Source organism: Dendrobium catenatum, unplaced genomic scaffold (assembly GCF_001605985.2).
Source record: "Dendrobium catenatum unplaced genomic scaffold, ASM160598v2 original_scaffold_17320, whole genome shotgun sequence".
Classification (NCBI taxonomy): Eukaryota; Viridiplantae; Streptophyta; class Magnoliopsida; order Asparagales; family Orchidaceae; genus Dendrobium; species Dendrobium catenatum.
This window is the reverse complement of record NW_021335780.1, coordinates 155,380-208,015: the sequence shown is the minus strand read 5'-3', so window position 1 is coordinate 208,015 and position 52,636 is coordinate 155,380. Positions and strand designations below refer to the sequence as shown.

Genomic DNA, 52,636 nt, shown 5'->3' with positions numbered 1-52,636 from the left:
TCCGGACAAAAATCTCCAAAATATATTCAAAATGTGCACACCCGGCACGTCAACAACATACAGAAAGTTACGCGGTAAAAACTAAACCAGTCGGAAAATACGGACGAAAATCGCTAACAAAAACGAAATCCGGACAGAAAATACCGTCAACAGCGACGGTTCTGAAAATTGAGAAAGTCGGATTGTGCCTTACCTTGCGTACAGCAAAATCCTCAACAGTCTCGACGAACGAAAACGGACCCGCGGCTTCCCGAAATCAACTTTTCCTTTTTCCTCTTTTTCCTTTTCTCACGAATGGAATTTCTGAAATTTTATTTTTTTTTCTCTCTCTTCAAAATATCTCATTTCCTCTTTAAAATACTCAGATCGTCCTGGACGATCGCACTTTGTCCCGGTACGACTGGACGATCGCACTTCGTCCCGGTACGATCTGGGCTCTGGAAAATTCTCGTCCAGACGAAATTAATTATCGTCTCAGGACGACTTGGGCTCTAGAAAATTTTCGTCCAGACAATCCCACATTTCGTCCCGGACGAACTGCCCAATTTTGACAATTCTGACCAAACCTGTACCGATCGTCCCGGACGATCCAACTTCGTCCCGGACGAACCTAGAGCAGAACTGATATTACATAGGGGTAGCTCCATCAAGTCTTTCTCCAATAGAATAAATAGTGTTAAAATCACCAACCATCATCCAAGGTAATGTAGCCATGGTATGGAAGGTAGTAAGTTGATCTGAAAGATATCTTCTAGAAAAATGAGACGAAGAAGCATAAATAATGGAAGAAAAACATTTAAACTAAAAAATTTCAAAAGGTAATGAATAACTAGGTTAAAATTGACAATAATATTAATTAAAATAGGATCTTTCTAAAAAAACCCAAGTTTTAATAGAACTGTTGGCAATCCCATGATTAAAACCCAAAAATTTACAAATGGAAACTAGCTTAACAAATGAAATAGAAGGTTTAAATAAGACCAAAACAAAAAAAGAAAATTTATGAATTCTTTAAATATTCTTAACTCTAATCCTAGAAGAGGGGAAACCAATACCCTAACATTCCAAATAAGTGACTTAAACATTAGAAAATTGATTAACAATTTGGGACCTAGTGCTCCTAGGGGATTAAAATATTATATTTTTTATTCTTATACTTATTTTTTAAAAATTTAGAGAACCATCCTTATAATCCTCATTTTTTTCATCAAGATTACCCTATTAGCTGAAGGGGAAATTTGATGGGAGGAAATAATATATGAAGTATTAAAAGAGGAATACAAAGATTCCTTAGAAGCATTGTCAACATTGATATCATGAATAAATTCCCCTTCCTCTCCATTTTACAGCACATTCAAGGTAGAAGTATTATGAATAGAATCAAAACAACCAATATCATAACTTAAAATTTAAAGATCAATAATGTTTTATTAATAATACAAGGCATTTGAGATAAAGCTAGAGCATTAATATGTTCAGAGTTAATACCAACAATTTGATCATCTAAGGAAATAAAAGTAATATTCTTAGGATATCAATTAGGTAAAATAAGGAAAGCATTTGATCCATTATTGGGTTGAGCAAGCAAAACATACACATCTTTTTTTATCAACTCAACATTATTAGCCAATTGTTTAGCAATAACATCATCCAAGATATTGTTATGGGCATTAAGCAAAGTGATAGGTTCCTGAATCGGGACTTTTGTTTCGTTAAGATGAAGGTTCTAAGAAAGATATGTAGCTAACAGTTCAACCATATTATCATAATGGTTATACTCTTTAATAGATTTTCTTTTTTTACAAAGACGAGGATATAAATTGAATCAATTGAAAATGTTATGTCCATGCATTCTACATTTGTTACAAAAGTAGGAAAATTATCAAATTCAACTTTCTGTAAATATCCCATGTTTTCAGGACCAAGTCATATTTCGTTAGTATTTTTTTTTTTTTTTTTTTTTTTTTTTTTTTTTTTTTTTTTTTTTTTGTAGCATCTAATTCCACTAAAAAAAAGGAACAAACAAATGAGAACAAGAAGAAGTAGTTTGATCTATCTGAAGTGGCTTGATAGAAATAGAAGGCAAAGCATATAAAACTTGTGGGTTAAACATATGTAGCTGCAAACTAGAAAAGAGATCCAAATAGGAACTATTAAGGAATCCTCTTTAACATATAAAAATAGAGTCCATTTTAAGAGCCTCATTTGGCAAGTATTAATTTTGTAAGTTCTTCTTACAAAGATATAACTATAATCAAGGTCATCCAACAATTGAATCCTAATATATCTCACATCTGAAAGACCAATAGAAAATTATCCATATAATGTCAAATTTACCAAAAATACTCTAATAGAATCAAGATTGGATCTGCGCATAAAAAATTTACCAAGTAAACTAAAGTCAAAAGAAGTAGCTTATTTTTCAACAAAATTATAAGTATCATTGAATTTTATAACTAATATAAACCTAATTAAAGTATTTTTATGATAGTCTAATCAGCCCCAATTATCCTTTAACTATTCATATAATATATATATACTATATATATATATATATATACTATAATAATATATATATATATAATTATAGTATATATATATCTACTATATATATCATTATATATTATAATAAATATATATATATATAATATATATAGGATTACATCATTGAATGTTTTGGTTTGATTAGAATATATAAATATTGTTTCACATCACATATAGGTACAAACTTCAAAGAGAAATTTTATGTTCTATTGACATGATTAATTTGTTGGAAACACATTACAACCTAAATAGTAGATATAATCAATAAATTATGGCACTTATTAAGAGTTAATAGTAAGCATTTACTCGTCAAGAAATGACTTAGTAATACATTTATTATTGTATTCCTTAAGAGGGTCAAACCATGAAATGTGGTTAACAATAATATTCTAGGCTCCCTTTATGAACCTTCTTTATAAATCATGCTCTTATAGTAAAAACATAAACTTAGATCAAGCATGGTTTCACATCATTCTTTTTAGACAATTGCTTTCAGGCTAGATTATCTATGTAGACAATCAACTTTACACCAATGAGATAATTTCAAACCACCATTAATAGCACTTTTTTAATGTTGGCATAATTTAGTAGGTTATCGATAAGAATCAAACTCATATAGTAGATGGTTTGAAATACACTTCAGATTCATTATTCTCAGATAGCATCCAACACATAGTCACTAGTATCTAAATCAACCTATGAAGAAATGTTTTGACCAACAAGGGTTTAAGATGTATAATCAAGATAAAAACTAGCGATAATATTATAAATTGAGGATTGACAATAAGATTTTAACTATTTATCATGCACAATTTTCCTTGAAGCCTTATGAATGACACATAATTCTCTTAAAATTATCAAAGAATAATTAAGAAATTTAACTTTAAATCTCTTAATGGGTAGGCATGACATATTAGCAAGGAGGAAACATATTAATAAATTGCTTGATTTTAGGACAAATATATTCATCATATTAACAAATCTAAATTTCATTGTATTTAAAAGTTTTTAAATTTTTATTTAATTCTCTCATTACCTTCTCCTTTATATTAATACAAGTCATTAAATCATGTAATAGTATTTTATTGGCTTCTATGACTTTTTAAAGTTGTCTAGACTTCAAAAAAGTCAGATCACAAGGTCAATACTCTTTTATATATTTTTCTGTGGTCATCATTTAAACTTTATATGCTTTGTACATTTGTTAATATTTTAAAATATTACATATTTTGCAAAATTCATAAAATATTAAATTTTTCTTCTTCTTTTTCAGCAATTACAAATAAGTGATCAAGGAAGCGCTAGCAAACCCTTTTTGGTGAAAACCCATCTCCATATCTAATCTTCCTCAATCCCTGCAAGCAAAAGGAAGTGTGTTCCCTAAAGTTGCATGAACATAGTATAATCCACAGCCACATCAATTAGCATTTTCATTTAGGTAATGCTCAAACCCATATGTATTGTGATAGGGGTCTGGGACATTATTAATGAAATTATCAATTCTATGGAATCCAACTATTGGATTCATAACTTCCCTTGCATATATACTACTTGATCATTTTGGAAAAATTGAACTATGGAAATGCAAATAGTACAATAAATTATATGAATGACTAAAGGGTGTTATGGGAAGTTGAAGATGAAATCAGAGCCATCCATTCATTTTAATCTTAGTACATGAGTTAGATTCATTCAAGTTAAGATCTATATAGAAAACATGATGTTCTATGGTTTTAAATCCCAGCAATCCAATCTAAGATCAAGCAACCATGGTTTAATCTAATAGAACAATTTGTCCCTTTGGATTAACACTCATATAGTTAGTGCCCACCATTTATAAAGCATATCATAGTCAGCCGATTGATATGTAATTCTATTCATCTTAAGATTTTATTTGAATTAATTATCCAAAACTTTAAAAAATCATATTAAATGAACCAGTGGACCTTTTTTTAGTATAATGTTATGGGATATTAAATTATTATATAAATTTCAAATTAATATTTTTATAATCAAATATCACATTCAAAATTAAATATTATCTTGAAAGATATAATTGATGTTTCACTATCAATTTGAAAATAGAAGTAGACTTTAGCATTTTTATGATCAACAGTATTGTAGAGAATATCTTACTATCTCAAAAGATGGAAATAATATTATGATATCAATTGGAAAATAAAAATTAGTTTTATAAAACTTGTTTATGGGCCTAAAGACTTTTTCCCTACTTTAGAGAACTAAAGTAGGATTGATTTCATATTAAGGTTCTAAGTTCACCATAAAGGTAAGCCTTTATAAGATTAATTACATCCCAAGAGGAGTTCTTGAAAAAACTCTTGATTAAAGTGGTGACAAAATATTTCTAGATTTATAATGATTATGGCATGATTTTAAAGCTAGGAATTTCTCAACATGGATTAGATTAAAGATTAGAAGTTCTTTCTTGAATCATAAGACGAAGGGTAGAGAGAACCATGATCTTGAGACACTTAGAAGGACTTTAAACTACTCTATGATTGGACTTTAATATTTTAAGACATGATAAGTTTTATATTTAAGTTGATTAAGTTATTTAGAATGATAGGATTCTATTACCAAACGGTAAGGACTGATGATTTTGGGTTATCCTTAGAGCCTGTATATAAGATGAACCACCAGTGGGTAGTGATTCAATCCTAGTTTAAAGAAATGTAGGAAAATTGTTTAGTGGAACTTATAACATTAAATTATAAAAAGATTCAAAAGTAGGCACAATGCTAATGGAATTATATCTACCCAGAGTAGAAAGCAAGCAAAATCACATAAAGTGGGTTTAAAACCATAAGTTCACATCTACATATTATCCAGGATATATAAGCTATTATTTATCAAAGAATAATATGTTTATAATCTAGAAATCTAAAAATCGAAGATTATTGAATATGCCAGGATTTGAATGCACCTAATTTATGCACTTTAAAATACTTTTCTAATATCTAAATTTTTAATATGAACTAAAGCAATCTACATGTCTAATTTTTTATGAAAATTCAACAACATAATAGCCATATTAGAAATATGAAGCTATACTCGTATCAAATTCAATATGAGTATTTTAAATGATGAAGCTACATATCATAAGAGCCTAATGTGTATCTAGGAAAAAGCACAAGAATACCAAGAATATTAAGAAAATCAAGAAGCTTTAAATTGCAAATAAATCAATTAAAGAATCAATAATCATATCAAGAATCATCATCAATCAAAGTGTATGAAAGAAAAGAGTCCATGTGCAAGTGTCACTTATATATAAAACCCAGAGTTTATAGCAATTAATGGTGGCCAAGCTCCACCAAAAAAAAAACATGGATTTCTACACTTAACATGATGCAACTGATATAGCAAATGAGGTTGTCTATTGTCTTCAAATCTTCAAGCTCTTCTGGCTACAATTATCCTCCTAAAAGGCTTCCAAAAGACATCATGTTCAGTATGAAGAATCATTCTTTTGAATTTCTTTTACATGGAAAAAACAACCTTCTTCTTTACTTTCGCAACTGATTTAAATTTACATCAGTAATGGGAGGTGTTAGTAATCATATTAATGATTAGCATCAACCTTATTGATGATGTCAAGCATCATCATTGCTGTTGGGAATTTGCACAATCTTTGTGATGCTAACATGCACCAATGTTGGTGTTGAAGGCATATGTTGGCCTCAATGGCAAAGATTGGTGAAAATTGGGTATCAATGTTGGAAGTTGACTTTAGTGTTGACAATGAGTGTCAACCTTATTGGTTATGGCCTTACTAGTTAAGGTCGAGTGCTTGAAAGCATGTATATAGATTCTCTCCTCCAAAATCCATTGTCTGGCCTCATACCAAAACCGCCAATAAATGTGTAAAATTTAAGCCTGTTCGTAAATTTTGTAATGAGACATTATAAGCATTTCAACAAAAAATCTAAGTGCTCCATCAAATGGTTAATGTTAATCTCCTTGTTCATAAATATAATTTTTTTGTTATATTAATATTTTTATTGATATAAAAATTGGGCAATCTTATGCTCATCGGATTTCCTCATTGTGATTCTCCTTTCAAGTGCAATGACAAATGATTAGAAGACCATTTGATCTCTCAAATGATGTCATATTTACAATTATACTTCAAGTGTTTGATTTAAGATTATTTGGACTTGAATGAAGGCACTTTCGTCATCATTGGAATGGTCCCATCAAAATGTTCATTTTAACTTTTATGATTTCTTAAAATGGAGTTTGATGTTTCAAATTTTGATTATGAAATGATTTTATTCGAATGCATGACATTAGCTTATGACATTCAAGAATTGAATCAAATTTCATGCTTAATTGAATGATAAGTTGTTGATAAACCTTGTCCTCCCTAATGGTTATACTCCCTTACAACAAGATAACTTTTATAATGTTTTAATAATGTTAAATTCTGTGCAGGAATCAAAAAAAAAAAAAAAAATCTGTGCAGGAATCCTTAATATATTAAGCATCCTTCTCCCGATTGGGGCTTTGATGGCTAATAATTAGAAATAGTAATAAAATAAAAAAGCTTATTAACGTCTCCCACTCCTCCCACTCCTCGCCTAAATACTTCTTCATAATATTCATTTTTTGTTCACGTATTAAAATTTGAAAATGGAGAATTGAGGATTTCTGCCGACGAGATACTAGGTAGCATTACAAATTAGACGATCTGAATGATGAGGTGGATTTCAAACTACGTGCCTGTTTTTCTAATAATAGTTTATTATTATTACCATTTTTTTCCAAAAAACCCGCAGAAGGGGCACACAAGTTAAAACAAAATAAGGATACAAGTCCTTAAAGAAATCTAAATCCCTCTAGAAATACATCAATTAAAGGAAAACCTATGAGCCATAGATTCAAACTAAAGACATGATCAAACAAAAGAAGCTAAAAAATAGAAACACAAAGCAAAGGTAAACAAGGCTCAATCACACAACATAGGAAAAGACAACTAGAAACAAGTCAAACCAACACCAAACAAAATCAAATCAGCTCTAACATCCAAAAAGACTGCATCAGCATCAATGCCAGCACCAAAACAGCTCCCAAAAGCACAAACAAACGTCCACGAAAACCAAATCAAGACCAAAAAAAGAGCATCACTTATTTTTAGAATTACGAGCTCGACGTTTGCCACTTTTTTTAAAAAATTCCGTTCTTGAAGCCAAATCATCCTCATAAAAATCTTCACCATCAGCTGAAGAATTGTCGGCATGTAACCAATCACCCGCATCACCTCACTATCCCTCGAAATGTGAGTCTGCAAATCATCCTTGGAAACAAGGGTTAAAGGCACATTCAAAAATGACTCTTCAAAACTTTTAAACAATGGAACATCTCCATCTAAAAGAGCACAAAAAATAACAGTAGTATCCAAAATAGCACCAGTTTCACCGCCATCATCAACCTCAAATCCACCCACACCCCTACCATCAATCTTCTTCACCAAACCCACAACAGTAGGAAAGGTACCCTCACCATCAATGCAAACCGAAGGAGCATTAGCTACCACACACACATCACCTAGCTTGCCAGCAGTCAAAACTCCATCATGTGAAACAAGTAAGCAAGGGGTAGAGCAGAAAGGTGCATTTGACTCAGGCACAACAACCAGAGCAACTAATGCATCCACAGGATCAACATCAATAACCAATTAAGGGATTTTGCAGCATGGGCTCCAATCTCCGAACTCCAACGTGCCTTAAATAATTTAGCTTGTGGGTGGAGTGACGTGCAGTTAATCTTCGCGGTTCCTGTCTCGTGATGTGGACTTCTGCTCCATTTGCAACACGTGTTATATATTATATTCGTACAGTTTATTTATTTGTTTATTTATGGGGGAAATATATTCGCACAGTGAGTGTTAATAGTTTGTGCATTCCACGTGTTTTACATGATATATTTATTAAGACGTGTCAGCATTGAATATTTTCATTTTAGTGATAATGCCATTGACGTGCGCCCTTTCTTAAGAAACCAATAGCATGCTTAGTTGGCGTTAACACCTTCAGAACTTTTTGTTGACTAGTATATATATATAAATTATAAGTATTTATTTCACGATCTAACTTTCTTACAAAATGGTTGATTAACTGTAGTTGGTTGTTGCTGTAATACTATAGGAGAGTTCCCCTCTTACAGTATTGACATGGATGTCAATCTCACTAAATAAAAAATAAATACAATTGAATTAATAGAAGAAATTTTTTGACATAAGATTTGAATTTTTGGAAAAATTAATAATATCCTGAGAAATAATTTAATTATGATTGGAGAATAGAGAAAAATAAAATAGAGAATGCATATCTTTTAAATATAGCTCATCAATTCAAAAAATCAAAACATGTAATACAATTGTTTTCAAAATATTATTATTTAAAATTTCATGCAAAGAATATTATAATTAGGAGCTTCAAATGTGACAAAAAGATGCAAAAAAAAAAATTATAAATTAGCTGTGTAAAATTACATGAGAAAAAAATTGCATTAAACCATCTTTGTTAAATATATAAAAAGAGTGAGAAGTGATGATCAATAACTTAATAACTTTTAGTTAATCATAAAAAGATATCATTAAGATTTAACAAATCTTTGAGGATTAAGAAAATTCAAAATACTGAAAATTTTTAAACAATATGGAAAAAAAATTAACCTTTTATTAAATTTTTTTGAAGCTTCTTTGAATTGTGAATCTTCCCAAGAATTGCTCTTGAAACTACAAATTACTTAAATATTTGTATATTAAGTTCAAAATGACAAAATTCTCATTAATCTTCAAGAAGCGAATCACAAATGCAAACAAACTAAAACGTCAAGATTGCTTACAACATTCAATATGACTAAGTTGAAGGCCAACAATGATGAACAGAGGGCTCTTGAGAACTATTTTATTTCAGAAGAATATCTACAACTGAAGGATTTAGATTTTCTTAAAGGATTTAAGCAAGTTATTTTTTCTTTTTCTATAAGAGAAAGTAATAAGTTAGCCGATGTTTGTGCTATAACTTTGCTCTAGTTTCAGTTTTTTTTGGCAAGATGTAAGTGATATTAGCATTCCTCCTTTTCCTCGTTTGTTGAAGGAGGAATATATTTGTACTTAGTTGTTTTAAAAAATTGCTCATTGCATTTTCTCAAAAAAAATAATAATAAAAAAATAAAATAAATAAAACAGTGATGAGCAGACAAATTTTAGTGGCTGGATAAAAAGTAAATAAATAAATCTATAAGGAAGATATGACATTGAAAACAAAGATGGATTTAAGATATGAAATAATACAAATTAAAGATCTCAAACAAGATTTATTGAATTAAACAATATTTATCACATGCAGAGTTTTAAAAGAATTGTGGATCTTCTCTCAATAATGTAAAAGGAAACCACTTTTGTGATGTAAATTATATATTTATTTTTGATATTTTAATCTGGAAGTTAATCATTTGCATATTAGGATTCATAAAAAAGAAGGTAGCCACCTAGGGTATTTAGCCTAAGAACCTTGTGAAAGGGTTGAAAGATTGTTTCCTTCACAGAATCCCAATTGGCTTTTTAATGAAGAATTTACGAACAGGAACCGTTCCACTATTAATGAAACTACCGAAACTCAGAAGAGGAAAAGGAAGGGTGATGGATTTAATGCATGGTGAAGAAATTAAAGAGTTCAATGCTTAATTTTTTTAAAAGAAAACCGTTGGGTTATTTAACCCAACCAAAACTTTTGAATATTGAAACTGAAATGCAGGAGAATATGGAGAGTTTGAGAAATTCCAGTTATAATAAATTAATAAATGGTATGGAGAAACCTTTTGCAGGAAAGGAATATGAAGAGTTCTAATTGGACGGTATATATTTATTTTGGATTTATAAATGAATGATCATGATTTATTAAGAGAGGAATCCCAAGCCACTTTTATATAGTAGTTGATATATCAGTCAAAAATTACCTTGATAGAGCACGAATCTCGAAGCTAAATCAAGTTGGGAACTTCAAAAATAAATCGGAACCATCTGAATTTTGATTTCAGCAAACTTACAGTCAACTGAGCATCTCAGAAACACGAACCCAACGACACCAAAATCAACCCAATCCAAGCCCGAATGAGTCTAAATCAAAGACTCGAAGCACTTTTAGAAGGATCAAACCATAATTTGGGTTACCGAACAATCTCCAATCATGACATGCTTATAGTCGAATCGAGCGGCTCGACGAGACGAATCCAACGAGCCAAAGATCATCAAATTCTGATATCATTAAAACAGTCAAATATCCATTGAACAATGCATGATCTTAAGAATCAAGATCGGCCGTCCATCTGAACCACTCCAAATTGACCCTTAATCTTCCACTTATTTACAAGTCATGCCACTCAAGAATTCTATAAATAGAACCCCATTTCTACTTGAAAAGGGGGAAGAGCCAAGAGAGAAAAAGGAAGAGAAGAAAGAAAGCTTTAGCCGCATTGCTCCTCCTTGACCACAGCCGAAGTTCTGCCGCACCACCGTCAGAGTTCTGTCGCTCCACCGCCAGGTTCTGTCAAACCACAACCAGGCCATCCAAGGAAGTCAAAGTGCCACCCGAAGCTGGAGTGCCCCTTGATGCTGAAGTGCCACTATCGGAACACCGCCTGACACTGGAGTGCTGCCATACCAACACCTGAGGTCCGAATTTCTGTCGGATCACCACCTAACTCCCAGAGTTATACTGGAGTACCTCCCTACTACTACGGTCCTTCCAACTTCTGTGGCCTACTACGATCTTGTTTGACCTCTGTCCTATCGACTATGGTCCTACCAACCAAATAAATATGTCTATATTTATATAATGTGCTCTATGTGATGTACATTTAAGACATCAAGCCAAGGCCTTCTTCCAAGGAAGGGCCTCATTTGTAATCAACTGCAAATACTAGTGGATTCTTTCAAACTGGGCTAGGCCCCATGGTTTTTCCCCCTTTTTAGGGGTTTCCACGTAAAAACTCTGGTGTCTCTTATACATATTGCACCATCTCTCTTTCTCTTTCATCTGCCTGTGTGTTGGATCTTCGTACAACACTAAGACGTTAAACTATATACTTCTCTACCGCCGCAAATATTCCAGGACGAAACAGTTTGGCGCAGTCTGTGGGAATATGGTTCCTGACTGGGGGGGGCAACTATTGCTCCAGTCTCAAAAGATCACTCTTATTAACTTCCTGACATCAGTCATTGCTATATCAATATCATAAGAATTAAATATGGACTGGGGGCAACTTTGACTACAACTGTGGTCAAAAAGATCCTCTAAAACTTTCATCATCAAGATGATATTTCAAAAAAATTCTAGCAAATACAAGGATACTTCCAATCAATTATATGCTTTATACAGTTCATTGATGGACTTCTACTCCTTGGGCAAGGTCTTAATCTCAACCTCAAAAAGACAGTAACGATCTAAAGATAGACTATTTTTTATCTTTGATTCGGGATACACGCGGTGTTTTCCCTCTCCCAATCAAGGCAAAATCGATCTCATGGGGATTCGATTCGACCTCTTCCACACAGGTTAACGTCAACGAGCAGTTCTCTAACATACAATCTTGGATAGATCTTACATCCTTGGAGGATTCTCTCGACCTCTTCCATACAGGTTAATGTTGTCGAGAAAAGGCTCCGACAGACTACCTCGAATAAGTCTTACATCCTTGGTGGATTCTCTCGACCTCTTTCATACAGGTTAATGTCGTCGAGCAAAGGCTCCAACATACAACCTCGGATAGGTCTCACATCCTTGGTGGATTCTCTCGACCTCTTCCATACAGGTTAACATCATCGAGCAAAGGCTTCGACATACAACCTTTGATAGGTCTTGCATCCTTGGTGGATTCTCTTGACCTCTTCCACACATGTTAACATCATCGAGCAGTGCTCTAACATATAACCTCGGATAAGTCTCACTTCTTTGGTGTATTCTGTCGACCTCTTCCATACAGGTTAATGTTGTTGAGCAAAGGCTCCGACATACAATCTCGGATAGGTCTTACATCCTTGATGGATTCTCTTGACCTCTTCCACACAAGTTAACATCATCGAGTAGTGCTCTAACATACAACCTCGGATAGGTCTCACATTTTTGGTGGATTCTCTCGACCTTATCAACACAGGTTATCATCATCCAGTAATGCTCTAACATATAACCTTGGATAGGTCTTATATTTCTTATTGGATTCTTTCGACCTCTTCCATAGAGGTCAACATCATCAAGTAATGCTCTGATATATATATATATATTTGTTCTGCAAAATCAATCTCTATCAGCCTAGCTCGCTCCACTAACTCAGAAAACTCTTGAATATGTAGAGGCACTAAGGGATGCCTCAGCTGCCAGTTCAACCCTTGTAGAAACCTGTAGCACTTGTTTTCAGTTGTATGGATTAAGCGAGTAGTATACCTGGCAAGAGCAGTAAATTTAGCCTCATACTATATCACTATCTTGCATCCTTGCTCCAACTTAATGAAAGCTTTATGTATCTATCGTTAGGTTGATAGAGGTATAAACCACATCTAAAATACTATAGTGAACCCATCCCAAGTGATACCAATATTTATCTTCCCTTGAAATTTCTCTCTTTGTTTTCCCATCTGCCATCTCTCAACCTCTCCTTCAAACAGGAATACAGCTAATGGTACCATCTATTTCTCCGGACACTGCATGCTGCCAAAGATTTTACTTTCATAATACATTTAATGATTGACATCTAGGGGATTACAAATGAGTTATCACAATCATTATAAAGAAAAGACTAGGATATTGAAAATGCAATGAAATTGATGTAAATATTTAAACATCAATTACAGATGTTAAAGGAAAGTGGATGGAGTGTTTTACTATATAAAATTTCTATTTTTTTATAGTGTTTTCAAAGTTGATATTCCTAATATGATTGTTACATATAAAACTCGTCGTAGGTAGTACAAAGAGGTGAAGAAATGACAAAATTATTATGTTAAGTTATTCTATAATATAATTGACATGCAACTTTAAGAGCTAAATAATCAATTTTTTGAATATACTACTGAGTTACTTCTTTGTATGGTATGTCTAAACACAACTAATACCTTCCAAGCTTATGTTGAGAAAAAAAATTAATACATCTGACAGAGTTATATCTAAGTAATTTTTCTATAATTGACATTTTGGCTCTTTAAAAATTAATTATCAACTTATTTTATTGATATATATACTAGTGATGAGTTCTCCTCTCTAAGCAATATTGTTGATCTTTCAAAACAAATTATTAAGTTCAAGAAGTATGGTGTGTATCCTCTTATTTACAAACTCATTATTTTAGCATTAACTTTATCAGTTGCTACTACTAAAGTAAATAGAGTATTTTTTATAATGAGGATTGTCAAATCATGTAAAATATAAGGTTTATAACACCAAAATAATATATTCATAGAAAATTAATATCATAATTTTTATCTTATCAAGCCCATATATCTAGTGTATATTAAAATATAATTAAGAAAATATCATATTGTATAATACATATCATATAGGCCAACCAAACATAGAAGATTTTATGAGGAGATCACCTAAATTAACAAATCATGCAATCAATTCAAACAAATATGATTATTTCTATTATCAGTCCAATGGACTTATTATACACTACAACATAACTATCATATTGTACTATCTGGGCAAAATTTCGTACACTAGCAGCTTATAGTTTTTAAGCCCGTTCATATAAATAATATTCTACAATAAGCTATAATGTGATTTTTATTTTGCTATAATGTAATAAACAATCACATTTTAGGTTCATAAACCCCTTTAAAATTTCGTTCACTAGCAGCTTATGGTTTTTAAGCCCCTTCGTATAAAATGTGATTGTTATGTTGAGAGACTATTATTATTTAAAGATTGAGGAGAAAGAGTTTATTTCTTGCTACCTTTCTTATTTTGATATTTTTCTACCATATATTCAAAGAGAGGGTTACACGTAAGATTATACACTTTGATTGAGAGTTTGATGTTTTGATCAAAATAACTTCTGCAAACTTATTATAAGGGATGTATTGATTTTGAGGAAGAGCTTCTTGTATTTTGAAAACTAGCTGAAGGGCTAGAATAATCGTGCTTACCATGGAGGAAACAAAATATATGGGTTTTTTCCAATACACATGAAGACGGAAGGCTTCTCTTCCTTATCATGGAGGAAACAAAATCCTTCAATGACGGTTCTTATCTTAGTTTTAGGATCCATATTTGATTGTTTATTGACTGCTACATTATAATTCTTCATGTTCTAGATCATTTCTCAATATTTTATTAATGAAATATTTGAACTTCTCCAAATGATCAAATGAGCCTTATCGATTAAAAGCCTCACTTCATAACGGTAAGTTTTCCCTAAAATTTTCACAAAACCATTTCTTTTTGAAAAAATAAAAGAAAAATAAAGCTAAATAAACCAATATAACTTTACCAAAAGAGAATTCTACATCAGTATTTGACAAAAGTTTGACTGATAAAATAAGAAGGCTTTATTTGAGATGATTTTCTTATTGCTTCTTAAAATAATTTTTTAATAAAAATAAATAAAATTTTTGTACTAAGAACTATTTAAAAAGTAGCCAAAAAGCGTCTCAAAGCCTAAATAAAAAAAGTGCCCATTGAACTCGAGTGATCAGACTTGAAGCCTAAATAAAAAAAGTAGCTTTCTTTTTTCTTTCAAAAGTTTAAGATGACAGACATTGCAACTACGACAGTGTTCCTACTTGAACTTGAAGATATAAACAAAAAAAAGCATGACAGTAATGAAAATAGCAGGTCTACGGCTGCGAAAATCCACAGGCCTAGTCATAGTGGTGTAGCGAATCCTAAAAAAAAAAATAATGAATGAAACAATTAACATTCAATTAGCACATAGCCCCACAAAAGTAAAAATAATTTTGTATGTTAAAAATTTAACCACTATATTGAACAAAATTAAATTATAACGCCAATTTATGGTTCTTCATTCTTAAATTCAAAAATAAATAAAGATTTATAGCCTATAAGAAATAAATTCGATTAGAAAGACGTGAAAATGGCAAACTAAATGAAGATGACCAAATTAAGGTTAAATATAATCTGTGAAATCTACCAGTCCGGCACTTCATACGCCAAAGCAACAGCTTCCTGTTGAATTCTCAGCACGTCAAAGTCACACACATATGAGGTTCTAGCTTTTGATATTCGCAACTAAATCTATAACACGAATAATAATGAACCTAAGATTATGCTTCAACGACAATACATTCATGTGAACAACTACCACATCAAGCCCATACACATTTCAAACCGTTACATTCATGTGAATGGTTTTCAGTCTTTCAAATATGACTGAAAGGGAAAAACCTTTTGCATGTCATGGGTGTACGATTGCCCTAATTAAGCAATGTGCACACATATTATTAAAGAGGAAACTCGTGCAAATCCTGTGAACAAGTAATACACCGCAAGCAAGTCATACAAAGCTTGACCCTTAGAGATAGGATACAAAAAGAGCATATACGTAAAAAGGTTGGAGTAGCTCCAGTGGAAGATAAGATTAGAGAGAGTCGCCTTAGATGGTTTGGTCACATTAAACGGAGGCCTTCCGATGACCCGGTTAGGAAAGTTGCGGTATTAGATTTGACTTATGTTAAGAAAGGTAGAGGTAGACCTAAAAAGACTTGGTTAGAAAATATTAGAAATGATCTTTCTTTATTAGATTTAAATGAAAATTTGATTTTTAACCGGACACAATGACAAAAAAGGATTCATGTAGCCGACCCCATGTAGTGGGACAAAAGCTTGTTGTTGTCAATGACAAAATAAAATTATATAAATACCCTGATGATTGTCATCTACTCCTATAACTTAAAGCAAAATTCAAACAACTTCCGTAAAGTTTTTCGATTGTGACAACTTAGGTTAATGTCAACACACAAATAGCCGATGTGTTATCGAGCGTATCGTTATAACTCTCCCAAATTATCTCTCGCTAGTTGTGACATGGCACATAACATATAAAAGGTGCTTCTACTGTCAAATTGCACACATAGCAAAATGACATCAATAAAATATGATCACGGCCAAAGTCCACATCTTCTATAATAACTAATGAACCCATTAATAATAAATTATAGGGCGCACTTAATAAGGCATAATGTCATTTGTTAATTAAGACCAGCTTAAATGTGTGCCTGTAGACAAGCATCCACCATAATTTTATAAGGTTTCCTTCGAAAAAAATAACTCGTGGCAACTGACAAAAATCATTCAATCATGCTGGGTTAATTATATCATCTAACTAAAAATATCAAGGTTCATAACAGCTAAAGAAGTCAGAACAGTGAGACTTAATCAAGTTTATCACCATTCTCCCACCAATGCTTGAAGCTAACTGTAATAAATTTCTTAATCCTAAATCAAGTTTACTGCTATTATATGCTAAGTACTTAGTCTCAACAACTAACCTTCATTGAAAATTTTCTCTCATTATCAAGAGAGAGAATTAATTAGGCAAGCTTGCACATATGAGAAATAGAATAAAATCAGAATCCTCATGAAATGAGGGTAAAATATTTGGGTAATATCTTATATTCAATTTAATTGACTTTTTGAAAATTTGACCTAGAGCCACCAAAAATCTCTCAATAGAGGCTGAGGCTTGAATTTTTGAAGCCCAAACATTAATGTTGTCTACAAACCGTCATAGATTTCAGAATTATTTAGGAATAAAAAATATCAAAAATAAAAGTTTTCTTTTGAGTAAAGTAGTAGAAGTATCTGAGCTTTGGGGTCATTAATAAACAAGTTCTATTTATTCTATTATTAAATCTCCTTTTCTACTCTTATCTCACATTTAGCAAGTTCCGTTTCCCAAGCAAATATTGATCTTACATGAAGGCCTTTATAGCAAAACAAAAAATTTAGCTTTCTAAAGTTGTATTCAATTAAGCAATCCCCATATGCTTACATATAAGAAATACAACTTTTTTAACATATTACCCAAGGAACACTCCCTCGAAACTTGCTCTCCTCATTTTTCCTCATCCTTCTATCTCTACCACTCTATGCTATAATTAAAGAAGAAATAATGGAGGAAGAAAAAAAAGAATATTGGAAGAATTAGAAGGATGAAGGAGAATGATCTGGGAGGGACTCAAGATATAATACATATCTCGAGAACCTATAAATACAGACTATATGGAAGAAAAGAAAGGAAATTTGAAAACGTATGAACTTTAAGTGCTATTTATGTAAACCTTAGATATCTACGAGACCCTTTCTTTACATTAGACAGGCTAGTTTTATTAATAGATCGATATATTTGGCCATCTTATCTCTTATTTTCAATCTTGATTACAGCCTTGGCTTCTATAAACTATAACTTGATAGGCATAGCATATATTGCAGATATAGAATAATAAATTGCTATTTATTTATTACACTAACTAATTAACTAGAAAAATCTTTTCATACGTTCTTCTTATCAAGATCACTACCTATTACAAGGCAAACGTAATAGCCCAACAATAAATCTAGAGTTCCATAAGTTATCATTCATCTCCTCTTAAATAAAAGTTGATATTTTTTTCGATAAAGTTTGAAAGAGAGAACTAAAAATTTGAAGAAAAGTTTGTGATGTCTTTTTATTACAATATTTATAGGGTTTATACAATCTCAGGAGAATTTCTAATAGAAAATATTTTAAAATAATTTTGGTTTTATGCACTCCCCCCCCTTTTGTTTTTTTCCCCCCCCCCCCCCCCCCAAGCGCAAGAAAAAATGTTTTATTTGAAAGATTCCAATATTTTTTGATTGAATAGAAAATTAAAGGTACGCTCTTTAGTGTTACATTAGCTAATGCTTTTGCAAATAATATTTTTATTGATTTCTTAAAAAATCATAAGAATTTAAGATGTGGCTGATACGTCCAGCCTAGACCAACCTAGATGGCCGACCCAGCCCAAGCCAAGCCAGGGGTAGCATAAGGGGGAAGTTTGGCCCCGCATGTGGGCCTATGCGAGCTTTTATTCATTATGTAAAAAAAGGAGAAATCAATGTAGAGCAGTTTGGGAAGGTTTTCATTTAGAAAATAGGGCTGATTTGAATTAAAAAAGATTTTATTTAGGGAGAAATGACTGATGTGAATTAAGATTTAGGATAGAATTATGAAGGATTATATTAGGGTTAATAAGTTTGTTTTAATTTCATTATGAGATTTGTAATTGTTATAGTTCTCTTTGAAGTAGTTCCTAGCAGCGACTAGAATTTGTGGGAGAGTCAATCTACCTCTCGAATAGTATATCAATCGTATCATTCATTATTATTAAAGTAATCAAAAATCAACTAACACACTCGTGTTCCTATAATTTCTTCTTATTTATTTTGTTTCTTTTGCTTCCAAGTTGGGTAATATTGGTATCAAAGCGAGGTTTTGGAAAGATGACAATAAAGAAGATGAATATGTTGGAAGGCGAAGAAGAGCAAATCAATTTCAGGATGGAGGAGAAATTCTCAATCATCGAAAGAAGTATTTTAGCCATGAAAATCGGATGGAGAGTTGATTTGGAGGGTTGGAGGAGATGATGAGAAAGCTCATATAGAAGCAATCCAAAACTCCACTAGCGGTTAATATTGCTAATCATTTGATAAGGATTCCCTTGGTCGAATTTAAGGAAAAGGAGATCAGATGGGAGGAATTCGAAGAGGAGAGATTCTTTCATTAAGAGCCACATCCTAGGGTTATGATAAGGGGTGAATTAGGGTCTCCAGATAAGGTAGGGGTGTCAATTAGGGTAAACATGTCAGGTTTGGGTTGAACCCGACTTGACCCGGGCATAAATGGGTTGACCCGAACAAGACCAGCACGGGTTGCCGGGTTGACCAGACCCGACTCGCAAACCCGCGGGAGCTCGCACGACTAGGCAAGGCTGCAGGCCCGCAGGAGCTCGCACCTCATGGCAAAACAAGGTTAGGTCGTGCAAGATCCGGGTTAAACGGGTTGACCCGCAAGTTGTCGAGTTAACTCGAATCCGACCCATTTTTCAAACGGGTTGACCCGAACCCATATTTTTCTGGGTCGGGTTTCGGGTCATGTCAATTTTTGACACCCTTAAGATAGCCCAATTATTACGTCCTCCGACCGGACGTAGAGGAACGTCCGGTCGGAGGCAAATTCCCGCCAAATACCGAATTTTACCGAGCAAATACCGAGCAATATCAAATAATAATGAGGAATAACATCATGTTAAGACCCAATACCGAGTTTTTTCGAGCTATCTTGAGCAATACCGAGTTTTACAAAAGTTGTACCGAGTTTTTCCTAGAAAAAACTCGGTAGAACTCGGTATTTCTCGATATAGCTCAGTATAACTCGGTATTGGTCTTCAAAGAGCGGTATTCATCATTATTATCAAATAATACCTAGTTGTACCAAGTAAATACCGAGTTTTTTGGAGAGAATTTAGTGCCGACCGGACGTTCCTCTACGTACATTCACCGGACCAAATAAAAGTTCCTTAAGATAGGGGGCATGAAGGAGGGAATTTATGGTGAAGGTGGTGGGGTGGTCGGCCACTATGAGTGTCATTTCGGGCAAAAGGAGTGGGCGACCAGAGATGGAAAGGTTGAGCCGATGTTGACCTCCAAACTAAAAAAATAGACAAAAAAATAAAAAAGAGATGAAACATTACCTGATCGCATCCTGTGCAAATCTAGCTCAAACCCTGTCGTTTGCTACAGTGCCACAGACTGCAACGGCGCAGAAACTGTCTATTCGCGCATGATCGAACCTAAAGCTCCCGTCACTTCTCTCCCATTTTCTTCCACGCAAAAACTCCCACCTCTTCTCCCTCAAATACATGAAAGCTCTGACCTTCCTCAATCCGCTACAATCGCCTCATTCCTCCAAGTCAATCAAGCCCGCCTCCTCCTTCCGATCCACTAAATTGAACCTCGTTCAACTCATAAAGCCCTTCAACCGGTTGGACCGAGTACGTATACCCATCTCTCCCACTGGAGCTCCTATCTGATGTCTCTGCTACCTAATGTCCAAGCATCCAACCCTCTCCACCTCCCGATTTCTTTGATCCGGAAAGATTGAGAGAGAGAGAGAGAGAGAGAGAGAGAGAGAGAGAGAGAGAGAGAGAGAGAACTTTCTCCCTACCTAGTTGATTCCACTTATCTCCACTCAACCTAGTCGATGCCTCTTCTTCATCTGCCCTAACCGACCTCCACAACAACTCCTATTTCCTCATTAGCTGAATCCCATTGCCACCTATAGCCTTTCGATCCATCTCTTTGCTCTAGCCGCCCACTCAAACCGAACTCATCCCGACTCCTATGCCTCACAAACAGATATTCGGTCTAGTGTATTGCCCGATTCCGTCAACATAGCCTTAGCCGACCATTAGGTATAATTTTATTTTACATTATTTAGTTAGTAATTAGTATTAATTATTATTATTATTATTATTATTATTATAAATAGATTATATATATATATATATATATATATATGAGTGTGTGTAAAAAAAAGGGAAGAAGCAACAAAAAGAAAAAAGAAGAAAAAAAAGGAAAAAAGATATTAAAAATTTGAGAAGAAAAAAAAATACAAAAAAAGATTGAGAAAACAAATTTTCAAAAAGAAAAAAGAGAAGGAAATTGTTGTATTTTTGTGCATTTTGTTCACTCGTCGTTGTCGACATCCCCGTGTAGATATAACTTTCCAACTCAAAAATTTTCGTATTTAGCGTTTGTGTTGAGCCGGAAAACCCGTATATGCCCTCTCGTAGCACGGTAGGAGGAAACACAATATTACGCATACAACGAGGCGGGTAAGCCCTATACACGCTCTTGTATTGTAGTGGGGAGTCCTTAAGTACCTATGCATGCCCTTGTGATGTGGTAGGGAAAGCCACTTGTGTTCTTTAAGCAGGTACTTTAGAGCCACCATACATGCTCTTATAGCATGGTGGGATCGAAGATGTACGGCCTAGGTGTCACCCGACACCAATCATACATGCACATGTAGCATGGTGGGATGGCCCAGTTTCCCGTTGTTTCCCCTGAAACGGGGAAGATGCTGGGAGGCTGTCAAAATTTCATTTAAATATGCAAGGGAATTGAACAAAAAGAAGAGGACCTAATTTGAACTAAGTACAGGAAACTTGACTTGAACAATCAATAGTGAACTACACTTGAACTTGAACGAAATGCAGAAGACCTGAATTCAAGAGGACCACAAGGAACTGAACTTTAAATTAATAAATGCATAATGCTAATTAAAATACAAATGCTAAATGAGCTTGTGGATAACATTCAAATGAATGTTAAATAAACGTCATGACAAAAATACAAACACTAAATGATGAATATGGATCATCCAGATGAACACCTGTGAGCAAATAGGGGACTCGTAGTGGAAGATTTTTCAGATATAAGTAACATGCAATTAAACCTATCAAATGATAAAGATCAATGATAAAAGAATGCAAATGAAAAAATACTTATGGTACACATAGCGGGTCACCTATGAGTGATATTCATCAATAGACAACAATCATGCTTGTGGAAGGGAGTGTGATAGTTGTAATGAACATAGCGATGTATTCATGAATAAAATATGGAGACTATGAGATGAATGTACAATGAATGTGACAAATTCTCCACAACATTGATAGAACCATGACACATGATTGCATATATATCCTCACAATCAACGACTATTTGGTGGAAGGCAAATATACAAAACCCTTACAAGTCAAAAGGTGATCAATTGGCAATAGATGCAAGTTCCTATGGGTTGTTGTAAGAGATCCACTGTCCACAAGTGCAACACAAACAGAAATAACAAGCAACAAGCAGTGTATATGTATATATGTATATATATATATATATATGTTGGCAAGCATCGATCATAATGAATGGTGAAAATTAATCAATCCACAATGTTCAATCAATTGAAAGCAAACATCAACAAGCATATTCACTATGCGAAGCACAAGTTGCCATCAAGGGATAGTGAGGAACTTGTGATCTTCGATATAGCTCACCTATAAATTACGACCGATTAAACTTGTAGAGAGTATGACTACCTGCTCACAAGAAACTTGCAATAAATATAGGATGTTCATACAGTTAACAATAATCAAGTTTCCAATAAACGCATTGATCTATTTGCAAATATTGACACTGGATATGAAACGAATGTAGCACATTGTCCACAAGTAAAGAAGACCAATATGCAACAAACACACTGAAATCGCTTACAAGCAATAATGTAAGACGTCCAGTAGATATCAAAGGGTATCATTGCGAGTTGAAATGCAAATAATGATCAATGATAGTTAACAAGGATATGTGATCTAGTTTCCAGTAGATGCACAGGAATATCTTAGCAAGCGCTACAAATTACATGTTAATGATAGAAGTATCCATATCAACCTTGCAACAAGATATAGCAATCCTTGCAACTAATCATTATTCAATATCAATTTAATACATAGCCCTTGCAAAAGTGAAAAACGAACGACAGGCCTTTTACAAATGCAGATACGAACTCAAAGTCAAATAACCTGTAGACAAATATATTAACCTGCTTAAGAACAAACATCAAAATACAAGTAAATGCAATCAATTTTGCGATCAGCATTGATCAAGCAATAAATGCAAATACCTACAGACCCTAATAGGAGATCCATTATACACACAAAATGTCCTCTATGAACAAAGTGTCAAATGCCTACAGTAAATACAAATTCTTGTGGCCAGTGCTAGAAAAATTGTATGTAAAGAAATGACCACGAACAAAGGCATCATGTGAATGCAGTAATTTATGGATAACAAGCAAGAGATTCGTTAGTGCACTACAATTCACCTGTAGAAAGCAAAAAGTAGTGCACGACAATCTACCTGTATGAAACGAGCAAATGACCATAGTATGATGTTATGCCTGCGGATCTGCAACGTATATAAGCAGACAAAATGCATGTATAAGGTTCAAAATAGAACGTTGCATTCAAACGAGGGTTTCCCACACAACTGAGTAGCATCAAATATTCCTGAAAAAGCCCCCACACTTGCACTACAAATGAATACACATAAAAACACAAGAAATGCACGTGCAACCAAATGTATGCATGGACCCCGGCGAACGTGTGTGGGAGCACATGTGACGTCTAGAAATGCTGTGCGGGTCAATAAATGAACCTAAGTTCGAGCCCGATCTTTCTACGTGGATAGATAGGAGTCGACAGGCTCAAACTATCAAATAGATATACGGTCAGAGTGTCGACCGGAATATTTGTTTTATATGTTCATATTCGGCCTTCTAGGCCTATGAATAATGAAATTCATCAACAAAGGTTTGAAGCTTACAAAATTTGATCCTCTGTCGACAAGTTGATAGAGTCGACATGGTTCAATCCTCAAATGCAAATAACCTCATTACCTCGATGATGACCGTGCTGAATGTACATCTCAAACAGATGGATTAATTCCAAATATTTCAAATTCCATCCAAATGCCCGAAAATCCAAAAGCTCCAGAAAATCCCAAAATCACAATATTTAAAATTGAAATAAATCATCCAAACGCTTAAAGTAAAACACATTTATCCTCCGCAACGGTTTGTTGAAGTGGAAAAATTCAAAAATAATTTCAACTCACAAAGAGCCAATTTATAGTCGAGAAAATCACTATGATTCATTCTCAAACCATCTCCTATCAACGGGAACATGGCACGTGTCTTCTAACCGGCGGTTTTACTGCCAAATGGCACCACATGTAAACAATTATGACTGGTGCCCTCTAAACCGAGTAGTCTACTGTCAAATGGCACCACTATATTACGGTGATGGCCAGAGCCCATAAGCTCCCCAATAACATGAAATTCTTGAGATAGGAATCAATAGAATAAAATCAATAGGGCAAAAAGCCCTCTGTTAACTAAGGTGAATTCAGATTTGTCCCCTTAGACAAACAACCACCCCATGTCTACAAGGCACCCTTGGACGATGCAACTCATGGTTGCCGACAAGGATCCTTCTGTCATGTTGGATTGACTACCTCTTTTGACTAAGTAAACCTGGGACCACGATGGTTTGGGACGACGAAACCATAGGATCTTGATCAGGTCCATCATTCACTTCCCCACCATCCACTTTAAGTACACAATGGTGAAATTTCTAATTTTAAATGTCAAAATTTCAATTACCTAAGCCCAATGTTGCTACTATATGCCAAATAACATGCATTTTTTACGTATCTGATCGACGACTAGCCTTAATCAAAAGTTCTCTCTCGTTATTGAGAGGGGTAATTAACTATAAAGACTTGCGTCTATAGGAAATCAGAACTCAGATCATAAAGTCCTTGCAAAAAGAGGGGGAAATCTCTGGGTAGTGTATTATCTACAAACCCAATCTGCCTTCCCAAAATTTACCCTGGAACTTAATCCGTTAAAACTCCCCTGAAAAGAAACGGGGGAGACCGAGGATGAATTTTCAGAGTCCACAACCAAGCCATGGGGATCAAGTAAAGCAAGGAGGATAGAAGAAAGATGGGATTCCCACCCTTGATAAATGGGGGGACAATTGGAGAGAGAGGAAGTTGGAGAGGATATGCTAGGGTGAGGAAGTTGAAGATGTTGATATTTGAAGAGGAGGATGCCCATGTGTGGGTGTACCGAGTGGAGAGGTATTTCCAGGTGAATGGGCTAAATGAGAAGTTTACGGCTGCAGAGGCTATGTCTTGGGAGGAAAGCCCTAGCTTGGCTCTAGTGGAGAGAGAGACTAGATATCCAATCCAATCTTGGGAGGAGTTCAAGGATTGCTTGTTAGAGATTTTTCGAGCCATTCGGGAAGAGACCTACATGAGAAATTCTTTACCTTGACTCGGGAGAAGACCTTCATGAAGTATAGGGAGAGATTTGAGTTTTTGTTAGGACGGTTGAGGGGGATTTTAGAGGCAGTATTGGAGGAAAATTTCATGAAGGACCTAAAGGCTGATAATACGAGCAGAGCTCCAATTGTTGAGGCCAACGGGGTTAAGAGAGACGGTGGAGCTAGCCTAGATTGAGGAAGATCATAGACAAATAGATAGGACCAGTAGGAGTGAAGTCACAGGAGGCTCTTACGGGAGTGCCTAGACTTCACTAGCATCGAGGACCCAGATGATGTCATTTCAGCAAGAGGCACTGAGGGAGAAAAGAGGGGGAGTTTAACCTGGACAAACTTCAAGCGCCTCACAGAGACAAAGGTGTAGGATAAGAGAGTGAAGGGTTTGTGCTACTGATGTAATGTAAAGACCGCACACTCCAGGTCTTTACGATTTATGATGAGGATGAGACCGACAACCAAGAGTTGGTGGAGGAAGCAGAAGTGGGAGGAGAGCACCTATACCTTGATGTGGAGAAATTGTTCGTTAACTAATGGTGGGATTTACTCCAAATCACACCATGAAAATGAGGGGATAGATCAGGGAGCAGCCAATGGTGGCCCTGATGATGGATAGCAGGGCTAGTCACAACTTTATCTCAAATCAAGTCGTGAACCAGTTAAGATTGAAGCTGATGGATACGGGGAACTTTAGAATCATGATGGGGATAGGGAAGATGGAGAAAAGTAGGTGAACTTGTAGGAGATTGGTGCTAACACTCCAGGGCCTGCTTATATTGGAGGATTTTTTTTTTTTCTCTTGGATTTACTAAGTACTAATATAATCCTAGGGATGAAGAAGTTACAAACAATTGGAAAGATGGTGGATTGAAAATCTTTGACTATGGAGATTCGAGTGGAAGAGAAGAGGGTGGTGCTACGAGGAATGTCAGCCTGTGAAAACCCATGGTTCACTCAAAACCATGATAAAGGCGATATAGGGGATAGCGTTGGGCAACTTAGGGAGTTACAAAGCCTGGAAGAGTGATAGACTGGTCCAGTCGGTCCTATGGGATCGGCCGTGCGAAACAAGCAAAACTCTTCGCCTCCTGTAAGCGAGATCAGACAACCAGATCTAACAAAGCTGTTTAGGAAGGATTTTGAAGGGAGTTAGGGGGGATTTGGGAAATTTGAACGTAGGGACTATATTTAGAGATTTCCTTTTGGATTGTATACATTAAAGAGTTTGTTTTCCTAGGGTTAGAGCATCTGGAGTTTGGCTGAAATTTGAGATCTCTTAGATTTTTGGGCTCTAGCAGCTTCTAGAGACTTGGGAGAGATAGATCCTCCTCTCGAATAGAGGATCAATTGTATCTTGGTATTTTTTGTTTCTATTTCAACAAATAATACAAATTACCTACTATTTTCCTGATTTTGTGTGGGGTTTTGTGAAAAATTTTCGTTGTTTTCCAAAGATTGATATGAATTACTTGAGATCTACATGTGTTTCCTATCAAGGAGGTCCGAGATTCAAAGCTAGTCAAAATGTTGAGTGTGTGCAATAGCTTCTACAGCAGTTTCCTAAGTTTTTTCAACATCCTAGCAAATTATTGCCACCCAGGGAACACGAGCACACCATTACCTTAAAGGAAAGAGTTTCTCCTATCAACGTCTAACCGTACCAATACCCACAGATTCAGAAGGATGAAATAGAGAAGCACATCAGAGAAATACTTGAGGCAAGGATTATCAAACGCAGTGTGAGCCCCTTTTTCCAGTCTAATTTAAATAGTGAAAAAGAAGGATGACAGTTGGAAGTTTTGTGTGGATTATAGGGCCCTAAACAAAAAAATTGTGCTGGACAAATTTCTTATCCCCGTAACTAATGAGCAACACTATGAGCTGTTTGGGGCTATCATCTTCTCGAAGATTGACCTAAAGTCAGGGCACTACCAGATCAGAATGAAGTCGGGGAATGTGCACAAGATCGCTTTCAGGGCCCATGAGGGTCACTACGAGTTTTTGATGATGTCTTTCGGCCTTACCAACTCTCTAGCCACTTTTTAATCCCTCATGAACTGGGTTTGTCAATCCTGCATCAGGGAGTTTATCTTGGTATTCTTTGATGATATCTTGATCTACAATCATATAGAGGCAGATCATGTGGGCCACCTAAGGGTTGTACTGGAGACTTTGAGGGATCACCATCTGTATGCCAACCTTGAAGAAATATTTCTTTGGATAGCCACGGGTGGAGTACCTAGGAAATGTGATGAGCAGAGTAGGGGTAGCAACAGACCAGTACAACCCTCATGTGGGCCACCTGAGGGTTGTACTGGAGACTTTGAGGGATCACCATCTGTATGCCAACCCTGAAGAAATATTTCTTTGGATAGCCACGGGTGGAGTACCTAGGAAATGTGATGAGCAGAGTAGGGGTAGCAATAGACCAGTCCAAGATCGAGGCTATGTTGGATTGGCCTTTATCTAAGAACCTGAAGGAGTTGAGAGGGTTCTTAGGTCTCACTAGCTACTATCGGAAGTTTGTGCAAGGGTATGGCACAATACAATGGACACTGACAAAGTATATGAAGAAGGACAGTTTCAATTGGGGGGAAGCAGAAACACAGGCCTTCGAGCAACTAAAGAAATCCATGATGAGCATGTCAATATTAGCACTTTTTGACTTCATCAAACCATTTATAGTGGAGACGGATGCATCAAGATACGAACTAGGGGCAATACTCATGCAGGATCATCAGTCCATTACTTATTTCAGCCAGGTGCTCACGACCAGGGCGAGGCTCAAGTCTATATCCGAGCGGGAGTTTATGTTGATGGTAATTGTAAGAGCCATCTAAAAGTGACGATTCTATTTGTTGGAGCGACACTTTATCGTCAGGACATACTAGAGGAATCTGAAGTTTATGCTAGAGTAGAGGATGGTGACTAACGAGAATCAAAAGTGGTTATCCAAGTTACTTAGATATGATTGTATGATTTTGAGATCCAGTATCGCCCAAGACTAGAGAATAAACCCTTGTATGCACTATCAAGGAAGACGGACAAGCCACGACAAAAAACTTTATCAGTACCTATGGTCCTAGACTAGGAAGCCCTGAGATTAGGGAGCGAACAGGATGAAGGTTTGAGAAATATGAGAGCCAAGTTGTTGCAGGACCAAGACATTCATCTTGATTACATGTTGAGGGGACCTAAACTGCTACATTAGGGATGATTCATCTAACCAAGGACAACGGGTACATTCCCAAGCTGATGTAGGAGTTTTAAGGCAACAAAATTGAATGACACTTGAGAGTTTAGAAAACATACAGTTTGGCTATTCACGTAGTTACACTGGTTAGGGATGCATCAAGATGTAGAGTGTATGGTGAGATGTGATGTGTGCAAACGGCACAAGTACTTGGCCATGACACAAAGACGATTATTATAGCCTCTAGCTCTACCAGAGAGGATATAGGAGGTGACGATGGACTTCATCATGGGGTTACCACAATCGAAGGGATTTTCTGTGATACTGGTAATAGTGGATCGTCGGAGCAAGTATGCACACTTTGTCCCTCTAAAGCCAGCAGGTGGTGCACTTACATAGATTTCCATAATCCATTATGTCAGATTGAGACAAGATGTTCCTCAATCATTTTTTGAAGGAGTTATTCCATTTACAGGAAACGGTCCTAAAAAGGAGCACCATCCCAAGACATAACTAGATGGAGGTGGTCAATATAAGCATTAGAGATCTATTTGCAATGCTTTGCATTGGATACGCCGAAGGGTTGGGCAAAGTGGATTGCTTAGGCCGAGTATTGATACAACACTTCCTACCATTCAGCAGCGTAGACCACCCCTTTCAAGATTATCTATGGGAGAGATCAACCTCATTTGATACATTATGGGCATAACACTATACAAGTATCCAGTATAGATCAGTACTTAAGAGAGAGACCGGACATTAACAAAGCTAATGAATCACTTGTGGAGAGCCCAACTGATCATGAAGAGGAAGGCTGATGAGTACAGGAGAGAAGTACACTTCAAGCGAGGAGATATGATTTACTTGAAGCTGAGACCCTACCAACAGAGGACACTAGACAGGAGGAGGAATGAGAAATTGTCCCCACAATACTTTGGACCTTATGAAGTTTTAGAGCGAATTGAAGTAGCGGTCTATCGACTGAGATTACCACCTTCGTCAACATTGCACCCAATATTTTATGTCTCAAGCCCGAGGCGTACAATATGAGATCACACACCGTCCTTACTACCCCCTACTTTGACAAAAGACATAGAGGTCATTTTGAAACCCCTAGAAGTAAAAGGGGTGCGCCAAGGGAAAATAGCAGCATGGGAGGTACTAATCAAGTGGAAGGATTTGCCAAAGTATGAAGCCACATGGGAGCCATATGAGATGAACAGGAGAGTTCTCATTCTTCCACCTTGAGGATAAGGTACGTCTTAGGGGGAGGGGGGGAGTATTGATACGCCCTGCCAAGACTAGCCAAGCCAGGCCTGCCCAATGCAAGCCAAACCAGCCATGTGATTGGGCAGAACCAGAGGTAGTAGAAGGGGAAAGTTTGGCCCTCTTGTGGATCCCCGGGGAGCTATTATTCATTATCTAATAATAAGGAATCAAAGGGGAGTTGTTAAGAAAAGTTTTAATATAGGAAAAGAGGGCTAATTTGAATTAGAAAATGATTTATTTAAGGAAGGAGGGCTGATTTGAACTCAGATTTGGGAGAGTAGGAAGAATTATATTAGGGTTAACAAGGTTGCTTTATTTTCATTATGAGATTTGCAATTATCGTAGTTCTCTTTGGAGTTGTTCCTAGCGGCGGATAGGGTTTGTAGGAGAGCCAATCTATCTCTCAAATAGTTGATCATATTGTATCCTTTGTTATTATTGTAGTAATAAAAAATCAGCCCCCATACTTGTGTTTCTACAATTTCTTCTTATCTAATTTTGTTGTTTTTGCTTCCAAGTCGCATCAGGGGCCATCTTTGAAATGGTGAATTTTCATATGCAATGTTGTGCACACATTAATAATCTAATTGTTCAAGAGGATTTGAAGAAGATAGATGGTTCTATCACAAAGGTGCGCCAGATTATCAAATATATGAAAGGCTCTCAGGCCATTAAAAAAAAAAACTCTTTGAATGTATTAAACAAATTTTTTTTTATGTTAAAAGAGGATTAAAACAAGATGTTCCAATAAGAAGAAATTTAACTTTCATTATGCTTGACTTAGATATTTACTACAAATGAGATTTTTTGTAGTAGGAGTTGGGTGATTCCAACTTCAAGGGTTGTCCGTCAAGTAGTAAATGGGATCAAATAATTAACATGTACAACTTCTTAGCACCATTTTGTGATATTACTTGTACATTCTCTGGAACAAAATTTTCTAGTGCAAATCTCTATTTTTCTTGTATTTTCACTTCCTATGCAATATTGAAGCATGAAATGACAAGTGGGCATGATTATATAATGAAAAATATTGGTTTGATTTCAAATTCATCTTAGCTATCGCTATCATTTTGATCAAAAATATAAATTGAAATTTATTGAATGCTGTTATAAGAACTATACAATGGCGATTATTTTAGTGAAATTGCAAAAGTGAGGGATAAGTAATGCTCATTATTTGCAAACTACTCGAGAGCAAACAAGAATAACTCAACTTCAAATGCATTACAATATACACTTTCGTCTCAAAGTAATCTTTCAAATAGCCTTTCTTCAACAATCATAAAATCTCGATTTCTACAATTAAATGATATAAATTTCCAACCATATTTATTTACTTCATCATTAAATTCGTGTTCTAATGATGAATATTTTTTAAAATCCAAATAAGATCACGATTCTTTCAAAGTAGAGACTACAAGGCCTAGAAATTTATTTTGATGATCAGGAAAGTTGAATTAGATATTTTACAATACTGAAAAGGTAATTAGTAGAGGTTTCTAAAAGTTTCTACTATGGCTCTTGACATTTTGTGCATTCCAATTTCTGAAAATGTTTTTAGCAATAGCGGTTGAATTTTTTAGCAATTTTGAAGTGCATTAAAACATCATATATTTGAAGCATGGTTGTACAGTAAACAAGGAAACACATCTAGTTCGTTGAAATTTTATTTGTATAGTTTTTAACATGTTTATTTCTGTTTTTTGTAAATTTAAAGGATCTTGAACTTGAAGCTGTCACAAAAAATATCTTGGACTTAGGCATCAATGAGAATGATATTGGAGATGGCAATGGTTCAATTAACATAGCATCATGGTTGGACAGAAATATGATTATGCAATTGTTGTAGAGCATAAACATAATGCCTATTTGTGGAACTTCCCTCGGTTGACTATTGGTGGCAGGCTGGCAGCATAGTTGAATTTTTCAGTATTAATAGCTTCTTATCATTTTCTTAAACCATAATATGTGAGTGCAGGTTGCTGTGCAGTTTAGAGCCGAATTCTGCTTTTCACTATGTAGATGAAGGTCGTCTAAGTAAAATGGGTAATTAATCAATGCTTGTGCAGTTTAATTCTTAATAACATACGTTAATATGTCTATGTTTATCTATGATTGTTTCTTTGTTGGTTGAGTGGTATGTTCAATTGCCTTGTTAGTTTTTTTATTCTTGCTTTGTTACCTATTTGTTCTTTGATAATTGCGTTGTTAGTTAACTGTCAACAACATATTGTCCAGTTGCAGCATATTTTTATGGTTCGAAGCTAATTGTTTAGTGCATTTAATTTGTGATGACTATTAGTAATGGTCAGCTGTTAATAGATTTTTCATTTAGTTTCAGAATATTTTGTATTACCAATTGATGCTGTCCATTACGGTTGGGCGAAAAGCAATCATCGAATGAAATTTGATGTATGCAAGCAGTTGTAAGTCTATTCATTGCATGATGTTATAAGTCTGTTAACTTCATCTCTTTTTATTGGCAGATTTACCCGGTTGAGCAGTAACTGAGTTGCTTTACCATGCTTTAGAAAAACAGTGAGAGATGTGATAGGAAATAACTGCAGAAATCAATTTCCCCTTGGCTGAAATTGAAATTCTGCACTCCAAACCCAATCTCCAAGAAAATTTTAAGAGAAATAATGGAAGAAAACTCTTAGCCATTGATGAAATAGAAAAGAAAACCGCTAGATACAATGGATCCTCAATTTGAGAAAAGGATCAAACTCTCACAAGTCTTTAGACGCTGCTAGAGCCCAAATCAGCAAAGAACAACTTAGTTCAGAAAAATACTTGATACCCTAAACACTAGGAAAACATCCTACTTAAAGCATACAATCATAAAGGAAATATCTAATTAGCCCCTCCTTTGAATTTTCCCTCACAACCCTCATTAATTCCCTCTTAACGGTTGCCTGTTGGACCACACACGAAAGACCAAATCACCTGGGACTGTTATACTCCAGTCGGTCCAAAATATGGACCGTCTGGACCTGTTCAGGGACCAGTTTAACAATACCCGCCTCCCAAAGACTCACCTTGTCTGCAAGGTAGAAAGACGACACTCTCCTCAGTTTCCTCGTCATCACAAATGGTGAGAACCTGAAGAGTTCGGTCCTTATATCTATGCCCCGGTGTATACCTCTCCTCACATCTGAAACAGAGCCCCTCGTCCTCTTCTCTTGTAACTCTGTTTCTGTGAGCTTATTGAAGTTGTCCCCGAGTCTTCCCATATAGTCTTCTCGTTTGGGGTCTCCCGAAGAGTGCCTAGTGTTGGATATCTATGTGCCAAAAAGATAGTGGTCATCCTGTACGAACCTCTTGAGTTGCTGCCTCCTGTTCCTCTCTCCAGGTGCCTCTAATCCTCCACTAACTGAGCTAGCTCCATAGCTTCTCCCAAATCACGATGACTCATCACTCTAATTGCTGCTAGAATCTCTTATTTAAGTACTTTCATAAAGTTTCGCTCAAGTACAGCCTCCGAAAGCCGGTCCAATCTGTTGGCTAGATGCTCAAACTACTCATGATATTCCACCACTATTCCCTCCTAAGTCAAGGGAAAGAACTGCTCATAAAAGTCCCCTCCTCAGTTGATTCAAAAACATTCCAACAAACAATCCTTAAACTGCCTTCAAGTCTGTATGGGTCGCATTGTATCCCCCTATTGGTACTATGCAAATGCTTTCCCCTCCAAGCACATCCTGACTGTCATTAGTCTCTTCTCCTCCGTCACATTGTAAGCAGCAATAAAATAACATAAAATTAAAATGAGGTCGAACTAGGATATTACTTATATCATGATTGCAATAAAATAATATAGAAACTTAGTATAGTTCAAATAACTATAAGTTTAGCAAGAAGAAATGTTCCTTCAAAACAAATATATATATATATATATATAAAATCACTCTTCGTGAACCCCCGAGTCACAGCAATTTCCTCTCAACTATCTTAACCTCTGACCCGTCACCTTCGCCATAGCCACCACCGTCATAGCCGTTGTCAAGAATCACTTGAAATCTGCACACCATCACCTCTAAAAACATTGGAGTATTAATCTCATCTTTATGTTGATGAAAAACATTTATGAAAGAGGAAGATGCTTGAAATAAATGAATAAGCATATTGTGATGCATTGGACTCCACAGGATGAGACGGAGGAGAAACCAATTTATTATAATGACGTTTCAAATAAAGATTTTTTTGAGTGATAACAATACAAATGATTTTCTAGTTATTGCCAATTATTTCAGCATTTTTTAAAAATTCAAAGTAGATGAGTAGGGAACTGAGAAAGAAAGAATTTGGAGTTGAACTTAAAATTATATGATACTTTTATGCAGTTTCTATTTTTAATAATTTTTAGCTTATGTAATCTTTGTATTTCAATTATATTTCATACAATTTATCACTAGTTACTTTCTATCTAGTGCAAGTTTTTGTTTCATATGCATGTCATTGTGTTACTTTATAATTTAATAAAAAGATAATATGTCATCTTTTAATATATTATTTGTGTACTATAATGCTTAAAATTGCGTAATCGAGTATTGAGGCATTTTTCAATCTTGAGGCGAGGCTTAAGCCTCAAGGCGTTTTGAGGCATAAGCCTCAAAATCAAAAGATTGCGTAAATATAAAATAATAATTTTTTTATAAACTAATGAGTAAAAAATATAAAATATAAAAAGGCACAAGATATGAAGTTAAACCAAAATATCCCAATAGTAAGACGATATGAAATATAGTTCAACTCAAATTAATTCTATCTTTCCCAAATCACAGTATTCTTTTCATTAACATAAAATTCCAAAAATAAATAGCAATGACATATCACATAAGAACTCATAAGTCATAATCATTATCATCAATAAGGGGGTCTTTATTTGAACCATCATTATGATGAACTGCTCTCACCCCTTCCACCTCTCCTATAAAGTCCAATATCTCCCAATCAAAGCATGCACTCATGAAGAAAACTTATACAAAGCATGCACTCATGAAAAAGCATATTAACACTAACAACTATTAGTAAAGGTGATGAATACAACAATATGTCTGATAGCCGGGGGTCTAAGGGTGAGCTGCCCCAGGCAGGGTCAGGTCGCGAGGTCAAGGGGCAGCTCCCTTATGGGGGTTTCCGGAAGCAGTGCCCCCTGAACTTTTTTTTTTTTGTAAGAGTAATTTTGAAGTTCTGCTTATTTTTAAAGTTCTTAAGTCGTTTGTATAGAATGATACCGAGCATGTACCTAGCAATACCAAACATGTAACTAGCAATACCGAGCATGTACTGAGCGGTACCAAGCATGTACCAAGTGGTACCGAACATGTACATAACAGTACCAAACATGTACCTAGCGGTACCGAGCATTATTGTACCGAGTGGTACCAAGAGTTTTTTTTTTTTTAAGAGGTGGACGCCTCTAAAACATGAGGCGAGGCACGCCTTAGTGAACTTGAGGCGTACGCCTCAATGCCAGCTCTCATTGCTTGAGGCGTACGCCTCAATGCCAGCTCTCATTGCACCTATTGACAGTAAAGTACCATTTTACCCTATATATCCACACATGTACATCATCTCCCTCAAAAATAGGTATCTTCAGCTTCCTCACCCTTAGATCTCCTCTGTCACCCCTGCTTCCTCCTAAATTTCACATTCCCAAAGGGAGTGGTTCCCCCCAATTGTGCCAATTACCCCTTCTTCGCTCATACTTAGACCATACGTCACAAGCCCACCTTATCCCTTCAAATTCAGCAACCCTTCAATCATAATCAACCCATCGCCTTTCAAATATAGCCCATCTCCTTTCAAATTCAACACCCCTCCGCTAATGCCCAACCCCTTCAAGCCTCTCTCCATATTCTCTACCCGACTCCTCCATAGGAATATCTTCTAAGGGAAGCATTCTCTCTTCTCAATCCACAATCTAAGCCTCCTAATCATCCCTTCGCGTTATCGAATTAGAGTTTTCCCCACTTTCATGGCAATCAGCGACTTTCCTCTCCTCTAACGACGCCGTTTTGGTTTGGTCCTCAAGCAACTTCTTCAACATCTCCTTCAGGATAATAAATTTCACATCGATCTTCTCGTGTACGGATGAAATTTGACTTTTGAAATTTGAAACTTTAGTTCGGAGACCTAAAATTTCAAATTTCAAATGTCCAATTTTCCTCTCTAACACTTCTACCTTTTAGGAAATAACTACATAAATCAATTCCCCCTTGGCTCAAATTAAATTTAAGCACCCCAAACTCGTCTCCAAGATGAATTTAAGAGAAATAACAGAAGAAAACTCTCCGCAATTGATGAATAGAGAAGAAAACCACAAGATACAATAGATCCTCAATTGGAGAGGAGGATCCAACTCTCCCAAATCTCTAGGCATGGCTAGAACCCAAAACAGCGAAGAACAACTTAATTCAAAAAAATACTCGATACACTAATCCTAAGAAAACATGCCCTAAGAAAACATGTTATTTAAAGAATACAATCATAAATAAAATCTCTAATCAGCCCCTCCTTTGAATTTTCCCTCTCAATCCTCATTAATTCCCTCCTAATTGTTGTTGGACCCCACACGAATGGCGGAATCACATGGGAGGAGAAACTCCTCCGCCTCTATTATATGCGAGCCAATCCCAGATGGATCGGTTGGACCGATCTAACAAGATGCTAACTTGACAGTTTCACGTATGAGGTTCAAGTCAAAGGAACTTTCTTTTACCATGCTTATTTTTTCATTTGATTCGATTCTTCTATTGGTTTGGTTGTTGTTGGGCTTGGACCTTTCTTGAATGTTGGCTGGCATTCATAGTTGTCATCTGATTTGTTGCTCAGAATTATTGATTGTGGTTGCTAAATTCAGCTGCCTCGGAGAGAATCTCCTATTATGGATATATGTACCTCATGATTTTTTTGTTATGGGGCGGTGATGAAAACCATTTTGCAGTGAAACCCTTTGGTACAACCAAGTGGCATTTGTGTTCTCTTTGCTTGAGCATACAATATCTAATGGAGCAAATACTAATTGGGCAAATATAAATTACCATATTAGAGCGCAACATTCTCTGACATATTTTGAGTTGATGGATGTTTTTTAGGGTTTATCTGAGCCCTATATTTTTATTTTTTTAAACTATGCTATTTTTACCTGTTATCTTTCCTCCATTTCACTAGTTTTCCTTTTTTTTTTAATCTAATTTTGTGCAAACCATATATAAGTGGGATCATGAAGAGAGCATCAGAGCATGACATGTGTAGTGCAAATCATAACATTTCTAATGAAATAAGTATTTTTATATAAAACATGACATTTTTTATGTTGGGAATAATATCAAACAGGTACTTATTATTAATTATTTGCAATTGAATTGACTAGAAGACATTCACCAAGAAATATTGGGGAGCAAGTGCTAGAGTTGAATACGTTAATTTTCTATTTATAAAAGTATATTTGTAATTTGTAATTATAAATATATGTATAACTTATAACAGTAGTTGAATCAGTTAAATATTTCAATTTAACTTTCAAATTTTCTTGAAATTGTATATGTTTCAAAAATAATAATAAAATATATATGTGGATTTTTTTTTTTTTTGCAAAGTAATGTAGATTTTCTTTTGGTAATATTATCATTTGAATTAGCCCAATTTTTTTTAAATCTAAACGAGTCAACGTGTTGGGTCTGGTCAAGTGGGGTTGATAGCAAGGCAAGTTCGAGTCTAGATTTGTGACCCATTTTTCTAAACGGATAATGTGAGTTGAAACCGAGCAATGGCGGGTTAGGACCAGAGCCAACCCAAAAACCCATTTTGAAATCCCTTAAAAATCCCCATTATCTTTTGGTAGGTAGTCACAAGGCTTATGAGTTGAAACCGAGTGAGTTGAAACCGAGCAATGGCGGGTTAGGACCAGAGCCAACCCAAAAACCCATTTTGAAATCCCTTAAAAATCCCCATTATCTTTTGGTAGGTAGTCACAAGGCTTATGAGGATAGTACTCACATATGATGCACCGACACTTCTCCTTAAATAAGCATGCATTCAAACATATATTGATCACGACATGCGTCCGACACTCCTCCAACGCGTGTCGGACATGCCGAAGATGTGTCAAATTAAAAAAATATTAAAAATAAATTGGACACACGTCTTAGATACGTGACTAAAATATTTTATGAATTTTTTTTAAATATAATTTAGCGTATCTAAAATTTTTATTTAGTATAAAATAAAAACTAGATTTCTTATTTCCTCACTAAAGTCCTAAATTAATTGCCGCGCTTAATACCTCATTCCCTGAACAATTCTTTTTTTATTTCACTCTAACAAGTTGTGGCTAATGTTTCACAGCAACGCTAGAAGCCAGCTTAATATCGACGTCTAATGCTGTCATAATATTAGTATTTTAAAACCATCTCAAAATCAAAGTCTGACATTATATTGGCATTGATGCTCGACGCTAACAATTTTTACATCCACAATCACACCTCATGAAATCTGGACATCTCATCTTTGTCCAATGTTGTCTTAACATTGACGATCGACGTCATCTCGAGATTAACAACCGATGTTACCTTGACATCAAGCCTGATGCCCATTCCACAACAACAATGCTCGACTATCGAGAACATTAGTGTCTCTCCACTCGATGCCTAGCACGACATCGATACCTAACTCTCGACATTTTATTATTAATTATTTTAGTACAAATCATAGTTAAATTATCTATTATTTCTAAATTATTTTAAATATTACATTTATTTAATTTTTATACACTATTTTTAATCTATAAAAAAATCTAATACCCTATCCAATCCGTATTTTTGTCCTATATTTTCAATAATTAACATGTCCCGTGTTTGTATCGTGTTGGATCTGTGTCTCTATGCCCGTGTCTATGTATCATGGGTACTCACCTTAAGTCCCACCTCAACGCAATTTTAGTGAAAAATGCCTTGAGGCTTATGCCCCAAGTTTTTTATGAGGCTCGCGCCTCAGTTTAGTTGAGGCATGAGTCGCCTCACTGGCATGAGGCATACGCCTCACCCTTTTAATAGATTGACCTAGTATCATTCCATTTTCTAGTCCGCTACTATTAGTTTAATGCTTCAACAGCAATTTCCTTCATTAGACCTTGAGGAGAAGGTGCTTTTTTGGGAGGGGAATATTAATGGACCGACAGTTGAGCTGGTGGGCCCCACTATGATGGGTGGCAGGCAAGAAGAGAGAGGGAGAATTGCTTATAAAGGAAACTGCTGTTGAAGCACTAAACTAATAATAGCGGACTAGAAATGGAATGACACTAGGTCAAACGATCTCTGCCTCGAGCATCTCCCTGATTAATCTCTCAATCTCTTCGTCCTGGATTTGCGGATGACGGTACAGGCAAACAGTGATTCGTGAGACTCCTTCCTTCAAGATGATAACATACTCGCGTTCCCATAGAGAATGCATCCCCTGAACTGGCTGGAACACCCCTCAATACACTATTGTAAGGCTGGTTAAATCATGTCTGGTGCTTATATATTCTCCCCATCTTTTTCTCCTTCCAAACTCTATAACTCTAACAAAAATCCAACTCCTTCACCATTTTCCCCCTTGTATGTGGCCCCAAAGGTGGCATCTCCTCTTCTTCCCCCAATATTTCCACCTCTCAATCTTCCACTCTCTTTATCAAATTAGAGTTTCCTCCATTCCCTTGGTGGGCGGTGGCTCCCCCGACCTCCGATGATGCCTTTTTTTTGTTTGGACAATGAGTATCTTCCTCATCATCTCCTCCATGATAAAAAACTTCTCATTAATCTTCTCATGAATTGCAGAACTTTGACTTTGAAAATATGAAATTTTAGATTTTAATTGTCTAATCTCCTCTTTCAACACTTCTTTTTTTCTTTCTGTCATGGGTACATGAATTAATGCTCTGATAATAATATGATATGAAGTGGATGCAATTCCAGCAAAACCAGATAACGACACAAAAAAATTATGAAGAAAAACACACAAGAACTCTTTTTAATTAAAAGAACTAAAAAGAAAAACAGAAGATACAGTTGGATATTTAATTAGACAGGAAGATACAACTCTCTCAAATCCCTAGCCGCCGGCTAGAGTCCACTCAACCTAACCAAAACTAATTCCAAAAAAAAATCAAGCATAATCTAAAATCACCCTATAGTGAGCGTTAAATAGACTCCATTAATTCCCTCTCAAATCATCCCCCTTACCCTAAATAATTCCCTCTAAGACTTGAATTCAAATTAAATCACTTTCTCTAATTAATTTTCTCCCAATTATAGTTAAAATTTTTCTAAACAATTCTCCCTTGATTCCTCCTTACAAAATGAATATACACTCCCCTGGGCTTTCCCTAAGTAATTCTCTCCCAAATTTGAATTCAAATTAGACATCTTTCCCTAATTAATTCTCACTCAATTGTAATTAAAACTTTCTTAAACAATTTTCTTTTGATTAAGAACTTTCCTATATAGCTCCCTCTTGATTAGGAAACTTCCTAATTCCCTCCCAATCAAATCGGTCAGTCCATCAATACTCCCCTCTCAAATTGTTACCTTGTAACGAAGGAAATTACTGCTGAAGCACTAAACTAATAGCATTTGGATAAAAAATGGACTCTCACTAGGTCGAATGATCCATGTCTCTAGCATCTCCCTAATCAATCTCTCAATCTCATCCTTCTGGATTTAGGAGGAATGATAAGAATGAATAATGATATGTGAGACTCCTTTCAAAATGATAGCATGCTCGTGTTCCCGCGAAGAAGAAAACCCCTGAACTAGCTAGAACACCTCTCGATAATATTGTAGGAGTGGACGAACCATGTTTGATGCATTTATTTTTTCTAGATCTTATTCTCCTTACAAACACTGCAGCTCTACCAAAAATCTCATTCCTTCACCCTTTCCCTCCTTAAAAGTGGCTCCAAAGGTGACATCTCCTCTTCTTCCCCCAACATTTCCACCTTCTAATCTTCCCCTCCTTGTTGGATTGGAGTTTCCTCCACTCTCATGGCTGACAGTCGCTCCCCCAACCCCCCACCTCCCTCCCTTCCTTGGGCACGCTCTAACCTAACATCTGTTTTTTGGTTTGGACCTTGAGCATCTTCCTCATCATCTCCCCCATGATGACAAATTTCCCATCGATCTTGACATGGATAACTGAAATTTGACTTTGAAAATGTCAAATTTTAGAGTTCAATTATTTAATCCCCCTTCCAACACTTCTACCTTTCTTTCTTCCATAGGTAATCAGATCTATACTCTGAAAACAATTTGATAGGAAGTTGGTGCAATTTTAGCAAAATCAAAGAACGGCTTAAGAAATTTAGGAAGAAGAACCTCAAGAACTCTTTTTATTTAAAGAACTAAGAAGAAAAATACAAGATACAGTTGGATATTCAATTGAGAAATACCCGGCTCTCCCAAATCCCTAGCTGGCGACTAAAGCCCTCACAACGAAAAAAATTCTAATTTCAACAAGCTCAAAACATAAACCTAAAATCATCCTATTGTTAGCCTTAAATAGGCTCCCCTAATTCCCTCCCAAATCAACCCAATTTTTTATAAAAAACTTTCTCTCATATTTGAATTCAAATTAGATCTCTTTCCATAATTAATTACTTCCCAATTATAATTAAAATTTACCTAAACAATTTCTCCTCTCTCTTCTTATCCACCACCCACCCTAGTGGGGCCCACCCGTTTAGCCGCCAGTCCATCACACTATTACAAATAACAACAACTAGACTTAACAGGAGATACATCCATAATCGTAAATGGACAATCATTAGAAAGACAACAAACATGTATCATATAACTCAAACTTTATCTTTGTGCTAAGAGTGAAGGAAAGAAATTCTTATATTCCTTGTGATCTTTTTTTCTCTCATATAAAAAAACTCTCGGCTATCTGTGAGTCAGAAGAGTGAACCACATAAATCATTTTCCTCTGTGTACCACTCCTTGTTGTATGTTGTCTCTATGGCTTACTCATGGATTATTTCAAATATGGTTCATTCTCATCCTAGACTTTCTCTAAACCTTAAACGGTCAAATTTCTAGTTGCAAGTGACAGTACATTTCCCATTTATATTGCTATTTTCCTCTATTGCAAGCTGATATTGTGCCATAATTGTCTTGCTTCCATTGTTGTCACTTCTCTGTTGAATGCATCCCAGTTGACTGTTATATATGCTTTTCTTTCCTGTTGTTGATGCTGCCAATTTTTTCCCTTAGTTTAAGGAACTCTAATTATATAATTTTTAGTAAAATAAAGGATGGATATGCATGCCCACGTCCCTTTGTGCTCATGTTCTCGACTAGCACAATTATGTAAGACCCAAGCAATGCATGACTAAATCTAAGGATACAGATAAATCATAACAGCGAAGGTTTCCGGAAAACTCATTCAAATTTACAAGAAATTTTACGTAGGCCATTTAATTGTCATAGAAATAAAAATTCACTCATAATCAAACCAATTTTGCAAGCTTAAATATAGAGATAAAGATAAAGAAGCACCTTCTGATAGCCATGCCCATCTCCCAGCCTTCAGAGAGAGCTTCGAAGTGAGCAAGGCCGAAGCAGTGGCGCTGTGAAATGGCATCAAGGACTGCATAATATACAATTCTACAGGAAGCCTACAAACCAATAAACCACAGTCCCTGATCAAAAAAAAAAAAAACGAAACAAATACAATCAAACTTGAAATGCAAAATCTAAATAAAAAAAAAATCAAAACAACAAAGGAATTATTAATACACAGAACCCTAATTTTTCTTAAACCTTGTTCTTAAAAGTGTATTAGGCAATAAAAAAATTTTAAAAAAAAAAGTATATTAGACAATAACATAAGAAAAAAAAGTAGCATTTAAACGAGTGTCCCTTGGAATTCTTAAGAGAACCAAAACTTCTATCTTGGCGAATAGCTAAGCATATTAACATCCAAAATGAATAGCAGCATGATTTGACGATGACGCAGCCAAGCAGAATCCCTCAAACACAATTCTACAATGACTACAAGGAGAAGAAAATATAAGTGGAAAGGAAGGGAAAAGAATCGGGAAAAATACCTCGAAGTACTCGATGGCAGTACCCGGCGTGTTGCGCGGGCAGAGGCGCAAGCAGGAAGGGAAGCACTTCGACGTAAGCTACCCCTAGAGGAAGTGGAGCGGTGGAGAAGGGCTCGACGTGCAGCGCCGACAGACGCCGCCATTTCCTCACTCCGGTGCCTTTCTAGATCAATCGAGGAAGTAGAACGGCTATCGCGACAAATTTATAGGTGTGTTGGGAAGTATGCACTGCGTTTGGAGGAGAATTATGCGTTCCGTGATTTATATTTCAATTTTAATTTTATATTTAATATTTAATTTAGGCAGCTCGTGCTGTCTTGCATAGCAATTATTATGTCAGGTCATCTAACGCGTCCAGAGAGTAATAATCACGCGCCACATCACTCGAAATTTGATATTGAGCACTCGGTATTGCTCGGTATACGTTCGGATTTCCGATTTTTTGTCCGAACGTAATAATTACTCGATGGAAGCGGCCCCAGTTTTATCAGCCCGAGCGCCAACATGTTGTTCTCCATCTTCCCTTACTAAAGTAGGGGAGCCAAAATTTTTATTTAATTTTTTTTATCATCTCATTTGGAAGATTAGAATATATTAAAATAATTTTATTTATTGTCTCATTTCCGGAGTCAAAAGAAACAATAAAATCAAAATTAAGAATGCAAATAATATGACCCGGGCAAAAGGTGGATTGAAGACTTGAGAGGCAGCATAATTAATGGCAAAGTACGAAATTTTTATTAAGTCTAATCCATTTTAATTTGTTGATCGCAAGTTTTAATTATTGAGATTTTAGATTTTAAGTCTTACATATATTATGTATTTATGAATTTGACTTAATTGACCTAAATGTCCAAAATAAAACATAAAATTTTTTTTTTCATATTTTTAATTGAGATTATAATTTATTTTTATATAAAAATTAGATTTATAGATGAATAAAAGAATAAAGATGATTAATTATAATTCTACTTTAATAAATAATAATAATATAAAAATTAAAAATCTTTTTTTTTTTTTGTAGTACATGGCGGGGAGAGGGTACAGCTTAACCCATCATTGGCCTACTTCTTGTAACATGGATAACTTAACTCTTTCTTAGAACCTAATCAACTTGCTTCTTTCCCTTACTCCTCACAACTCAATTTTTATGCTCAGTGGTTCATACTAATTTATCTTCCATATTCTTGAACATTCTCTTCATTACAAACAAATGAAGGTTACAACAGCCAAGAAACAAAACAAAAAAGGCACCTACATCTGAACCGAACTAGACAAACAATCTTCCTCAAGAATATTAAAAAAAAAATCTTGAGGCAAATACAAATAATTCCCTTCTATTTACTTCCACAAAAAATGTCCTCCATAGCCTTTTGGGTACAATAGTGTGTTGCTTTATTACTTTCTCTCGGTCTGTGCACGAAAACTACTATATTAAACAACTTAATCCAGTTGTACTCTTCTCCTTCCTTAGCATTATCCTTTCACCAAGCCTCCTTGCACATTTTTTGCATATGCATCATAACGCTAGCATTATCTCCCTCAATCATAATAACTTGCATTCCCATCATTCTATTGTCAACAATCTTACCGATATATTTCAGTGCAGTCAATTCTACCTACAGACTATCCCAATGTACAATACTCTAGCTAGTAGCTAACAATAACTTACCTTGGTGGGAGGAATAAGCTTTAACATGCTTTTTATCAGTCCTATTCTTCCAGCATAAGAACACCACATTGCAGTACAAAACAGCCCAAGAGATCTCCTTTTTTATTAAATTTACCAATCTTCTCCTGCAATTCCTGAAAGTTCATGAACTTAGGCAGCTTGAATCCCCACTTCTCCAGGGTCTTAAGAACCAGCTTGACCTGTATACATTACACAACAACATGTGTTAAATCTTCCATAGCTCGACAATTAAATAGACAACCCATCCCACTATGCAGTCCAAGTTTAAGCAGCCAATCCTTCTTGGGAATAACCCCGTTATACATTCTCCACCAGAAAAATCTGACTCTAGGGAGTAATTTGAGCTTGTAAATGTCAACCATCATATCCTCTTCCAGCTTGAATTGCTCCCTATAAACAATAGTTGAAATAGATCTACCAATTGGAGCTTTCATAAGCTCCAAGCTGAATTAGAAACTCCTGTAAACACAACAATATCATCAGAATATACTATGTGAGAGACCATAGGTCCCCTCACCGAAGTTGGCACCCCTATAAACTGATCCTTTTGTTGCAACGCCAAGGAAAGTAATTCCGAACAGAGAATGAATAAGTAGGGTGATAAGGGGCACCCTTGCCTAAAACCACACCCAACAATAATCCAGTCAGTCAACTGCCCATTAATGAGTAAAGAAAACCTGGGAGATCTAACACAATTCATAACCCAACATCTAAACCAAGAAGGGAACCCCATTCTTAATAACACCAACTCCAAAGTATCCCAACTCATCATATCATATGCATGCTCCATGTCAATCTTCAAAGCAAGCATCCCACTCTTAGCAGTAGAAATTTTGAATCTATTTATTACCTCTTGGGGAATAATGTAATGATCTAAAATGGATCTCCCAGGAACAAAAGCATCCTGCTCCTCCAATATAATCAGGGGAAGAACCGGCTTAAGCCTGTTCACAATAACCTTGGCAACAACTTTATAAATTGTCTGGCATAAGCTAATAGGCCTTAGCTTAGAGAGGTGATTCGGTTGAGCCACCTTAGGAATTAAAATGATCATTGTTTCTTTCCAATCTTCCAACATAACTGTGCTAAAAAATTCCAAGTAGGCTCTTGTCACCTGCTCTCCAACAATGCTCCAAAAATTCTTAAGGAAATAAGTAGTGATCTCAACCTTGCCAAAGACCCATTCAATTTATGCACCATCTCACTCAAGTCAACCACTTGATTATCTGATAGGCCATCCCGAACACATTCCAATTGTGGCAGACATGCAATATCACCCTCAATATCCTTCTTTTCCTTCTCAATTTCTCTAAACTTGTTCTTACTCCAAAAGAAAAGAGACTTGAGTGTTTTTTTACATTTTTTTCTTCAATTTATACATCTCCAAACTAGCATCAATGATGCCCCACTGCTTTAGAACAATCCTCCAAGAAACCAGATAAGCAAGCTAAACATCTTCAAATTTAAACTAGGTTGAACTCCTTATGTTACTACCCAGAATACAATAAAGGATCGGGCAATGATCAGAGGCAACCCGAATAAGGTGCTTAACCAGCAAATCCTGTAATGAACTAAAAAAACTTAAGCTCACTAAAAAAGTAATCCAGTCTAAACCAGATCTTACTTCTCCCTCTTTGTTATTGGTCCAAGTATAAGCTGGGCCAACAAAACCAGGGTCTACAAGATCATTCATAACCATGAATTCCTCCATCTCATAAATTGCAAAAGAAATGCTTAGACGACTTACCTCCTTTCTTCTCATCTTGTGAAAGGATACAATTAAGATCACCATGAAACATAAGAATCCTATTAGTGTCATGGTGCCTAGAAATGTCATCCCACAAGCTCCTAGTCATCTTCTCATTGCTGGCATACATAATCGCAAATCTCCCAATAGAATCCATCAGCACTCTGGATATCTCCCATCAAGCATTGTTGTGATTGTAGCTTCTTCTAAAAAGAAACGACCCCATCCTTCCAAAGCAGAATAATACCACATGCCTTCCCAACAAAAGTTTTGAAACTCAAAATTCCATCCTCTACCAATCAGCTTATCCACATTGCTTCTACAAAACCCTTCTACTTTGGTCTCCACCAAACCACTAACATTCACATTATTCTCCCCTACTAAGCTTCTAAGATAATTGCCCACCGTAGACGTGCAAGCTCCCCTACAATTCTAACAAAGTATGTTCGTCATTGATCAACAAAAGGGGACACGTCCTCGCTGATCGATCTAGGCAACAAACCATTCTCAAAATCCTCCAGTAAATTGTTAGCCTCTTCTCTACCCTTACCAAATTTGAATCGTGGCAGATCAACAATTGGGCCAAGGCTCTCTAATTCTTTAGCTAATAGCACACTAGTTATCTTCTTTTTCTTATCTTTTAAAATAGAAGCACCAGCTCTATTTATCTTAGTATCAGAAATAGCATGTTGGGCAAGTCATTAAAAGCACCATTACTAACTAAATCCTTAGTCAACATAACACTATCAACCACTCATTTTTCCTCTTTAGAAAAGAGCCTCCTATTTTGTCAGATATGCTACCTGAAGTAGTCAAAACCTTAGGAGTAGGTTTAATATCAGAAGTCTTACTATTAGTAACCTTCCACCTTTTCTTTATATCAATGAACTTTTTCTCTGAGTAATTATCTTGCCTTTCCTTCATACCAACCATAAGAGCATCAGTCACTGGTTGGTCATCAACCTTTCTATCAGATTTATGAACTATAATGCCCTTATCCTTATCTGTCTTCTCCACATTCACCTTAGACACTTCCCTCAAAACAGGACAATTGACAACATCCTTAGTGGCCCTCCCCTGCTTACTGAAACTTCCTCTTCTTCTCATGACCGCAGTCTAGTTCCCAACATCATCATTCAATTTATATGGCTTCCATATTCATCTATATTGATTGCCAATATTATTTAGTGTTTCATAATCTCTTCTTATTTGTATTCATGGGCAATATTTAGATCTTTTTATTGACTATAAAAAGTAAAAAAAGAAAGAGGGAGAGGGAGAGAGAGAGATAGAAGAAGAGAACAATATAATGTTATATTGCCTGAAAATAGAGAGAGGTTGAGATAATAAGCTCTATATCTCTCTCTCTCTCTCTCTCTCTCTCTCTCTCTCTCTCTCTCTCTAAATTTTCCATTTGATCTCATGCTTATAGGTGGGAATAAAGATAACTTTATTTTTTTAATCTTAGAATCGCATAAGCTAAAGAGTTAAACCATTTATGCCTATTACCTCATATGCTTGTTAGAGTAGTGTCTTATCTTTCATCTTTTCCTTCTCTCATATCTTCTCACATTTTCTCTCTAATAAGAACAAACTTAGCTTGATATCCCTTTTTTTTCTCTCAAATAATATCCACCTTTTTTTTGCAATGCATCTTCCTTCAAGATAAGAAATTTGTGTGCCACATCTTTTATGATCTTCTTGAGAGTATTGAGCCAAAAGAAAAATTGGTATTAGAGATCATGTTTTAAGGAAATACTAGAGGCACTCTTCATTGCCTAATTGCCTCCAAAGCAGTTTGCTTTGTTATCATACTACCAACTCTAGCTGTATTTACTCTACTTTCATCACCCAAAATATAATTCTTAAAGCTCTACAAGAATTAACTTTTAAAATAATCTAAAATTTGAATCATTATATTTGATCAACCTTCTCTCCTTTTAGACATATTACTCAAACCACATTGTTCCTTACATAAAATTTATCACTCTTGCTACATATTTTTCCTACTTTTCTATCCCTTCTTCTATCTAACTGAATTGGTGCCTTGCAAAAACATTTATATAGTTAGTAGTAAGTGTGAAATTTAAAACAATTAAAAAATTTATTTAAAAACTCAAGTCTACAAGAGATTAAGTAATATAAATAGTGGTATAAATATATAAATAAAATACAAAGGGGCAATGTTCCAAGATGTTAACATGGTTTGCAATCTAATTTGGCCTACATTCATAGATGGTTAATGTCTGGATTATGATACAAAAACCCAAAGATTGTCTCAACAAACTACTTGATGACGGAGAATCCTGACAACATATGTGATTTTCTTAATGAACAAGTACTTCCTTTTTCTAAGTGAAGCTTTTTTATCCTTTTCAAAGGCTTAACGAATGATAAAAAAATTTTGAAATTAAAAAAAAAACACATGCACACGCATGCAAATTATAGAAACCATGAAATCTAAAATGAAGAAAAGAATTGTGATCTTATACTTAATTCAATCATCATACAACCTCCACAAGCTTTGCAAAATATTTGATTTCGTGATCAATAGATGTTGGCAAGAAGTTTTCAAATTTAAAAAATCCTAAGAAAGGTTTCCTTAAGAACCTTTATAAATCATTAGCAAATTATTAAAAAGAAATCATCATACAACCTCCACAAGCTTTGAAAAATTGAAAAAAAAAATCCTATTTTGCTTTATAAATCATTAGCTAAATGACATCCATTAATGGATCAAAATCAAGAACCCTAGAAGAAATTAAGGATTATGATGATCCAATCACTAAAATCAAGATCAAAAACTCAAAATATAATCATGGGTTATGATGGTCACCACACAATGTCAAGAAGGCTAAGTAATCACCCTCAACCATCTATGAATAAAAGACCTTGATATGAAAAAAAAAATTTAAAATGTAATAATAATAAAAGTTTGAAATTCAATTTTTTTAATATAAAAGTTTAAATTTTCAACCTTTATGTTATTTCCACCAATAAGAAAAGATTTTGAAATTACATTTTACTTATTTTAATTAGTCTTAGGCTTGATTAAGAAATCCTTGGCAATTCACTCCATATTTGAAGGAGAATTTGAGTTGTCTCACTCCCCTTCCTTACACATGGTTGGGCCAACTAATCTAATTCCATATTTTCTTCTCTTTTGTTCCTTTTTTTTTTTTTTTTAGCTTTAGGAATGTTCTATTAATTAAATATTTGTTGAATGGAATGAAAGGAGGTTTTTCGTAATAAAAAAAAAGGAAAATGCTTACCTTATGATTAGAACTTCATGGTCAACCTCTTATGTCTTCTTCTATATTAGAGGGATATGTATCTTCTTTATTTGCTTAAGAAATCATCATACAACCTCCACAAGCTTTGAAAAATTGAAAAAAAAAATCCTATTTTGCTTTATAAATCATTAGCTAAATGACATCCATTAATGGATCAAAATTAAGAACCCTAGAAGAAATTAAGGATTATGATGATCCAATCACTAAAATCAAGATCAAAAACTCAAAATATAATCATGGGTTATGATGGTCGCCACACAATGTCAAGAAGGCTAAGTAATCACCCTCAACCATCTATGAATAAAAGACCTTGATATGAAAAAAAAAAATTTAAAAATGTAATAATAATAAAAGTTTGAAATTCAATTTTTTTAATATAAAAGTTTAAATTTTCAACATTTATGTTATTTCCACCAATAAGAAAAGATTTTGAAATTACATTTTACTTATTTTAATTAGTCTTAGGCTTGATTGAGAAATCCTTGGCAATTCACTCCATATTTGAAGGAGAATTTGAGTTGTCTCACTCCCCTTCCTTACATATGGTTGGGCCAACTAATCTAATTCCATATTTTCTTCTCTTTTGTTTCCTTTTTTTTTTTTAGCTTTAGGAATGTTTTATTAATTAAATATTTGTTGAATGGAATGAAAGGAGGTTTTTGGTAATTAAAAAAAAAGGAAAATGCGTACCTTATGATTAGAACTTCATGGTCAGCCTCTTATGTCTTCTTCTATATTAGAGGGATATGTATTTTCTTTATTTGCTTGTTAATTTCTCTTCCGCTCCATCACCCACTTGCATCATATATTCTATTATAGTCATATCCTTATCTTAAGCGATTTTGCTAGCCCCTACAACTATGAAAATAATTCAAATCTTCAATAATAGCTTTTGGCTAAATTAGAACCCTTGTGGCCCAATTTTGGTCTTCTTTCTTCCACCATTATCTAAACTTATTAGAACTTCACCAACTATTTTGGGTCTAATCCATATATAATAATAATTGTTTCAAGTAAATTATTTCCCTATATACCCTAATTTTCACTAGATCAGTTATAAAGTATATAATCCCAACTAAAAAAAAAAGTATATAATCCCAACTAGCCCTTAATTTTTTCAACTAGGCTTACTTAGTCAAGTTGACCTTGCCATTATATTATACCAATTTAATTAAATTAAGCTTACAAAAACCTTAGAGCCCATTTCAATTGATCAACAATTGTTGAATGGTCTCTAGTTAACTGTTGATTAAGCCTAAGTTGACTAGTTCAATTGACTTAAACTGTCCCATTGAATCCTTTATAACAAAATAATCAAATTGATCGACTAGGATTTAACAAAACCTTTCATATCACATAAGTTGACTCACCATACATGGAATTGACATAATGTCTCTTTAATTAGGCAAATTGAGTTCACTTGACCCAAACAAACCTAATTAAACTTATAAGGGACATGTCTAAACATTTTTGAACCAAATGTCTTAATTTGATAAAAAAAATTATGTTTTCACCATGTTTTAATTGATTCCATTTAACCCATGACTTGACCCAATTTGCTTGATTAACCCAATTGACCCCCAAAATGAACATACATTAGCCCATATATATTAATTAAGCCAAATTGACCACATTAGCTCAATTGACCCAATCTAACTCTTCAATTAGATCCTCATATACCTAAGTTGACCAATTAACCCACGTTGATCCATTTAGTTCCATTTGGATCAATACAAGCCTAACCCTTTTAAAGCTAAAATTGACTAGTTGAATGAACCCTAAAGCCTTCAAGGGATATTTCTATGTGGTTCACACATTAAATAACCTAAATCACCCATTGGATTGGTCTAATTGGACTAGTTAACTCATGTTTACCCAAATGTACCTATTTGAGTCTATAAGCCCAAACCCTCTTATCTTCCAAATTGGCGAAGCCAATTACATCTATGAACTACCATAAACCTAACCTCACCAAATATAGAAATTAAGCTTAATCCCAAGTCACCAATGTTGACCTCATTTTTGTATGAGGTCACTAGGGACCCATTCAGATTCCAGATCAATCCTGACCCTACATCAATCTAGACTCTAGAACCTAGGATCTACTATAGACCCTAGGATTCTTCCAGATCAATCTAAAACCCTAGGATTCTCCTAGATCTAGACCTTAGGATCCATTTAGATCCTAAATCTCTTCTAGACTCTAAATCCTAGGTTCTACTCTAGATCCTAGGATTTCTCCAGCCAAATCTAGATCTTAAGATTTTTCTAGACTTCAGATCTTAGGACCTGTTCTAGAAGACCTTTCTAAATCCAGACCCTGTGATCTTCTCAGGCCTTAGGAGCTGCCTAGACCTTAGATCTATCCAGACCTTGAGATTAATTTAGATTTTAGATCAATTCAAACTTCAAATCAAACTTAATTTCAAGCCAATCCAAACCTTAATTCAATTCAAACTTCAATCGAATCTAGGATGTAAATATATCATGATTCCAAATCTAGTTTAAACCTTGACTACACCTTTGAGCTAGCTCTACCTTATCCTATTACTCATGATCATCCAAATGATCATGAATGACATGGATGACTCAAATCCAATAATCTAAACTCAAAACTCAATTCGAATCCATAGCCTAGACATGCCCTAGCTATGATTCAATCAAACCTTCAAAACTCTTTGAATTATTTCCAATGCGTGACTCAAATATGTTTGAACCTATCATGAGTCATGTGACCTTAGATTGACCAAGTCAACCAATTGAAATTTGGTCAAACTACCTTAAAATTTCCTTCATATGCTTAAGCTCTAACCCTTCACTTCTAAGCCTTCTTCAAATTATTTC

At 35.1% G+C, this 52,636-nt stretch overlaps 1 protein-coding gene across 2 annotated transcripts; it reads right to left on the bottom strand.

Moving 5' to 3' along the window:
- Positions 1 to 15,272: 15,272 nt before the first annotated feature.
- On the bottom strand, positions 15,273 to 43,289 carry LOC110100001 (protein NUCLEAR FUSION DEFECTIVE 6, chloroplastic/mitochondrial). 2 transcript variants are annotated; one of them, XM_020827355.2, is made up of 3 exons: positions 43,060 to 43,289; positions 42,509 to 42,651; positions 15,273 to 15,451 (listed from the first exon to the last, which is right to left on the bottom strand). In XM_020827355.2, the coding sequence occupies exons 1-3, from the start codon at positions 43,200 to 43,202 to the stop codon at positions 15,432 to 15,434; spliced, it is 306 nt and encodes a 101-aa protein (XP_020683014.1). In that variant the 5' UTR covers positions 43,203 to 43,289; the 3' UTR covers positions 15,273 to 15,431. The 2 variants fall into 2 exon arrangements, with proteins under 2 accessions (XP_020683014.1, XP_020683015.1); XM_020827356.2 differs by having other exon boundaries at positions 42,509 to 42,627; positions 43,060 to 43,284.
- Between the last annotated feature and the right edge of the window lie 9,347 nt (positions 43,290 to 52,636).

Excerpts from the sequence above, each read along its gene's own strand:
- LOC110100001 (XM_020827355.2), bottom strand. The coding sequence starts at position 43,202 with ATGGCGGCGTCTGTCGGCGCTGCACGTCGAGCCCTTCTCCACCGCTCC. Across the intron at positions 42,652-43,059 it reads CTGCCATCGAGTACTTCGAG|GGACTGTGGTTTATTGGTTT; the intron begins GTATTTTTCCCG and ends TTTTTTGATCAG. Across the intron at positions 15,452-42,508 it reads ATGGGCATGGCTATCAGAAG|GATTCGCTACACCACTATGA; the intron begins GTGCTTCTTTAT and ends TTTTTTTTTTAG.